The sequence below is a fragment of the Archocentrus centrarchus genome, chromosome 4 (genome assembly GCF_007364275.1).
Source record: "Archocentrus centrarchus isolate MPI-CPG fArcCen1 chromosome 4, fArcCen1, whole genome shotgun sequence".
NCBI lineage: Eukaryota > Metazoa > Chordata > Actinopteri > Cichliformes > Cichlidae > Archocentrus > Archocentrus centrarchus.
The window spans coordinates 35,954,700-36,011,087 of record NC_044349.1 but is presented as its reverse complement, the minus strand read 5'-3'; the positions used below and the strand labels follow the sequence as shown (position 1 = coordinate 36,011,087).

The 56,388-nt window shown below is 44.1% G+C and overlaps 2 protein-coding genes and 1 long non-coding RNA gene across 4 annotated transcripts; 1 reads left to right on the top strand and 2 right to left on the bottom strand.

Moving 5' to 3' along the window:
• Window positions 1–1,220: 1,220 nt before the first annotated feature.
• On the bottom strand, window positions 1,221–19,025 carry LOC115778514 (sterile alpha motif domain-containing protein 9-like). The gene is made up of 5 exons (XM_030726564.1): window positions 18,869–19,025; window positions 17,709–17,812; window positions 11,748–12,464; window positions 11,319–11,598; window positions 1,221–5,832 (listed from the first exon to the last, which is right to left on the bottom strand). Exons 3-5 carry the CDS (start codon window positions 12,447–12,449, stop codon window positions 2,210–2,212), a joined length of 4,605 nt encoding a protein of 1,534 aa, XP_030582424.1. The 5' UTR covers window positions 12,450–12,464; window positions 17,709–17,812; window positions 18,869–19,025; the 3' UTR covers window positions 1,221–2,209.
• A 6,416-nt stretch (window positions 19,026–25,441) lies between these two features.
• Window positions 25,442–29,579, top strand: LOC115779583 (uncharacterized). The gene is made up of 3 exons (XR_004019905.1): window positions 25,442–26,085; window positions 28,207–28,358; window positions 28,957–29,579. It is a non-coding gene; the product is annotated as an uncharacterized LOC115779583 (long non-coding RNA).
• Window positions 29,580–32,799: 3,220 nt separating this feature from the next.
• Window positions 32,800–55,318, bottom strand: nrd1b (nardilysin b (N-arginine dibasic convertase)). Of its 2 annotated transcripts, none has more exons than XM_030727102.1 (31): window positions 55,231–55,318; window positions 54,236–54,442; window positions 52,818–53,079; window positions 52,373–52,454; window positions 51,216–51,369; window positions 50,304–50,377; window positions 50,077–50,172; window positions 49,747–49,869; window positions 49,351–49,408; window positions 48,989–49,062; window positions 48,646–48,715; window positions 48,036–48,113; window positions 47,808–47,928; window positions 47,658–47,716; window positions 45,897–45,951; window positions 45,508–45,612; window positions 45,282–45,405; window positions 43,726–43,812; window positions 43,210–43,329; window positions 40,049–40,100; window positions 39,399–39,549; window positions 38,673–38,800; window positions 38,050–38,212; window positions 36,457–36,488; window positions 36,143–36,281; window positions 35,347–35,394; window positions 34,725–34,777; window positions 34,532–34,615; window positions 34,255–34,462; window positions 33,498–33,587; window positions 32,800–33,383 (listed from the first exon to the last, which is right to left on the bottom strand). In XM_030727102.1, the coding sequence occupies exons 2-31, from the start codon at window positions 54,427–54,429 to the stop codon at window positions 33,177–33,179; spliced, it is 3,291 nt and encodes a 1,096-aa protein (XP_030582962.1). In that variant the 5' UTR covers window positions 54,430–54,442; window positions 55,231–55,318; the 3' UTR covers window positions 32,800–33,176. The 2 variants fall into 2 exon arrangements, with proteins under 2 accessions (XP_030582962.1, XP_030582963.1); XM_030727103.1 differs by lacking the exon at window positions 55,231–55,318 and adding an exon at window positions 54,997–55,203.
• Window positions 55,319–56,388: the final 1,070 nt, after the last annotated feature.

Sequence of the window (56,388 nt, the reverse complement as noted above, 5' to 3'; positions counted from 1 at the left end):
AAAATCCTTGACACTAATTTGTTGCTTTGATGTTTCCTTTTAATTCTACAACTCAGGTGTCTCCGTGTAAGCGGAGCATTTCATCCACGGTAGTTCTCCGTCACTTCAACTGATTTCCATCATTTGTCAAAAAAACGACCCTTTAACACGAGTGGATCATTGCTTAGAAGTTTTTCCATGCCTCCACTGCTCTGTGCTGTGAGTGTGCGTGTTTGAATGTGTTGTGCAGAGAATGTCAGCTGTTATTTTTCTTTATGTCAGCCGTAGCCACCAGAACGGATCTATAACCACAGTTTGGTAGCAGGGGCTGCCATTAGCACTAGCAATCTTTCATCTGCATCTGCATCTGCAGTACGGAAGTTAAAATATGCTGATGAACTGTTAAAATGAAAAATTATTTCTTATCCAATTACTTGATTAATAGCTAACTAATGATCCAAAGGAAAAAAATCTCAAACCAGTTAAACTTCATGAAAATTCTTCATAATTATTAAAAAGTATCGGTATCAGTATTGGCCTGTATTTACTTGGCATTGAATCGATACCAAGCGGTTCAGGGAGGAGGTGGAGGAGCTTGATTTTTTTTCACAGATTATCGGTCTCATACTGTCCTGACAAAGTGACAGTTTTAACAAATATGTAAAAAACAGATTTTTTTAAAATAAAAGTTACATATGGCAGCTTTAATCTGTGTAAGAGAGAAACCTGTAGCTTTAGTTTTTACTGTCGATGATTGTTTTGCCATTTTTACACATTTAGCTATGTGGTTTTGAAATAGCGCACACTTTTACAAAGATTGTTGCTGGTTTAAAAACAACATAACTTTATGTATTGTTTATAAAAGGCAGAGAACAGTTAAGACTATTGTGATGAACTATGAATAATTGTTTTACATTCTGTGATAAATGATGGAAGTCACCCAGGAGTATTAAATAAAGATGGTTATATTTATTTGAGCTGTGAGTGTTTAATATCAGGATGATTTTATGGGAATGTGGATCTTTCAGATCAATTTGAGAAGTGATTTTGATCATGTTTCACATTTTATTGTGTCATATAGCGTCAGGTGCTGGTCTTGGTCTTGTCTCGGTCTCGGGTTAGGCGGTCTTGACTACAACAGTGTATATGTTGCAACCAGAGATCAGGCGGACACTGACTATTTCTGTACGTGGCACTCCCTTTATTTTTTCTGCTTGCACCAGTACAAGATCCTTCATTGATTACATAGTCCGCAAACACATTCTCCGGTGCCCCGACGAGAGCTTCTCCCGTCACCACTTCTTTTTTATGAATGAACCAAAAAAAAAGCAACAACAGAACAAGAGTTTTTTCTTCTACCACTTTTTCTACGAACAATGTGTCTTATTTACTAATTAGCACCACCTTGTGGCAGAAACTGTGCAGTACACATACAGTATACAGTAGATTAGGGGCCATTCCTGAATTACTTGTGAATACTGGGAACTGGAAAAACATAGGCAACTGATACATACTCAATCACTGAAAAACAGTATACCCTTCACATATGACCAAATGAAAAAAATGCAAAAGATTGGTGGACTTTCATACTCAATATTTTAACAGAACACAGAACAATATCAAAATATTCCACATGTATGAACATTTACATCACCATATTAGTTGTCCCCTTACATATACATCCATCATATAAGATGATCAAGTTTCAACAAAGACCTCCTAAATTATGATCAGATGTACAAAAACACACATTTGTATATTTTATCATTCAGTTTGCAGAACACATGTATTAATATAAATTTCTACAATGGCATTTATTCCACAAATAGCTGTCTCAAAAACCAAGATATGACTTCATCACTTGTTAGTATTACAACGTTCTTCAAATGAAAAATAATAATTTTATATTTCTTACATATTTTCAATATGCTGTTTCAAGTGACCAGTATTAATGTTTTACAGTCCCTGCTGTTAGTACAACATCCACAGCGGAACAGTCTGAAAAACATAAACATATCTGAGTATACATGTTGCCTACAAAGTCTCAAATTCTTCCAATAAACTAAATTATTAAACAAGTATATGCATTTTGTCCAGTTTTAGTGTACAGTTTTTATTACTGTATCTCTTTTTATATGCATTATTTTACGAGGTGTTTCTTTTTTTAACAGTAATTAGACTCATTCACTTCAGTTTCTTGGCTCACTTGTTGGACTGTATAGTATGTGTCTTAGTTTTCATACTTAATGTCATATGCGAGTGGTCCATTAATGGCAAATCCAAGGTAGAAAGACACCTTTTCTGTGCTGAAGCCACTTCTGATTCCACTAATGAGAGCTGGCCGCACCAGGATCTTCTGCGTACCGTAGTTTGCATACACCTTTCCTTCCTCAATGGTTCCACTGACCCTGTGGAGGCGGCTGATGATTGCTTCTTCCTTAAATATGTCTCCATTCCTCCAAAGTTGTGCCAAGGTATCACGAGGCATCTTAGGCAGAAAACTCTCATCCAGTTTGGGTTTGGAGACAAGCTTCTTTAGTCCGTCCTCTTTTGTTAAGTAAAAGTGAGCAATAGTGCTTCTCTTATGAAATAAACTGGCAAGGTGTTTGTAGGAGGACTTTCGAATGGCTGTGACATATTTTCCAATTTCTGTGTTTTTATCAGTAGGACTGGGCCAGAATAAAAGCAAAGCGAGGTAATACGGGTCTGGGAGGGAATGCCAAAGTCCTACACTCTGCAGAGTTCCCAAAAGGAGATTAGAAAGGAATCTGTAACTTTTGACATGTTTAGATTTTGGTTTCAGATGGTAAAGAACAATGTTTGATAAGATGTAATTAATTTTCATTTTAACATTTTGCTGCTGGTTGTCAGTGTTTTCCTGCAGAAATGCATAGCATTCTGTGATCCTCTCCATCTCTTTGGCAGGTTTGTCCAAATGCTGAAGTATTCCTGAGAACGTGTCTGCTTGGTTCTTCTCAAGAAACAATTTCCGTTCCTCAATATCTAATTTCAAAGTAAGGTTGGATTGGTTTTCTTTTTCTTTTTTCATTTCTTCTGGTGTCGTACAGAAAAGCTGCACATACTTCTTAAAATGTTCAGAGACTGTTCTATGATTCATTGCATCAAATTCAGAATTTGCTTTTGTGTAGGCAAAGTAACAATCAAGGAAATCAAGTATTTTTTTTACTTCAGATTTCAGATCAACGAGAAACTGCTCGTGTTCACTGATTATCTCAACATATCTGTTATTGATCTCATTGTCCTCTTTGTAAACAGTACTGATTCTAATTGTTCCTCTAAGAAAACTTTGCAAGTACTTTTTCTTCATGGGGTTGCGTTGCTCAAAGAAAGGCAACCTGCTCAGAATCTCAAAGACCAGGAAAGCAATTTCTAACATGGTCACATAGCCATAAACATTGTATGACTTTCTCGGGTAGTCTTCTGAGTCATCGTCAGGTGTTTCCTCTTGTGGTTTATCTGCAAGATCTGACAGGTCTTGAGCTCTTTGGAAAGCTTTCATACCACTGATGGCTATTGTAATGTTTGTGTGCAGGTCTTCTGGGTTGTGTGATTTTTCATGCTTTTCTCTGTCCATGTTAGACTTCAGATTGCTTTTGTAAACTTGTCCAATTGTATCAAAATTGTAAGGATTTTCTTTAATGTCCTTGGCTTTTTCTGCCCACTTCAGAGCCTCTGGGAAGTCACGCTCATGGATGTACAAGTATCTCGCCAGTGCCTGAGGAATAGATGCACTTTTTTCAAACCTGGATGAGGCTTTCACAAAGATTTCTTGGACAATTTGTCTCCCCTGCTCATTGTGGATTTTGTGAATGAGAGGAGAAAATTGTTCTCTCTCATCTCCATCTTTCTTGCGTTGCCTTTCAATCAACATTTGCTTTATTGACCCCATCAGTCTGTTTTTAACGACTCCAGCACTGAAGAACAGATCATAATGGAGCATCTGCATAGTGATATCGCTGACTGTCTTGCAGCAGCTTCTCTCCAACTCAGTCAGACAGGCAGATGCTATGGTGTGATGAAGTATCCGGAGTCCTTTGTATCCGCCCCACTCTTCAACTCTGTCTATGATGAGGAGGTTTGCAAACTGCTTCATTCTGCCCAAAACACTGTCCTCTGGCCAGCGAATCATTTTCATCCCAAAAAAGTCCTCACAGAGAGACAGAGCAATTTCTGATTCTGCCACGTAGGCATTCAGTAGGGCTAGAAAGCCAAACAGCTGGGCCTCCTTTGTGCTGGAATCAAAGTTCTCCAGTGTGTTATGAGCAAGCTTATCAATGTATTTCTGATCAAAATTGTTCTTCATGATCATGAAGCTGTAAAAGTTTTCAGGTTTTTCGTGAGTTTCTTTGAGTTCTATGAGTTTCTTTTCAAAATCTTTCTGCTCTTGTGAGGTCAGAGAAGCAGTTATGTACTGGTTTTGTGTTTGATTGTGCTGTTTGTATTGTTCCTTTGGACTGTGGGAACGAACACAGTTAAGAATGATGACTTTGCAGTTTGGTGCATCACCCACACTTAGATTTAAGTTTTCCTCCACTGCAGCTTTACGTATGTAGGTCACAAGATCATAAGGAATCTCGGTTTCTTTTGAATCATTGATTAACAGCAGAACTGGAGACGGTTTCTCACTTTCAAGTTTCATCAGTTTAATAACTTGGAGGGCAACTTCTGTTTTGGGCATGGAGTTGTCTTTCAGCACAGCACATCTGAATTCTTGACGGAGGTCCCACATCACGTGCATTGCTAAGGTGGTGCCGCCACAGCCTGGATGGTGATACAGGTTGAGCAGAACACACGTGTTTGAATCTCTACACTGAGATCTGATCATCTTCTTCAAATTTTCATACTTGTCTCTCTTGATAAATGGCTTCTGTTCATCTTTGTCACAGAAGTAGAAGTTCCACCATTTCACTTTGCCCCCTCTGTAGAATTCCTGCTCAACTCTGATTCTGAATTCACGAAACTCCAAACTGTTTTCATCATATATGTTTTCACATTGATTCATACACAAAACATCTAGAGCTGTCAAAAAGTCTTCATCCCTCTGCTTCAGGACAACAGCGCTGAAACCAGGAGAGGGAAGCAGCCGTACAGACGACTGACTGACTGGTCCCATCGCCATTATGGTGCCATTGATCTCACTGAGGGTTAGTTCATTTATGGACAGAGGCTCAATGTCAAAGTCACACTTCTCATTTATCAGCTCCCTCCATTTCAGATATGTGCTCTGAGACTCACATATGCTGATGATGTTTTCCTCTTTAGTGTTCTTTATGAATGATTTGTAGATATCAAAGACTGGATTTTTCTCTGTGTCCACAGGTGAAAGTAAGAGGAAGATGATCAGATATCTTCCATGGAGAAGAACATCAGGGTTGCAGATGAATGAAACTAACTGCTCTACATCTCTGCAGGTTTTCCTGAGCCAGTTCTTATAATCCAGCTCCAAGTCTGAGTCATTGTCCAGATCATGTCGGCCGTTACAGAACACCCAGCTGGTCTGTTTGTAGAGGTTGAGGTTCTTCATCACTGTCTCAGTCTGTCCTTGAAATTGTGATGGTGTATGCAGATTAGCCACTCTTGACTCTCTGTATGAGTGACACAGTCCACCTGAAGCAGCAGAATTGGGGTCAAAGTCTAACACACAGAACAGTTTCATCTTAGTCAGAAACTGAAGATACTGAACTTGTTCTGGACAGCTCTTGTTTACAATGACAACAAATTTGTCATAGTCATCAAGTGAGTTTCCACCACAACATAACAAATCCTTCAGCTTGTCTCCCTGGTTTGCTTCGTTTTTCATTGATTCTTTTGATGGAGTCATTATCAGCTGACCTGTTTGAAACAGAAGATACAAGTAAAATGAAAGCACACACAACATCTCTCTGTTGAATGCCAGAGGTTCAGGCTGTTCTGTTCTAGATTCTAATTGTCCAAATTGCATGCTGTCAAATTAAATTGTTAGTCTCCCAATATTATTTGGGAGACAGACAAGATCAAGCTTATAGTTAGGGCTGGAACAGGTGACCCTGAACCCTCTGTTATTATGTTTCCACCGCCGAGGTGTTGGTGCTCATGCCAGTGCTGGTGTCAGTTTCAATGAACCTACAAAATGATTATGAACGAGCCTGCGTTTCCATCGCGCTTTGTGAACTGATTCTTTATGTATGAGTGTGGGCAGGTCCTCGTCTGGACATGGAAGCCAAAGGGCACAAATGTGGGAGAACACATTGTTGTGCTGGTTCTGCCAGAGGTTTCTTCCTGTTAAAAAGGAATCTTTCTTTTCCACTGTTTCCAAGTACTTGCTCATAGGGGGGTCATCTGATTGTTGAGGTTTTCTTTGTATTATTGTAGAGTATATATCTTACAATATAGTTCCCTGAGGCAACTATTCTTGTGACTTGGCACTGTCCATCCATCCATCCATCTGCAACTCCGAGGCTGGGTCATGGGGGCAGCAGCCTAAGCAGAGAAGCTCAGAACTCCCCAGCCATGTCCTCCAGCTCATCCAGGGGAACACAGAGGCATTCCCAAGCCAGCCGAGAGATATGATCTCTCCAGCATATCCTGGGTCTACCCCAGGGGCTCCTCCCAGCAGCACGTACCAGGAGCATCGCACCCAGGAGGCAACCAGGGAGCATCCTATTCAAATGTTTGAACCACCTCAACCAAGATACTTAAACCACTCCAACTTGTCCCTGAGCCAGAATAGGCACTCTACCCTTTTCTAGCTGAGGGCTTGGATTTGGAAGTGCTGATTCTCATTGCTGCCACTTCACACTCAGCTCAAGGGCAGTCCACAGGAAATGAGTCTGATTTATTGCTGGCAATGTGGAATAAGCTCTCACATTGGTTGTACAAAGACCAAATGACTTGTGTCAACAGTCCTGACAATTCAATTAAATTTTATTTAAATAGAACCAAATCACAACAAACAGTCACCTTAAGGCATTTTAAATTGTAAGATAAAGACCCTAAAGTAATTACAGAGAAAACCCAACAGTCAAAATGACCCCCTATGAGCAAACACTTGGTGACAGTGGGAAGGAAAAAATTTTAACAAGAAGAAACCTCCAGCAGAACCAGGCTCAGGGAGGAGCAGTCATCTGCTGTGACCGGTTGGGGCAGAGGGGAGACAGACAGGACAAAAGACACACTGTGGAAGAGAGCCAGAGATTAATAATAACTAATGATTAAATACAGAGTGAAGTATAAACAGTAAAAGAGGTGAATTAAAAAAAACACTCAGTGCATCATAGGAACCCCCCCCCCCCCCCCCCCCCCCCCCCCCCCCCTCCCAGCAGCCTATGCCTATTGCAGCATAAGGGAGGGTTCAGGGTCACCTGATCCAGCCCTAACTATAAGCTTGATCATAAAGGAAAGTTTTAAGCCTAATCTTAAAAATAGAGAGGGTGTCTGTCTCCTGAATCCAAGCTGGGAGCTGGTTCCACAGAAGAGGGGCCTGAAAGCTGAAGGCTCTGCCTCCCCATATTCCTGAAGCATCCCCCACAGATTACCCCGAGACGTGTTTGAATGCCTTCTCTAACTCCACACAACACATATAGACTGGATGGGCAAAATGCCACACAGCCTCAAATGTGCTCCAGAGGATAAAAAGTTGATCCAGCATTCTGCAACCAGGTTAAAATCTGCATTCTTCTTCCTGAATCTGAAGTTCAACTAACAATGAACTCTCCTTTCCACCACCCTGGCATTGACCTTCCCGGGGAAGCCGAGGTGTGTGGTCCCCCTACCTGAAGATGGGAACCCCCACCCCAGTCTGCCAATCCAGAGGCAATGCAGTGTTACAGAGGCAACTCAACCAGAACAGCCCTACAACATTCAGAGCCTTCAGGAACTCAGGACAAATTTCATCCACCCCTGCCACCAAGGAGTTGTTTAACCACCTCAGTGAGCTCACCCCCAGTGATGGGTGAACCATCCCCCTCTCCCACAAGTTTAGGTGCACCAAGTCTGTCCACCACCAGGTAGTGATCACCCTCTTCACCCAAGTGTCCAAAACATACAGCCGCATATCTGATGATGAAATTGCAAATTTGATCATCAGCCTGTGACCTAGGGTATGCTGGTGCCAAGTGCACCTATGGGGACACCTGGGTATTCTTGCAACAACTGTCCATAAGCTACCCTTATGGACAGTTGTTGCAAGAATACCCACCCCTGCCCACCTCCTCCCACTGAGTCCAGTTCCAGTCTGGAACAGCCTCTCTCCAAGTGACTTGTTCGAGAGCCTGACTATATCTAGCTGATATCTTTCAGCCTCATGCACTAACTCAGGCTCCGTCCCCACCAGACAGGTAATGTTCTATGTCCCAGTAGCCAGCCTAGATAGCCAGAGACCTGACCACCACCCAACACATGCTCTCCACCGAGCTCCCTCCCCAGGAATGGCTCCAGGGTGCAGCCACTGTAACCCTATCCCAGGCAGAATAAACTGGTCCCTTGATTAATTTTCTTTCATAGGGGCTGTGATTTGGCACTGTATAAATAGAATTAAATTAAACTGAATTTGTTTTTCAGTTGTTTTGGGTTGTTAATACTAAAAAAATAAACAAACAAAAAACAATAAATAAAAATAAATAAGCTAGTCAGCTATACTATTGGTGTACCAAAGCAAATGCAAATATTTGTAGTTCTCATTTAACAGACTGCTGGCTGAGAAAGTTACATTTTTTTTCTTGGACAGTTAATGAAGCTCAGCTAACTTGAGCATATTATACAAGCAAATTATATTTCCTCTTACTTAACATTTACAGCTTCCTGCACTTTGCAGCAGCAGTAATAGAACACTGCTTGGATATGTGTTTGCGATAAAAGAAAAAAGTTTGAATGGGTTTTTTTTGTTTGTTTGTTTTTGTTTTTTGGCATAGTCTGAAAGCTCTCTTCTGTAAATCCTCAAGGGAATAGTTTACCCTGCCTGGGATAGGGTTACCAGGGCCCCACTCTGGAGCCATCAGAGAGCATCTGGTGGCCAGCCTGGTGCAGCCTGAAGAGGAGACTTGGGCCTGCCCTCCTGTAGTCCACCAGTCACAGGAGGCATCATAGGGTTCAAGTGCAATGGGTGTCAGGTGGCAGCCAAGACCGATCCCTGGCTATTGATGCTGGTTTTTGGTACATGGAATCTCACCTTTCTGGTGGGGAAGAAGCTAATGCGTGAAGTCGAGAGATACCCCCTGGATATATTTGGGCTCACCTCAACACGTGGCCTGGGCTCTGGAACCAGTCTCCTGGAGAGGGGCTGGACTCTGTTCCTTTCTGGAGTTGCCCTTGGTGTGAGGCGGTGAGCTGGGTTGGGTATTCTTGTATCCCCTCGGCTTGCTGCCTGTATGTTGGTGTTTTTACAGGTGGACAAAAGGGTTGGGAATGGGTCCTGACTGTTTTCTGCACTTATGGGCCAAATGACAGAGTAGATAGTCTTCTTGGAGTCACTGAGCAGGGTGCTTGATGGGACTCCACCCGGTGACTCCAGCATGGTCCACGTAGCACAGGGACACCCTAGGTTGCAGGTCGATCAATTTTGTGGAAGAAGAAGACTTTCGGATGGCCTTAAAGTGATTCTGGCAAACCATCTGTCGTCACAGGAGGAAAGCAGTGCTCTACTCACGCGGTATGTAGTCAGGTTGGGGTGCTGACTTCAACTGAGGCTATACTTGGGTGATGAAAGGAAGGACCTCCTTAATCCCAATGAAAAGCCTTCTGTAGTAGAAGGAGAGTCTAGGGACAATGGGGATGACTCACTCATCACTGGGGGTGAGGTCACTGAGGTGGTTAAACAACTCCTTGGTGGCAGGGCCCTTAAATTCCTGAAGCCTGTAGATGTGGTAGGGCTGTCCTGGTTGACATGTCTCTGCAATGTCTGGACTCCACCAGGGCTGCCCTTTGTCACCAATTCTGTTCATAATTTTTATGGACAGAATTTCTAGGTGTATTTGAGTGGTGAAAGGCTTCCACCTTAGCAGCCTCAGAATCTCATCTGTGCTTATTTGCAAATTTGCGGTCCTGTTGGATTCATCAGGTGGTAGCCTCTAGTTCACACTGGAACAGTCTTCAGCAGAGTGTGAAGCAGCTGGTATGAGAATTGGCACCTGTAAGTCTGAGCCCATGGTCTTCAGCTGGAAAAGGGTGGACTGCCCACATCAGGTCAGGGACAGGTTGCTGCCCCAAGTGGAGGAGATTAAGGATCTTGGGGTCTTGTTCATGAGTGATGGGAGAAGGGAGCGGGAGATTGACAGACGAATTGGGACTGTGTCTGCAGTGATAAGAACACTGCTCTTGTCTATCGTAGTAAAGAGAGCTGAGTGTGAAAGTGAAGTCAACCAGTCAATCTATGTCCCCACACTTACCTATGGTCACAAGCTTTGGGTAGTGACCAAAAGAACAAGATCATGGATACAGGCAGCAGAAATGAGCTTCCACTCAAGGGTGGCTCGTCTTTCCCTTAGACATAGGGTGAAGAGTGCAGTCATTCGGAAGGGGCTCAGAGCAGAACTGCTACTCCTCCACATTAAAATAAGCCAGTTGAGGTGGTTTGGGCATTTGACTGAGATGCCTCCTGGCTGCCTCTTGGGTCAGGTGTTCCAGGCATGGGCTGCTGGGAGGAGGCCCCGAGCCAGACCCAGGACAAGCTGGAGAAATTATATCTCTTGACTGGACCAGGAATGCCAGTGCAAAATGGATGGATGAAGGTCTGAATGCTAAAAATGCTATGATTTGGAGTCCAGGTTCTCCTTGCCTGCAAATTAAATCCTACCCCACTCTGTGAGGCTCGAAATTGGCTCCCCTCTCACCTGTCAGCTACTAAGAAAACATTTGGGGTGGCTGTAGCTCAGTAGGTAGAGCAGGTCACCTACTGATCGGAAGGTCAGCGGTTCAATTCCTGGCTACTGCAGGCTACATGCCAATGTATCCTTGGGCAAGATACTTAACCCCAAGTTGCTCTCCGACGCAACCGTCGGAATATGAATGTGAGTGAATGTTAGATAATTAAAGCACTTAGCTTAATTAATCATGGAAGTGCATGGGTAAATGTGTTGTGTAAGTGCTTTGAGTGCTCATACTGAGTAGAAAAGCACTATATAAGAACTAGTCCATTTATTTTATCAGATATTTTAGATGAAGACAGAGATATCTGGGTACCTACTTGTGGTTTCAGTATGTAATTAAAAAGTTCACATTTTTTACTGATAGAACCCACAGTGTTTCAAATAGAAGCCACAAATCCTGAGAGCTGAATAGAAAGACAATCTGCACATGCAATTTCACTATCTGAATACCTTTTAAGATATTTTTGCTTTTCTTACTTGTATTCTTTTCTAGCTGACAGGCAAGATTCAGCTGGTTTATATCCTTTAGAATTTGTACTGCAACCTGTAGAGCTTCCTGGTTTCTGTAGTGGTCTGTCAGTAACTTAGCAGTGTCCATGCTGTTTTTACCCTCTAGTTTACCCCAAGAAATAGGTTCATGTTTGGAATTATTGTGTAAATAGAAATGAAATCTTTTCAGATCATCATTTGAAAGGTTGTCGAGTGTTCTCTCGATCTCCACAGTAGTCCTGGATGTGTTTGGTGGGACTGTGGTCTGCTGGAAAAAAAACATTTTTTTAAAAATTTGTTTGTTCTAAAAACAGCTTTGGTTTAGTTTTATTTCTAGTTTTCCTTTGTCTAAAGCTATATTAATATGTTGACATAATGTTTGATGTAGTGTGTTGTAGAAATGATAACAAGTTTTACCACAACAGTTTGTTTCTTCCTGGCGCCTGTGTTCTGTAGTTTTGGTTGTTGAACTTCTTCCTCTGACGTTTTACCAAATGGCAGCCGAGTCTGTTTGGAGTTATCTTCCACCATCTCATCTCTTTTGGATTCTGTATTTTCATATGGTTCTGGCTGGTTGATTTCTTTGGCCTGAGCCTGTCCTGGATCAGTGGGTTTGGTAGCTTCTCTTTGGTCTGTGTGAAGGATGGGTTGCAGTGTCGGCTCTGGTTTCTGGTTCAGCTGTTTGAGCTCTGAAAGAATCTTTACAGCAGGACCACTTTGCACATCCAGATCCACTAAATCCTGCTTCCTGAAGCAAACAAGGCAATCTCCAGAGACATCTTCCTCTTGGAGTCGTTCTCCATATTTGCTGTTTACTTTCACGTGCTGCACTAACCACTGGCTCACCTTCTCCTTGGTCCATTTTTCCACATATTCTGGGAACTCTGGTTGATGCTTAGATCCTTTTTTCAGACTTTCCAGATAAGCTGTGATTTTCACAGCAGGACCGTGTTTTATTCCTAAGTCCAAAATGTCTGTTTTATTGAATAAAACTAAGCAATCCCCCGACACTTTCTCTTCAATGAATCTGCCTGCACAGCTCTCATGAACTTTGACCTCTGTCATCAGCCACTGGTGGACATCTTCTATGGTCCATTTTTCAGCTACTGGTTGACTCATTTTGATACACCAGTTCTGAAACATAGCAAACAGCAGAAATGATGATACAAGTGTTTGTAACTGATGAAAGCTCTTTAGGAAAATCTACTAGCCTAAAACATTCAGAAGATTAAAGGAGAATTACATACTGACATTTAAGTGAAGTCCATCCATCCATCCATCCATCCATTTTCTTCTGCTTATCCAGGTCATGGGGGCAGCAGACTAAGCTGAAAAGCCCAAACCTCCCTCTCCCCAGTCACCTCATCCAGCTCCTCTGGGGGGACCCCAAGGCGTTCCCAGGCCAACTGATAGATATAAACTCTCCAGCGTGTAATGGGTCTACCCCAGGGCCTCTTTCTGGTAGGACATGCCCGGAACCCTCACCCAAGAGGTGCGCTGGAGGCATCCTAGTCTGATGTCCGAATCACCTCCTTTTTATGTAGAGGAGTAGCGGCTTACTTTGGGCCCACCTGAAAGGCTGCATGCACTCCTCACCCTATCTCTAAGGGACAGCCCAGCCACCCTTTGGAGGATGCTAATTTTTGCCACTTGTATTTGTGATCTCATTCTGTTGGTCACTACCCAAAGCTCTTGACCATAGGTGAGGGTGGGGACATAGATTGACCGGTAAATTGACAGCTTTGCTTTCCTCTGTGGTCCTTCCTCTTTACCACAACAGACCAGTGCAACATTGCATCACTGCAGATGCAGCCTCCCTTCTCCCGTTACTCGTGAACAAGACTCCGGGATCCTTAAACCTAGGGGAGCAACTTGTCCCTGACCCGGTGTGGGCACTCCACCCTTTTCTGGGTGAGGACCAAGGCCTCAGACTTAGAGGGTTGGGTAGGGCTGTCAACCAAAACAGACCTACAACATCCAGAGCCTTCAGGAACTCAGGGCGAATCTCATCCACCCCAGGGGCCCTGTCACCAAGGACTTGCTTAACCACCTCAGTGACCTCAGCCCCAGTGATGTCACATCCCCCTTCTCCGGACTCTGCTTCCACTACAGAAGGTGTAAAGTGGGATTAAGGAGTTCCTCAAACTATTCCTTCCACCGCCCGACTATAGCCTGAGTTGAAGTCAGCAGTGCCCCACCCACACTATATATACTGTGCAAGTAGAGCACTGCTTTCCCCTCCCAAGTCACATGACTGCTTGCCATCCAAAAGTCTTTTTTCATAGCTTCACCAAATTCCTCCCACAACTGAGTTTTTGCTTCAGCCACTGCCCAAGCTGCATTTCACTTGGCCTGCCGGTACCTGTCAGTTAACTCTGGAGTCCAACAGGCCAACATAACCAGATAGGATTCCTTTAGCTTGATGGCTCCCTTCACCTCTAGTGACCACCATCTGGTTCAGGGATTACCACCATGACAGGCACCAACCGCCTCGCAGCCACAGTTCTGAACAGCAACTTCAGCAATGGAGGTGTGGAACATGGTCCATTTGGACGTAATGTCCTCAGCCTCCCTCGGAATGCTGTTGAAGTTCTGCCAGAGATGGGAGTTGAAGATCACGCAGACTGGGGCCTCTGCCAGGCGTTTTGTCCAGCATCCTCTCCTGCCACCTGATCCAACCCACCACCAGGTCGTGATCAGTTGACAGTTCACCTCCTTTCTTCACCCAAGTAAACATACGGCCGCAGATCTGATGATACGATTACAAAATTGATCATTTTGCATTGCTATGGAGAAGAAAGGGAGTTCTCCACAAGGAGCATGGGGAGATTATGCATGGAAAATGGCTTAAATGAACTCTCTGATGCACACCTGCAGGTGGAGGTGTCAAAAGTCTAAGAGACAAGCGTTTGCTGTTCAGAAAAACAGCGCACTGCTCCATCTTGCAGTAACTTCACAGTGATCAATGGAAAAGTTCCTTTGATGCCAGAAAACACGTATTTCCAAGAAAAATAAAAAGAGGGGAAGTTTATCCGTTTCCTATTCTCTGTGAATCTATGTTTTGATTTCAAATGGAATAAAAGAAATATAATTTGTTTTACATTGTATGGATTTGGAATATAAAATGAAAATTTTTTTAAATGATCCCTTTTTCATTTTTTAATATCGGTTTTGCCTATCCCAGCTGTCATGACAGCTGGGATAGGCTCCAGCCCCCCCGCGACCCTGACCAGGATAAGCGGAAGTGAATGGATGGATGGATAGAATATCGGTTTTCAAAATGAAAAATGAATGACCAAAAAGTACACAGGCCCAAAATGCACCAAAACTTTACCATTGTCAACTGAGAATATTCTCATACAAATGGGGCATTAGCTGGAAAAGGGTGAAGTGCCCACTCTGGGGCAGGGACGAGTTGCTGCCCCAAGTGGAGGAGTATCTTGGGGTCTTCTTTGTGAATGAGGGGAGTGGGAGATTGACAGATGGATTGGGGCTGCATCTGCAGTGACATGGATGCTGCACCGGTCCATCATAGTGAAGTGAGAACTTAGCATAAAAGCAAAGCTGTCCATTTACTGGTCGATCTATGTCCCCTGGATAAGCTGGTGTTGATGGCTGGGGAGCAAAGGCTGGGTTTCTGTACTTAGTCTGCTGCCCTCCAACCTGGCTCTGGATAAGTGGAAGAAGATTGATGGATGGATGAATGGATTTTGAAATGTCAAAACAGCCCCATAGAAATAAATCCAATTACGTGTAGAGCAAATTGAACTAACTAGTGTTAAGTCAAACTATTGTTCTGTTAAAGGTGAGATCCAGAAAACCTTGTCTGATTTAAATGTATCAAGTATTCTATTAAAAATCTCAATCTCTTTCAGTTTGGCTCAAGTGATTCAAGTATTTACAACCACTGCAAGCATCTGGTGAAGCTTAGTAGACATCTGGGGTCATTTTAAATCTTTAATTAAATTTTTTGAGTGTGTCCTAAAATAATGGATCAAATAAATTAGAAAAACAAACAAACAAAAAACAAACAAAAAACAACACTATGAATCTCACACTAATCTCACAATGTGGTAACACTCACCAGAAGGCATGAAATAACCACAACTCAACAGTCCTCTCTGAATTAGATCACCTTAAAATTATACAACTACACCCCTCTGTTTTACCAAACACAGAAAGAGCAGTGTCTAGGAAATAAAATAAATAAATATCTTTCAAGATCTGTATACAGCATTTGCAATGCTCATGGTGGTCAGCTTACCACTGCGTTTAAGAGAAATAATACTGAAAACTGCTGAAAAATAGTAGCCACAGACACAGGTCTCGTCAGCAGCAAAGATTTTCAACATGAAATTCAGGTGAGTTTGAAACAAGCTGATGTTTGCTCTCTGCACATGTTTGAGGTCTGTGATGAATTCACAGAGCACTCAGTGTATGTGGTCAGAATGGGACTTCCAGGGGGAGAACGAAAAGCAACAGAATAGAATCCAAATTTATGTCAGGTAAAGTTTTTCATTTTTTAACTTTCTGATCATACCTCATTCATTTAACCCCGAGAAGTATTAATGTAGATTCATTTTTGTCTGTTAGTATACAGGTTTTTGTGACCATAGCAAAACCAAAATTATAACAAACTGCTCTTAACACACAATTTAACATCATCATTATCATCATCCAAGGGCGTAACTTTGGGTCCAACATTGGGGGGGTTAAGCTCTCTGCCTATTTATTTATTTATTAAATCATTTACTTTTCTAAAAGGATTCAGGAGATTTTGGGTTAATTAGAAATGTATTAGAAATACATTGTAATGCTTTTACTATGTATTTATTTAACTTTATTTGTATTTACTCTGCACCTTCAACAATTAAGAAAAGGCTTACATTTTTCACATTTCTACCAACAGTAACAAATATCTTTCATGAACCTGTTTTGTTTTACTACCAATTTTGCAGCCCCTCATTCCACTTTTAAAGAAACTGTTTTAATTTGGCCAAATATAATAAACAAAATATTTTACAGCAGTCTGTTCTCCACTGAGCATGTGAGAGTTTAATGCAATCTTTACTATTAAACACGTTCTGTAGAGAAAAAGGTTTGAACTTGATGTGTTTAAAATATAACGAGTCTCATCCTGGACCTTTCTGGGACTCATCTTCAGTCCTGTTATCAGTACTAATATTAGTTATTAATAACTAAATACATAAAATGTTATGTGTGTGTTCACTTGAGTAAAACTATATACTTGTTTAATGAGTTTAGTTTATTACATATTACAGGTATTGTACTGAGCCGCATGTGTGCAAATAACCACTTTTATCTTCTTTTTCTTTGACTCATTGTCAGATTAGGAGGAGCAGGTCTAACGGAGCTAAAATACCTCAACTGGTATTCATAGTGTGTCTGATACACAGCGGCATAGTTATTAAATCATCAGCTAACAATACATTTACCTCATTTTTATTTTTCCGCTTTTTTACAAGGGGTGTTGTGCTCTTCATTTTTTCAAACTACACCCGCTGCCCAGCAGCTGCTTCCACAAGCGAAAGCTGCCGCTTGGTAGAGAAAGCGGGTTGGGTGATACCAAGTTTTTGTGGGGAGAGGGGGGGTTACATTACCAAATGATTAAACATGCTAGTAGTTTACCCAAAATTGATAATGAATAAAGAAAAATAACATGTTATTCATGTAAGATGTTTTTGTAAATCGAAATGATGTGACTTTATTGGGGGGGGGGTTATAGTGATTGGATCAGATTATTGGGGGAGTCATAACCCCCCTATCCCCCCCGCAAATTATGCGCATGTCGTCATCTCACAGAACTGGCACAACCTGAAGTGGTCTGCCACTTCCAGTTCTTCCAGATCTCTGACAAAAAAAGCACTGTTCATTTCCATACCTGTACTCAACAAACCGCACCCAAAGCTCACAGGATTTAACCCCTTCTTGACTTGATGTGTGCTTTCTGACAGAATCAAAGACAAATAGTTCATAAAATAGTTCAAACTTTTGTGGTTTGTTCTCAAAATAACAATGTTTAGGCTAAACTGTTTATGTACATAGACCTGTTACAATCTTATGCTAACAATGAGTAGCATCAGATAATTTCAATCCTGCCTGAAACTCGATTAGTTTCTGTATAACTAAATTAACTGATTCATGACAAAATTGCATTTTTTTTTAACATAGTATGACTTTTTCATGACTGTCCATCTATATATAAATAAAAGATTTGTCTTTCTTTTCATTACTAAAGATATATATAGTTCAACATTTGACTTCCTCTTGAATATTTCCCCTTACAAAGCTTTTACCAAAATATAACACAGCCAGTCTGGCAGGTTTACTCCAGATATTATAGAATTTTACACCTACCTATATTATTTGGTTTTCCATCTGGCCTGATTTCACCTCCTCAATGTCTCTTCAAGATCATGACGGATCAGATTCTCCCTTCCTGGAGTTAAAGCTGCCTAACCCTAAAAAAGCCACACCCACAGCATGAAACATGATTTCCTTCAATCTACTCTGAAGTTTTCAGTTCAATTGAATTCAATTTTATTTATATAGTGCCAAATCACAACAAACAGACGCCTCAAGGCGGTTTGTATTGTGACCCTACAATACATCGTGCTAAATCAGAGAAAACTTAGATATTCCTGAATTATACTCAAGCCAAACACAATAAGCTATCTACAGCTTATGTCTGTTTGACTTTCTGTCTTAATTGGATATTATCTGTAAATCTAAAACTGCAAAAGTCTTTAAACATATATTCATGCTTAAGGTAACTACTGTATTAAATATTTATATTTAATATCGTGTTGGAACTGTTTTTGTGTTGTTGCCTCTCCGAGCCTGTGGGGGGCGCAGGTTTTCACAATGCGCTATGTTAGGCTGATTTGTAAATAGAAGAAGTGAACGGAAGTAGTTTTCTCAGGAGGTAGAGAAAGCATGGTGCATCTCTGACAATCCAAAGCCATCCGCTCCTTCATATCCCTTTGAGTGGCAATATGAGTAAGTTTCAAGGTTGTATGTGTTTGTAAGATATTATGCGTGTGATTATTCAAATAAGTTTGAGATGTTTGATATGCTATATGTGTCAATCTAGTGAATCCAATCTGAGTTCATGCAGTGCGACCGCTAAATTGGAATGAACCCTTTAATGTGCCTTATATATCAAAGGAGATGTTAATTTGATTTATGTGATCATATTATAATTGTATACTGAGTACTTTTTCTGTATTTTGTATTGTTTCAGTTTCACACTTTTTTACATTAAATCCTGTCCAACTACAACACGCGCCTGTTCCTTGGAGGAAGTGATGTAAGAGAGAGTTTAGCTGGCTGTGAATCTTAATATAGGACACGGGGTCACATTGAGTGCAACAGTACAGTGAAATCATAGCACTCGACAAGGGTCCACGAGCGGCAGTCGACTTGACCATGGAGAAGTCAGATGCTGAACAGCAGGGCAACGAGGAAACAAGGTCCACTCACTCAGTAGCATGTGCAAAGTCTTCGGGGAAACTTACCGTTAGGTCATTGTTGCCTCCCTAGGTTTGTCGTCTGAGGGGCAACTGGCTTCCTGTGCCAACGTGTGGTGCTGTGGTAGAGAATAGCAAAAGGCACACACGTTGAGCTATCGTAGCTTCATAACAGGAAGTTTTATTCTTCACCAGAAAATCTATAAACATACCTGAAGTGTTACTAAACTGAATATAAACCAATGGCCTTTCACTTTAGTCTCTTTTACAAAACATGGCCATCGTGCTCCTGAGTCAAGACAATATGAATCACAAAACATTTCCACAACTTCATAAAACTATTCAGTAGAGTCTCTTTGAGTCCATCAACAAATTATAATCACAATGTACAACAAGAACTCATTCATTTTAAAGATAAACACATAACACACTCATACTGCTGTTCTTAACTCGATCCTTTTAACTACATGTGTAACAGACAGTAACACATTTGCTTTTAACCATTGAAACACCTATTACAGCATTAAGTGCCTGAATGAACTGTATTTTTACATACCTTTAGCTGTTGTTCCATTTTGTTTACACAATTAATTAGCTTTGTTCATAAAACAAACACATCTAATGCTATAATGCAAACTATCAGCTATATAAAATGCAATGCTCCTTTAATGGCGCTTCTCTCTCATCAAGAGTCATTCATCGACAGTCGCCATTACTCACTAAGTCACCTTACCAAATTACATTACTGGTTTCGGTATTAAACCACCAAAACTGTACTTTAACTAAACATCATAACCAGAAGAATAACATATGACTGTTCATAGAGTGCACATGAGTAAAAGTTCACATGTGAGTCCAGCAGTTTCTCATTTAGTTTTGGTTAGCTTCCCCACTCTACTCCACATTAGCCAAGTCCGCTAGCATTAGCATCGCTTAGCATACATCAATAAGCCACGATTTACACACCAATCGCTTCACAAACGGCTTCTTTTGCCGGCCTGTACAAGTCTCTCATAACAACCTTCTCTACACATATGGTCTGTATTGCACAGTCATTGTAAGGTGTTTTTACTGACCTGTGGTAGAGAATAGCAAAAGGCACACACGTTGAGCTATCGTAGCTTCATAACAGGAAGTTTTATTCTTCCTCTGTGCCCCAAAGCTACTCCATACCCCGAGCGCGATACGCCCTCTAGCGTCTTGCTGTGGGATGGCACCATAATACGTGAAACTGCACAGGACTCACAACAGTGCTTAAATGACAGTCAAATTTACAAATGTAACAAAACAAAAAAACTTTAGGGGTGACTGTTTTTATCTTTATCACCGTTTGATACTTAATCTCAGAAGTGAGATCATTTCAACCCTCTACATCATCAGCAGGATGTTCAAGTAAGTCATCAGCCTCAACCCGAGCTAGTATGGAGGCAGCTCGGGCACAAGCAGAAGCGCAAGCAGCAAAAGCCAGATTAGCCTACGCGCAAAAGGAAATGAGCATCAAGATAGAAAAGGCCCATTTAGAAGCGTCTCTTGACGTACTCAATCTCCAAAAGGAAGCTGATGCAGCCGTGGCTAAAGCAGAGGTGATGGAGGCAGCAGCAGCTCAATTGACATTTTTGAGCTCAACAAACAACCCCAGAGGAAAAAGTGAGTGAGTACGTGAATATGCACAATTATACTGACCTGGCTCAAGACAATAGAGATACATTTCAGCATGATGACAGCAATTATCGAAATGAACAATGTGAACAACCAGTAGTGTACACACCTCGCAGTCCCAAACAGGAACTGATGCAATATCCGTTTATGCCACAACGGGGACTAAGCCCACACAATAATGCTGACAGCACAACGAGTGACCTAGCCAGATTTCTAGCTAAGAGCCAGCTAGTAACTGGAGGACTGTCAGAATTTGATGATAAGTCAGAGAGTTACCTTAGCTGGAAAGCCACATTTCAGAGCACCATCAAGGACCTTGGTCTTACAGCCAGTGAAGAAATGAATCTACTCATAAAGTGGTTGGGACCTGAGTCTTCTGAACATGCCAAGAGACTGAAAGCAGTTAACATAAAGCATCCACCTGCCGGTTTGAACATGATATGGTCAAGACTAGAAGAATGTTATGGCTCACCAGAGGCAATAGAAAACTCCCTGTTTGCTAGGATACAAAGTTTTCCAAAGCTCTCCAGTAAAGAACCACACAAGCTTCGTGATCTGTCAGATCTGCTGTGTGAACTCCAAGCGGCGAAACTAGATGGATATTTACCAGGGTTAAGTTACCTTGACACAGCCAGGGGAGTAGGACCAATAGTGGAGAAGCTGCCCTTCCATCTCCAAGAAAAATGGACAATGGTGGGTTCAAAGTTTAAAGAAGATCACCATGTTAGCTTCCCACCCTTCTCAGTCTTTGTGGAATTTGTGAAAGGTCAAGCCAAAGCAAGGAATGACCCAAGTTTCGCCACAACTTTCAACACAATGACTCTCTCGCATGCCAATCACACATCCAGCTACAAAAAAGGGAAATCAACAGGTAACTACAACCAAAAGCTATCAGTCACAGTGCACAAGACAGACGTAGCATCAGAGGGATGCAGGACCAAAGAAGCAGGTGAAGACATTAAAAGACAGTGTCCTATACATCACAAACCCCACCCACTTAAAAGATGCAGGGGTTTCAGAACTATGCTGCTTGACGACAGGAAAAGGCTGCTCAAAGACAATAACATCTGCTATCGCTGCCTTGCTTCCACCGGCCACCGAGCCAAAGACTGTACAGTCACGATTAAGTGTGAAGAGTGTGACAGTGAGAAACACCTGGCAGCTCTTCACCCTGGCCCTGCTCCACAGATGTCCAAGCCTCCCTCATTCCATAGAGAGCACGGCGGGGAGCAAACAACTGCACAGGACTCAGATGTTACTGCCACATGTACAGAGGTATGTGGAAATGAGATTGCAGGGAAATCCTGTTCTAAGATCTGCTTGGTGCAAGTCTATCCCAAAGGTCAGCGAGACAACATCAAACGAATGTATGCGATAATCGACGATCAAAGCAACCAGTCTCTTGCAAAGACAGAGTTTTTTGACATATTCGATATACAAAGCCCAACTGAACCATACACACTGAGAACCTGTAGTGGTATAAGCACAAGTGACTGGTAGAAGAGCATGTGACTACATAGTTGAGTCATTAGATGGAAAAATGAGTTTTTCTCTCCCCACTCTCATAGAGTGCAATGCCATCCCCAACAAAAGAGAAGAGATACCCACTGTAGAAGCTGCTTTACACCACCGCCATTTGAAAGCAATAGCTGCTGAAATCCCGCCTCTCGACCCAAGTGCAGATATACTGTTGCTAATAGGACGAAACCTTCTGAGAGTTCACAAGGTGAGGGAGCAAATTAACGGCAAACACAATGACCCATTTGCACAGAAGCTTGACCTGGGCTGGGTCATCATCGGGGAGATGTGTCTTGGCAACGCTCACAAGCCAAGTGACGTGAACGCTCTGAAAACACATGTATTGGACAATGGCCGCCCAAGCTATCTCACTCCATGCAACAGTCGCTTCAGTGTGAAGGAGGACTTTAGTCTGAGCCAAGCCAAAACCATTTCCAATAAGTTGCTACCTGTTCACCCACACGAACAGCTCACAGTTGAGAATTTAGGAGAGGCTGTGTTTTGTCGCACCAATAAAGATAACCAGCTCGCTCATTCCGTTGAAGACATGATCTTCCTGAAGAAGATGGAGGGATTCTTCAAAGACGACACTAACAGCTGGGTTGCACCACTCCCATTTCAAACCCCCAGACGCGAACTTCCTGACAACTGGTCCTATGCCTACCAGCGGCTCATGTCCCTGCGACGCATGCTCGACAAGAAACCAGAAATGAAGGCACACTTCGTTGAATTCATGCAGAAAATGCTCGACAACCAACATGCAGAACTTGCACCACCTCACAACAAAGACAAAGAGAACTGGTATCTCCCGATATTTGGTGTATACCATCCGCAAAAGCCAGGAAAGATACGTGTGGTGTTTGATTCGAGTGCGCGGTTTGATGGAGTGTCCCTCAACGACATACTGCTTTCTGGCCCTGAACAACACACTTTTGGGTGTGCTGCTTCGCTTCAGGAAAGAACCTGTTGCCATCACTGCTGACATCGAACAAATGTTCTACTGCTTTGTAGTCCAGGAAGGTCACAGAGATTACCTTCGCTTCCTGTGGTACGAAGACAACGACCTCACCAAAGATGTAGTAGACTATCGAATGAGGGTGGACGTCTTTGGTAACAGTCCCTCCCCAGCAGTGGCGATCTATGGGCTGAGAATGGCAGCAAAGGAGGCAGAAAGTGAATACGGAACTGACGCCCGAAACTTCATAGAGAAAGACTTCTATGTGGACGATGCATTAAAGTCCTTCTCAACCGAAGCTGAGGCTATTGACATTTTACAGAGAGTTCAAAAAATGCTTGCCCTCTCAAATCTACGTCTCCACAAAATTGTTTCCAACAAAGTGGAAGTTGTGAACGCTTTCCCCCCTGAGGATAGGGCCAAAGATATCAAAGATCTCGATTTAACAACTGAGGAGCTTCCAATCCAACGCAGCTTAGGAGTAAGTTGGAACCCTGTATCGGACACATTTACATTCCATGTTCCACAGGAGCAGAAACCCTTCACTCGCCGTGGTGTACTCTCGACAGTAAACAGCTTGTTCGATCCTCTTGGCTTGCTTGCACCTGTAACCATCAAAGGCAGACTTCTTCTCAGACAGCTCTCCAGCAGCAACCTTGAGTGGGACAGCCCGTTGCCACAAGACATGTGTGATGATTGGAGAAGATGGCACGATTCACTACAGAGTCTCACAACCCTACACATTCCTCGTACCTATGTCACGTTCTCCATCTCACAAGCCACCTTCATCGAGCTTTGTCTGTTCTCAGATGCCTCGGTGAAAGCCATCGCAGCAGTGGCCTACCTGAAGGTCACACATGAAGATGGGCACAACGAAGTTGGGTTTGTCATAGGTAAGGCCAAACTGGCTCCTGTGCCAGAGCTCACCATTCCCCGATTGGAGCTTTGCGCAGCAGTGCTTGCTGTGGAGATGTCGGAGGTTCTCAAGGAAGAACTGAAAATAAAGATTGACAGGACAACGTTTTACAGTGACAGTAAAGTGGTGTTGGGATACATTAACAATCAAAACAGAAGATTTCATGTATATGTAAACAATCGTGTACAGAGGATCAAGCTGTTTTCCCTACCAGACCAGTGGAGATATGTACCAACAGAGCACAATCCCGCTGATCATGGCTCTCGGTCTGTAGCAGCAGAGAAACTTGTTAGTACCTCATGGTTGTACGGCCCAGCATTTCTTCTCAACCATGAGAGCATTTCCCTAGAAAAAGGTCCATTTGAACTTGTCGATCCAGAGTTAGATGTTGAAATTCGACAGAATGTGACTGTGCTTGTGACCACAACTGCTCCAGATGCCTTAGGTTCATCCCGCTTTGAAAGGTTTTCAAAATGGACTCCCCTCGTCAAAGCAGTGGCCTACCTCCATCACATCTCTCACAGTTTCAAGTCCAAAGATGGTGGTGGTTGTAGCAGCTGGCACCTTTGTAAGGCTAGTCTCACAGGTGAAGCTTTAACTCACGCAGAGCACACAATCATCAGGTGTGTCCAGCATGAAGTTTACGCAGAGGAAATAAAGTGTATCATGGCAAAACGAGACATACCATGTAACAGTTCCCTTCATAAACTTAATCCAATGATTGATCATGAAAACTTACTGCGTGTGGGAGGACGACTTGCAGAGTCCAACTTGCCAAGTCATGAAGCCAACCCTCTTCTGATACCAGGAAAGCATCACATTGCTACACTGTTCATTCGACATCACCATGAAGCCGTCCAGCACCAAGGGAGACACTTCACTGAGGGAGCGGTGAGAGCAAGTGGCTTATGGATAGTTGGTGCTAAGAGATCCATCAGCAGTGTAATACACAAATGTGTCACCTGCAGAAAGCTTCGAGGCAGAACAGAGCAACAAATTATGGCAGACTTGCCTGCTGAACGCTTACAGAGTAGTCCGCCATTTTCTTTTGTTGGCCTTGATGTATTTGGACCGTGGGATGTTACAACACGCCGCACTAAAGGTGGTCAAGCTAACAGCAAGAGATGGGCAGTCTTGTTCACTTGTATGTCTACAAGGGCCATTCATATTGAAGTGATTGAAACTTTGTGCTCATCCAGTTTTATCAATGCTCTTCGTAGATTTTTTGCAATCAGAGGCCCCGCTAAACAGTTAAGATCAGACTGTGGCACCAATTTCATCGGTGCCTCCAAGGAACTGAAGCTGGATCCTCCCAAGTCTGGTGAGACAAGTGTGGAGGACTACTTACACAAACAAAGGTGTTCCTGGGTGTTCAATGCTCTCCACTCATCTCACATGGGTGGCACCTGGGAGCGTATGATAGGCATCTCACGACGCATCCTAGAGTCAATGCTCCTACAAGCAGGGAACCCTACTCTAACTCACGAGGTCCTGACAACATTAATGGCCGAGGTCACGGCTATTAATGCGAGGCCCTTGGTACCTGTTTCTTCAGATCCAGAGGCCCCTTTGATCCTGACCCCCTTGACTCTACTCACCCAGAAGTTTGGTCCAATCCCAACTCCACCTGGGGACTTCACCATGGCCGACATGCATAAACATCAGTGGAAGAGAGTTCAAGCCCTTGCTGACACATTCTGGGCCAGATGGCAGAAAGAATACCTCAACATGCTCCAGAGTCGTCAGAAATGGCAGCGCAACAGACCAAACTTGAAGGAAGGGGATGTGATCCTTCTAAAAGACAAGCAACTAAAAAGAAATGAATGGCCTATGGGAGTCATTGTGAAGACCCTTCCAAGCAGAGATGGAGTTGTGAGGAAAGTGGAAGTGAAGGTTACGCATGACAAGACTACCAAGATCTTCTATAGACCTATTTCGGATTGTATCCTTCTTTTGTCTCTAAGAGATTAGTTCAATGTTTAAATAGATTATAGTGGCATTCTTACAATAATGCCAGGTGGGGAGTGTGTTGGAACTGTTGTTGTTGCCTCTCCGAGCCTGTGGGGGGCACAGGTTTTCACAATGCGCTATGTTGGGCTGATTTGTAAATAGAAGAAGTGAACGGAAGTAGTTTTCTCAGGAGGTAGAGAAAGCATGGTGCATCTCTGACAATCCAAAGCCATCCGCTCCTTCATATCCCTTTGAGTGGCAATATGAGTAAGTTTCAAGGTTGTATGTGTTTGTAAGATAGTATGCGTGTGATTATTCAAATAAGTTTGAGATGTTTGATATGCTATATGTGTCAATCTAGTGAATCCAATCTGAGTTCATGCAGTGCGACCGCTAAATTGGAATGAACCCTTTAATGTGCCTTATATATCAAAGGAGATGTTAATTTGATTTATGTGATCATATTATAATTCTGGTCTGGAATCAAGGCGTGCATGAGTTTGGTGGCGCTGTCACTTGGTGTTGGCTCTCACTGCGGTATTGTATCACTTCCTGTTCCTGTTTCGGAGCACAGTGTTTTGCTGTCTGTTAGCTGTTATATCTGTATAACTCGATTTATCTGGATAATAACATATTTTAGTGTAATCTTCACCTACTTTAAATAGCATACTCTGCTGAATCACCTGTATTCACATTACTCACTTTATTTGTTTTTAGAAATTCGCTAGCTTAGCTCAGCTAGTAGCTTAGCCCTTAGCCGACTCACTACCAGCATGGCTTCTTCTCCTGTCTCTCCTGCACTTTCCTGCTCTGGGTGTCACATGTTTAGTTACTCCTCGGCCTCCTTTAGCAGTAACGGTACTTGTAATAAATGTAGTCTGTTTGTATCTCTGGAGGCCAGGCTTTCTGAACTGGAGACTCGGCTCCGCACCCTGGAAAATCCTGCATCTAGCCAGGCCCCTGTAGCGGGTGCGGACCATGGTAGCTTAGCCGCCGTTAGCTCCCCCCCAGCAGATCCCGAGCAGCAGGGAAAACAGGCCGGCTGGGTGACGGTGAGGAGGAAGCGTAGTCCTAAGCAGAAGCCCCGGGTACACCACCAACCTGTTCACGTCTCTAACCGTTTTTCTCCACTCGGCGACACACCCGCCGAGGAACAAACTCTGGTTATTGGCGACTCTGTTTTGAGAAACGTGAAGCTAGAGACACCGGCGACCATAGTCAAATGTCTTCCAGGGGCCAGAGCAGGCGACATTCATGGAAATTTGAAACTGCTGGCTAAGGCTAATCGTAGATTTGGTAAGATCGTTATTCACGTCGGCAGTAATGACACCCGGTTACGCCAATCGGAGGTCACTAAAATTAATATTGACTCGGTGTGTAACTTTGCAAAAACGATGTCGGACTCTGTAGTTTTCTCTGGGCCCCTCCCCAATCAGACCAGGAGCGACATGTTTAGCCGCATGTTCTCCTTGAATCGCTGGCTGTCTGAGTGGTGTCCAAAAAATGACGTGGGCTTCATAGATAATTGGCAAAGTTTCTGGGGAAAACCTGGTCTTGTTAGGAGAGACGGCATCCATCCCACTTTGGATGGAGCAGCTCTCATTTCTAGAAATCTGGCCAAATTTATTAACCCTCCTAAAAACTGACTACCCAGGGTTGAGACCAGGAAGCAGAGTTGCAGTCTTACACGCCTCTCTGCCGCTTCTCTCCTCCTGCCATCCCCCCAAAACCCCATCCCCATAGAGTCGGTGCCTGCTCCCAGACCACCAAAAACCAAAGCTAAAATCAGCAAAAAGCTATTTAAGCATAAAAATTCAAAAACAATAAATAATACAGCTTCATCAACTGCACCAAAAAATAAAACAATTAAATGTGGATTGTTAAACATTAGGTCTCTCTCTTTCAAGTCCCTATTAGTAAATGATTTAATAATTGATCAACGTATTGATTTATTCTGCCTTACAGAAACCTGGTTACAGCAGGATGAATATTATACTCCACTCTGCATTTAATCATTAATTGATATTAATCTCTGGCTCTCTTCCACAGCATGTCTTTCTCTCCCCTCAGCCCAACCGGTCGCGGCAGATGACTGCCCCTCCCTGAGCCTGGTTCTGCTGGAGGTTTCTTCCTGTTTAAAGGGAGTTTTTCCTTCCCACTGTCACCAAGTGCTGCTCATAGGGGGTCGTTTTGACTGTTGGGTTTTCTCTGTATTATTGTAGGGTCTTTACCCACAATACAAAGCGCCTTGAGGCGACTCTTTGTTGTGATTTGGCACTATATAAATAAAATTGAGTTGAATTGAATTGAATTGAATTGAATTGAATTGAATTGAATTGAATTATAATTGTATACTGAGTACTTTTTCTGTATTTTGTATTGTTTCAGTTTCACACTTTTTTACATTAAATCCTGTCCAACTACAACACGCGCCTGTTCCTTGGAGGAAGTGATGTAAGAGAGAGTTTAGCTGGCTGTGAATCTCAATATAGGACACGGGGTCACATTGAGTGCAACATACAAATATAGTACAATAACAGGTAGGTGTACCCTACCTTTTGCCGTATGTCAGCTGGGATAGGCTCCAGACTCTCAGGACCCTGAACTGGATAAGCAGAAGAAAGTTTATGGATGGATGGATAATACAGTAATATACAGTAATATAGTTCATGATACATTTTTACAAAGCAAAATGAGTTTAGTATTCAGCAGAAACAGTCTGCACATCCATCAGTGTTTCTAACAGATATGGACTTAAACTCTTTGTCATATTACACTTTTATTGCTTTGAATATACCAGCAGTGCAATAAAAATTTCTTCTTATCAGCTGATCCCTGTGAACAATAAAGGTTCTTGAATAAAATGTAAATGATACACAGTAAGGCCACTGAAAGGTTTTCTAATGAAGCTTAGGCATAGCTTCCATAAGGAGATCTGTTTTCACTCCTCTGTCTGCTTTCTTGGGTTTTGGCTGTTAGTTTATTCTTCACATCTATTCTGCTTTTCCATGCTGTCAAACTCAAAGCTGACATCATTGCTCTACTCCAATCATCTTTCTGTCTGTGTACTTTAAACCAATCAGTCTCCACTTTGCATACTTTAAAATCTCACTGCTTACCTGTCATTCTTTCTTACAGACTCGTTTGTGCAACCAACCTCCTCCCCATCTCCACCTCATCCAAATAACTCAGTGTGCCATCCAAACTTCCATCTTTATCTTCACCACCACCAAAGTCTTGACTCCAGGGGTTCTGCCCTAATATTTATCATTGCTGGGATTCCCTCCTATTTTGGGCCATCCATCCATTCATCCATCCATCCATCCATCCATCCATCCATCCATCCATTCATTCGTTCATTTTCTTCCACTTATCTGGGGCCGGGTCGTGGGGGCAGCAGCCTAAGCCGAGAAGCCCAGACTTCCCTCTCACCAGCCAGCTCCAGCAGTTCATCCAGAGGGACCCCAAGGTGTTTCCAGGCCAACCAACAGATATAATCTCTCCAGCGTGTCCTGGATCTGCCCCGGGGCTTCCTCCCGGTAGGACATGCTCAAACACCTCACCCAAGAGGTGCCCAGGAGGCATCCTAGTCAGATGCTCAAGCCACCTCAACTGCCTCCTTTTGATGTGGAGCCAAGTAGAGTCTAACTGCCAAAGAGATTAACTGAATTCTGTATATCAATAAATAATCAACTTTTCTAAATGATCTCTCTTTATTTAAATGCAATAAGAGCTGATCAATGAAGTTGGTAACTGTTTCATTTCACTGTTAAAAAGCTGTTTTTGACTTAATTTTATGCTAAATGGTTCCAGCTGGTCTTTTATTCCCATCTGAGATGTAAAGCTGCAGCTTAGGTCCTCTACCCTCTCAGCAGTCTCTTTGCTGCTGCTTTCACCTGTTCCCATGACAGAATCATCTCTTGCAGCTCAGCCAGCTTCTCCATGTTGTCCTTAGTCTGTGTTACAGGCAGAGCCTTCCGCTTTAGGATTGCAGCCTTGTGGGGGATGTATTCCAGGTGGGAGGGGCCATGTATTAGGCTTGGAGGGACCGCGATGTGTTAGTTGTCCTCTGCGCCGCCTTGTGTGTGTGTTGCGGGCTAGCGCAGGAGAGGGAAAGAAAAAGTGTGTTCGGGGGCGGATGAAAAATAAAGTTTTGTTGCTGAAATCGTGGGAGTTGCTGTCTTTCTACGCATGGCGGAAGCTGACTCACTGTGAAGAAGCAGGCTTGTTACCCACTACGAGCGAAGTACGAGTGAAGAATACGCCAGGGGTCTCCTTACCACGGTTGGGAGCCGCAATCTGGTCGGTAACACTGGGGGCTCTTGTCCGGGATCAGGGCGAGTTTTTTCTCGATACGGATGCCAGTGACTGTGGGATCGGCGCAGTCCTCTCCCAAGTACAGGGAGGCGAGGAGAGGGTCCTGGCTTATGGGAGCAGGCGGCTGTCAGCCACCGAACAAAACTACTGCACGACCAGACGAGAGCTCCTGGCGGTTGTAGAGTTCACGTCCCATTTCAGACAGTATTTGTTGGGCAGGCCCTTCACGGTTCGCACTGATCATAGCAGCCTCCGCTGGTTAACTAGGCTGAGGGAGCCAGAGGGCCAGCTCGCCCGCTGGTTAGAGAAGCTGGCAGAGTACAACTTCAAAGTGTTGCATCGGCCTGGAAAAAGCCACCAAAATGCCGATGCACTTTCCAGGAGGCCATGCCGTACGTCGTGCCCCTGCATGGCTCCAGATCCCAAATTCTACAGTAGCCAGTTCCAGCATAAAGGTGTGCAGTGCAACCTAATGGACCCCCCCTACCATCATTAACCCCCCAGGGCACCCTCGAGTGGGGGTAGTGGACCCTCAGGTCGGCAGTAGCGATGGTTCTGTAGGTCACCCAAGCATCCACCGGTTGAGTGAGTTGCCCCACTCAAAACCATTCAGTGGGTGGACCCCAGAACAGCTTGCGGCTGCCCAAAGGGCTGACGCAGACATAGCCCCTGTGGTGGAATGGATGGAAAAGGGGTGAGGTTGGCCACCCTGGGCTGACGTAGCCACTTGTGGACCCGCCACTAAAGCCTACTGGGCACAGTGGAAAAGACTGTATCTAAAAGATGGTGTGCTGGCGAGGAAGTTCCATTGCACTGAAGGCAAAGTATTCTACCCCCAGATCTTACTGCCTCACCCTTTTCGCCGCTCAGTGATGCAGCAGATGCACGATGGCCCAGTGGGTGGTCATTTTGGGGCGGAGAGGACTCTGGCAACAGTCTGCCTTTCTTCCTCTCTCAGGCAGTGTCCATCCAAGCAGTCTTTCCTGTCTTGTGGCATTTGCAGCATCATCTTGGGAGCTTCATCATTATTTCACAAGAGGTATTTATATAACCAGTTCTTCTGGACAGCTCCATGTTTGAACATTTATTTGGTCAGAAGATAATGCATATATGATGAAGACACCTGTAGTAGGTGACCTTGGTTGCTCTGATGTTGTTCTTGGCAATCCATCAGCATTCAGATCCATACAGGACAGACTTCCCATTGCTGTTGGGTTTTATTTTTTTACTCAATGAATAAAATGACAAATGCTTAAAAGTAAACTGCAGGAAATTAATTAATAAATATTGGCTGAAGCAAATAATAGATAATTAAATAAATACATTAGATAGAGAGCAGACAGATAGTGGATCAGTGGACGCCAGACTAACTTCATGGCCTTTGAGAGATATGTTTATCTTATTTATGGCCTTCCTGGTCTCAGAGAAAAATATGTTTATCTTATCCTTGAAGGTTTTCTGAAAACATCTGTCTAAGGAGGGTGTGTATAGGTCACCGCACCCTGTTGCTAGGTAGAATAAAACTGCCACGTCATGATTAGAAACATGTGAGGACAGGAAGGCATGTGTTTCTTTTACAGCACTTTTATTGCTGAATGGAGAAGCTTGCGCCATGAGGCCAGAACCAACCACTGGACGAACCAATCTGATAAGGCCAAGTCTGAACCACAGCTCTCTCTGTCTGTTTTGAACTGATAGTGTTTGTAGATAGTGGTAGTATAAAGTGTTCTGTTTAGCCTAGAATCTGTGCCCTTTTGGGGGGGCGGGGGGGGGGGGGGGTCACAGCCAGCTGCTTGGATGGCCTATGATTTCCTGTCCATGTACATGTGATATCTGATTCTTTAATATATTAAATTTTTTAATTTTAAACTAAAGTTATTTAAGTGTCTTCCTTCACAAATTAAAAAAAAGACTTAACACTGTTGTAGAGTCTTGTTTTGAAATGTCTTCATGGTGACCTGCCTAGATTCCCAGATGGAGAGCAGCCTACTAAAACCACCAGATCCTCTACCCAGCCTGTGTTCAGTACCTTTCCAGGCTCTGTTATCTGTGTTAATTAGTTGGCAGCAATAAATTAGATCTTTGGTAGTTTTACAATCACACTTGTGCACTGGTCTTCTGGGATGTTTTATTTTTGTTAAATGATATTGAACAAGTCTGTCAATACCCTGGTGGTTGTGTGAATGTCAACTCTGAGGACCTTGGCATTGATAGAAATGATGCCTGGTGTCTTTCCCACACTTTAGATGTTTGATGGTGTTTTTTCTGTGGGTCCACCTGAGCAGGCGGTTCAGGAGCATACACTACCTCCTCAAAATTATGCCCATCTTTTGGCCTCCTCTGCTTTATTTTTGTTCTCCTCTTTCCATTATAATGATCCCTCACCTATTGCGGGGGTCTGTAACCCCAGCGATGCCCCACCACCAAGTCACGCAGCTGTTCATAGAAGTCATCTTTGTCCTCGTGCTCGCCAGCATTGGCAGGTGGTTGCACTGTATAATGGTTAGCCTGTAGTTTTTGGAGTCAGAATGTGCAGACTCACAAGAGTCCAAAATCGAATCTTTTTTACCATCGTGGTGATGTTTTCAGCTCAAACTTTATTTCTGAGTGACTGGTGTGCTTCTGAAAACAGGAAGTAGGACACAGTGAAACTCGAAGCATCTTAAAGAGTTTTAAATGTTTTATTACTGAGGAACAAACTGAAACATGAAGAAAGCATGACAGGATGAACACGTGTTTACAGATAAAACTTATTTTATTGATACCACAGCCCTGAGTCATCATGTTGCATTCATGTCCCCTGGGAAAAATCATTTCACAGTTAAAAGCTACAGAGAAGAGAAATTCTTTTGACCCATGAAGGGGCCATGATTGTAGTTTTTCTGGACTCTTCATTCCAAACTGACCTGAAATCTGATTCTCAGAGCATCTTAGTTCCCACAGGAAGTGAACGCAACACTGTTACAACCAATCACCAAGAAGAAGAGGACACAGCAGAAAGGTAGCCAATCAGGAGGCATTTTATTTGCAGGAGGCGGCGCCTAGCTGAGGATTTTGTGGTAGGGGTGAAGGGGGAGGGAGGAGGTGAACGCTCTGATGTCGGTGATGAGCGTGGTGTCCTGAAGTGACGCCGATGAGGCCGGCAGGAAGGTCAGCTCGCTCACTTCACCGTAGGCCGAGGATGAGGGGGCGGTGGCATCCAGGCTGCAGGTGCTCTGATCACCTTCCTCCACCCCAAAACCAACCACCTGAGCACAGACAGGAGCAGGAAGGTAAATGAAGACTCAACTTTATTTAAACAGCTGGTTCCTTACAAACACAGCTCAGAGAGAAACACTGCGTCTTGCTTCTTGTTTACTCACGTGCACGCTGAGCTTCCTGTTGCTGCTGTTTCTGTGCTCCAGGAACCAGGAGACCAGCTCCTCCTGGGTGAACATTTTCAGAGCCTCGATCTGCAACATAAACCACAGCAGGTCATCGACCGGGACCAGAACCAGGGACCTAAAGCTGCCAACGCCACCTACAGGTGCTCAGTGCTTGGTGCTTGTGCTCAGCACAAGAGATCATCCTCCATTTTCTTGACCATTTTTCCAATTCAGGATTTCAGAGGAGGCGGAGCCTAGGGAAAGAGGCAGGGTACACCTGGACAGGCAGCCAGTCCATCACAAAGACACAACCATTCACGCTCACATTAAGTTAACCTAACAAGCATGTCTTTGGTCATGTGATTATCTGTAGCTCATTCACTGGCAGGACGTTGCTGTAAACATGACAAGGAAACATTGATGGTGTTCTGGTCTGGCTGAGGTTCAGGGTCCAGAATAAATGCAGGTTGTTGAGTTTACAGGTAGAACGTTTCTCTTTTGTGTTTTGCCGCCTTCAGTATTTTGGTCACTGGCTGGTTGGTTAAACCTGGGCCTGCCTTCAGCCAGCAGAACGCTCTGAGGAAAACCTGCCCTGGGCCACGTGTGGAACTTCTGGTAAGATGGACGTCCATCCATCTCACCCTGTGACAGCCGCGATAGGCTCCACCCCCTCTGCAACCCTGACTTAGCAGTAAAGAATGGATGGATGCTCGTGAAGTAATGTGCAGACAGCGCGCAGATTCGTGTGCATCACCTCCTTGTTGAGCCGGTCAAAGATGTACTGCTGCGTGACCACCTCGAACCAGTTGCGGTCCACCTCCTCTCCCAGGTGAGCGTCCTCACACTCTTTCAGCTTGATGAGCGCCGTCACCTGAGTCCTGAAGGCCTCGTCGCTCAGACCCAAAAGACGCTCGCCGAAACTCACCAGGAACTCCTCGATCTTCGCTTCAACGAACTCAGAGCTGTGAGGAGAAGCAGTTTTAAACCAGCTCTCCTGAAAACCTGCTCTGATGTCACACAGGTACCCTTACCTGAACTTGGTGGCCTGAGTTTCCACGGTGACGGAGAATCCCAGCACGCCTGACGTGTTCCTGCAGGTGGGGTACACGTGGTACCTGGAGGTCAGGAGGTCAGAGGTCAGGAGATTTAAAACTCAGTGATGATCTGAAGAATTCTGATGATGAAGCTGTGGTTTTAAATCAGTGCGATCAGAGGAACGCTCACCCCAGGGTTTCCTTCGTCCTCAGGAAGTCAAAGCAGGGCTCCTCCATGTGCATCTGTGAACACAGACACGTGAACTTCACACAGGACTCACTGCTTCACACACAGGAAGCTGTAAATGAGGTCATTTCCTGTAGTTTCAGTCAGATATCTAGCTGAGATGGCTAACACTGCAGCAGATGCAGCTGCCTGATTAAGAAGCTTCACGAGGCGCTAACAGTGCAGATGAGCATGCTCCTGACCTGAAGCTGCTCCTCAGCTTTGGACACAGAACGGAAAACTGCTGTTTGGTCTCAGCTCACATCAGAACAGAAGCTGTTTGCGCTCTACGTGTGTTTGAGTTCTGTGGTTTACAGCACAGGGTGAACGGTCAGAGCAGAGACGTAAAGAGGTGCACAGGGAGACGACCTTAAAGGGGAGATGTTTAAGTCAGGCACACCTTTATTGGGCGGAGTCAGAACTTCATGAACCTGCTGAATTCTGAGATCCTCTCAGTGCTCTGCTGAGAGTCTGTCTCACACTTATATTAGTCTGAAACATCTCTGAACCTTCTGAATGTAACAGAGAGCAGTTCTGTTCTTCCCTCAATGTGTTCAGTGCTGGAGGTGAACGCTGCGATACTCACCACCATCAGCTCCATCAGAGCGTGCTCTCTGAGCTTCTTCAGCCCCGACTGCAACACACACAAACACACACACACACAGAATTAAACTGTCAAACTCTCACGTGATCAGTATGCCACAATCCCTGGTTGCTTTAACCAATCAGACTAAAAAAAAAAAACAAAAAACAAAAAAAAAAAAAAAAACGCTCAGCTGTGATTTTATTGATGAGAAAGAGAAGAGAAAATGGCTGCAGTTGTTAAGGTATGATACAATCTTCTTTAATAGTGAACAGTGACTGGTTCTGTCATTGCTGTAGCTCAGGAGGTAGGGCAGGACACCTACTAATCAAAAGGTTAGCAGTTTGATTCCGGGCTGCATGCCAAAGTGTCCTTGGGCAAGATACTGAACCCCAAGTTGCTCTCCGATGCAAGCGTTGGAGTGAGTGTGTGTGAATGCTAGAAAGTAAAATCACTTACCTTAGTCATGGAAGTCCTTGTATGAGTGGGTGTGAATGGGGTAAATGTAAACATGTTGTATAAGTGCTTTGAGTGTATATAAGAACTAGTCCATTTACCATGACATCGGACTTAAAGACCGGATCAGGGATATCCCTGATACTCACAGGTATACTCACTGAAACAGAAACCTGTGAAGCATCTGAAAATGGAACTACATCTGCTGACCATCAAAAACAGGATGAACGTTTCCAGAAAGTTTTGTTCTACAGCGCCGTTCATTCTGGAAGAGCTCAAGAGCACCCCCTATGGGACAAGGTGGGAGTCTGACTGCATCAGTGGTGATCTATGGTGGTTCTACCTGGTAGTAGACGGTGACCTCAGAGTTGGCGTCTCCTTTGTTGAGAGATTTCACTTTGCAGAGAAGTTGTTTCTGCGGTAGCTCCACCACCCGGAACAGCACGGGGACCTCTGCAGACAGCGGCTGGAACTGCAGCTTCCTGCACACAGTTCGGTATGACATCAGAGGTTCAGGCGCTGCAGCAAAAACTTTTCTCTGAACTTGTGACTGACGTCCTTCAGAGGACTGAAGACGTCTCTGTGGTGACGAGCTACAGGTTTGCACTCTCAATCAAAATTCAGTGTTTGAGGAGCCGACGAAGAGCAGATACTCACTCAGTGAAGTAGTGCAGAAACTCTTTGGACTCCTGTGGGAGGAAATGACATCATCAGTGAGATCAGAGCTTCTACCTGAATCTCCTCTAAAGACGCACAGATTTCACTCAGGGTTTATCTCCATGCACATGCTAGAGCAGTAACATGTGACAGGAAGTCCATCCTGTCTTTATGGTCTATCTGACTGTGTGTTTGTTTTTTTGTCTTTTCCTTTTTCCTCAGTCAGTTTCCTGAATGTGAACAAACTTAGAACAAACAGTTAAATTTACTGATCCTAAGTTTTGTTTTTATTTTTAATGGAAACATTTCTCATGGTTTCCTAAAAATCTGATAACGTCTCTGATTGGAGCAGGCGATGCTCACATTTTGTGCAGAAGAGTCACATGACACATGAATCGCCCCTTTTTATGTGAGGCCGCTGAGAGCCTGAAGCAGAGAAAGCTGATAACCACCGTGGTGATGCCCGTTATCTCTGACTGAGGGTTCAGGTTTGGTTGATCCGGCTAACGCAGAGAAAGCCTGGCTCTGTTGATCTTCCTCTGCAGCCCTCTGGGGTCCTGATATCATGAACTTGTTTTTCACTGCTGCTCTTTAATCTCTTTGCATTTGTTTACTGATAATAAAATATTTTCCTTTCATGTATGATTTATTACTTAATAATTTTCCACTTAGATAATTTTACAGTAATTTCCACCGTGTGCGATTTATATGCTCAGGTAAAAATATTTAACTTCATCTCATACACAGCCACACGTCCTGATCATTCCTTTAACCCCTAAAATTTACTGATTTCCTTCTTTAAGAGGTTCCAGTTTAACCTCGGCCGCCATCATAATCTCCCAATCTGAGATATTTTTCTTTAATTCCTTTCAAACCAGTGATGCCCAATCATGGACTCACCTGCCCTCTAAGGTGTGCCTGTTTATTCTCATCCATTTAAGCCTCTATAAGAACATTATCTGTTGTACTGCATTTGATTTATTTCCATGTAGCCGAGTTAGAGGGATTACAAAGAGTTTTTGTGTGTGCTCTGGACGCTCTGCTTCAAAGACATCCAGATGTTTTCTTGTTGAAAGTGGATCTGCTCTTTGTTCACAGCTTCAGGTATTTAAACCCCGGAAGTCCAGTCGCCCTCTGGGGTTTAAATACCCACGTCTCTCTGAAGAAGCCTTCTGGATGAGAGGTGAAACATCTTCAAGAAACAAAAAGAAGTCCAGTCGCCCTTTTTTCAAGCTCCACAGACCACTGTGACCTGGATGACTGAGAACCTACACAGACTTTCCAGCACATCTCAATGTGCTGAAAAGCCGGGATGAAGACATGAGCGTATGATTGTGTCGATCTTTACCACCGTTTCAGTGATGCATCATCACAGGAGCTCAGAGACTCTCAGATTATAGAGCTTAAAAAAATGAGACAGCGTTTCATGTGCTTCATGTTTCCTCCTCTTGGATACCAGCGCTGATGCGGGCTGACGCCTATCGTTCAGGAGGAGACTGCAGCATCTTCGCCTCCAGGTGACAGGACTCTAGTGATGTCACAGGCTTTACTGTTAACCTCAGGTGTTGGTGTGTGTGTGTGTGTGTCTCTCACCGTGCTGGTGAAATTTCCCTGCACCAGCCCCTCAGCGTACAGCTCCGCCTTCAGCCCCCTGACAAAGGTCATGAGGTCGTCAACGGTGAGACCTTTGGAGATGGCGTGATACTTCTGGATGACGGACCAGCGGCAGTGCTCGAGGATCAGCAGACGGATGTCTCTGCAGAGGAAACACCACACTAGTGACATCCAGCTGCTCAGGTACAGCGTGACACGTGCAAAAGTGATGAAGACATCCTTCAACTTCATCAGCGTCACATCTGATCAGCTCGCTGTAGATGGATATCTGTCTGTTCAGACCAGATCTGGTCCAGCAGAAACATACGAGCCCACCTATTTACATCAGTGAGCATGCTCAGAACGAGAACGGTGCTGAGACGTCGTGGCCCGAGAGGAATCAGAGGGAATCGTTTGTATGGTGGAAATGCTTCTTCTGATTGGTTTGTCAAAAGGTTAATCCAAAGGTCACGTGGAGCATTAAAACAATTTGAATGAAACAGGTTAGGAGCAGCTGTGGGTCAGAAAGGAGAGCAGGTCATCTGCTAATCAGTGGTTTGATCCTTTCCTGGATACTGAACCCCAGAGCCCTGAGTGTGTGTGTCGAGTGTGTGTGGACGTACTTGCCCAGCCTGTCAGGCTTAATGAGGATGTTAAAGTAGGTCTTCTTCAGCTGCTCTGAGAACATGGTGAAGACGCTGGACTCTGTGCTGAAATCTGCCAGCTGATCCACAATCAGCTGCAGGAGCAGCTGGAAGAAAAAAAAAAAAAAGTAGCTCAAACCGACTCACAGCCATCAAACCAACTGTATTATCCTCCATTTTCAGCCTTTAATTAGCAGATGTCTTCACGGTCAAGTAAGAGTGACATCAAACTACTCTCAGTGAAATTCAAACCTTCACAGGGAAAAAGAAAGTCCTGCATGGAGCTCCTGCTGATGTGTCGCAGGTCCCTGACCTGAAGTTAGAAATCAGCAACAAAGATGGTGGCATAGTCTAACTTCCAGGAGAAGAGCAAAGCTTTTATTTTATCAGATCTGCCTGCTGAAATGAAATTTAGGAAATGCTTCAGTAAAACTGCTTAAATAAGTACCTGCTCATCAGCAGGACTTCCTTCAGGTTTGGTTTTCACAACCAAACAAGCTTTAAAGAAAAAAAGATGATGGAAGAGACGGAGGCTGTAAGTGCAGAGCAGGGATAACCCTAAATACCATCTTTATTATTATTATTTCTTCAGATTAATTCCTCATACTGAACATTACCAGCAGAGAAAAAATAAGCTCCCTGTGACAGTTTCTCTGTAGTCTTACACCTTTTAACCCGTGTGTGTGTGTGTGTGTGTGTCCTCACAGGCAGTTTGTGGTTGAAGCCTTTCAGCCGGATCATCAGTCCGTGCTCTCCGGCCACCAGTTTGTACTCCAGCTGAGCCACGTCGGCCTCGTAGGCCGGCTCTGCCAGGTTATGAGCCAGGATGTTCACGAAGAGGTCGAACAGAACCAGACTGAGGAGGAGGAGGAGAGAGAGAGAGACAGTCTTATCATCTCCACCGTCATTACACTGCAGTCTTCATCATCATTAGGTTGCAGGTTTTTCTCTCTGAGTTTGACTTTACAAAAGGAGAACAAAGGTCAGAAACTCCACAAACATCTGGATTACGTTTCATTTTTCTGACTGACGGCTCTCAGAGTTGGTTGTTTAGTCTGTGCACCTTCAGGTTTTCTGTTTTTCAGCATTTGGATATTTATATTTTTAAAAGTGGAACCATCTCAGACTGAGCGCCCTCTCACTCTAAGCTGTGATCGTCACGCTCCATTCACCTCCCTGTTCACCACTCTGCTCGTGAAAATAGATTTGGTGACTTTTTTCTCAACAGCACAGAGAGAAAAACCTGTGGATGAACCCCGAGAGTGAGGCTCAGTCCCCGCTCCACTCAGAATTTAACAAATATTCTGCAGCCTCGGTTTCTGTGGTGGATATAATGTGTTCAGGCGGTCTCTTACTTCTCTGGACTCTTCTGGATCATCGGGGAGATCAGGTTGAAGCGAATGTAGGCTGAAACACAGGAAGAAGTCAGTGTGAAACAAGCAGAAGTTTCAGCTGCAGCCGTCTGAGTGAAACCTGAAGATATCTGATCGTTCTGCCCTGAGGACATTTGATCAGCCTAAAGGTCTACATGAAGCATCAGGTTGGCTGAATCAGAAGTGTCTGAAGAAGCAGCAGAAGAAGAATTTCTCTTTATGATTCAGGACAAAGAGGCTCAAATACACAAACAGACTGCAGACTGAGGAAATCTGAGCAGGGCCAACCAACAGTCCAAAACACAAATATTCAGGTTACACAGACAGCAGACAGAAAACAGAACACCTCATATTAAATAAAAAAACACATTATTGAGTAATTATCCAAACAGATTCTGATTCAGCTGTCTTCAGATGTATCATTTCTCTGCCTTTCAGGTTCTGTTACGGTGGGTTACAAATACAGTTTTTAACTGACGTCATACTGCGTCATTTTTAATTTAGATGGTGTAATGACTCCAAATATCCACAAGATGGAGCTGTTCCACCTGCTGAGGCTGCAGCAGGCTCACCCTCAGGTGCATCCTGATGAAACTGACCTTTAATGACCAACATGCTGACCACCTGCCCAAGCTGGTTTCAGGCACATTAAACTGGTCTGTACAATTTAAAGTTGCACAGAAACACAGACAGACTGTTTTCACTGTGCTGTCTTTGTGTTTCCTCTGCAGACTCTGGGTCCCAGCAGATGTCAGACTAACTGCCCTCTAACTCTGCTGCACACACTCACACTCAGACACTTTCTGAGGAAGGTTCCTCCCTGAGAGCTGACCTGGAAGCATCTGCATGGCTTCATAATCAGAGCTGTTCCAAATCTCACATACTAAGGAAAGGAGCTTCCTTTATTGCCTCCTTTAGCAGAGGATATATTGGGATCATCTTGATGAAAATAGAGGAGAAATGTCTTTGCTGTAGTGCAGCCTTTAAGATTATCATGAATTGCTGTTTACTTCAGGCCTGCTCGGATCAGTGATGGATGGAGGGAATTTTACTGCAGTCGCAGAAATCCTAAACAGGGAGGAGGAGGAAAGGAGTTCCTCTGGATCAGAGCAGTAAAATACAACAAAAGAAGATGGATTTCATTTTATAGGTTACGGGACAGAATTATTGTAATCACAGGATGATCTAACAGTGTGATTTAATTGTTTTCAAAGATGCAGCCGGTTCACTTCAGTAATCAGCAGCATTCTGCTCAGAAACCAGCAGACCTGAGGAGGGAGCTGAGGGAGAGAGTGATGTTAACCACAATAATTCAGTGTAAACTCAGGTTCATACACGTTTCTGTCTGAAACCAGCGAGGCAGCTCAGATCAATGAGAGGAGGCTGCAGGAGGATCGATACGCTTTTGATTTCAGGGAAAACTGCTGACAGAAATCACTGCGCACTGCAAAGAGTCCTGAGGACAGAGACTCGGGCTGAGCGCAGGATTTAAATATGTGCATAGCTTTAAAATAAAAAAAATAAAAAAAACAGCACATTGCAACATTCAGACATTAATTTAACACAGATTCATTAATAGCTGCACTCCTGGTAGCAACTATCACAACCACAACAGGCATCACACAATTGTTTTTGTTCGGCGTAGATTTTGTACAGTTTGCAGTAAATTGTGTATCACTGTGTAATTCACATTTGCATTTAAATATTCTCCCCCTGAACAGAAAAATCTTATAAACACATACACCAAAACTACTTCTCAAAAACACTTTCAATCACAAACTGATGCTGAGCCTCTTTAGTAAACGTTAATAAATACAACCTGAAATTTTCCTTTTCTATAAAATTCCAACCTTAGTTGGCTGATCCTGTTTAAATGACTTGCAGGGAGAAAACAGCAACATTTACAACATGCTGTGGGGAAGTAGTGCATGCAGGAGTTGGGAAGCAACTTGGGGTTCAGTATCTTGCCCAAGGATACATTGGCATGCAGCCTGGAATAGCCAGGAATCGAACCGCTGACCTTCCGATCAGTAGGTGACCTGCTCTACCTCTTGAGCTACAGCCACCCCATGTTGTCATTTCAATGGCGGACGTCCAGTGTCACACTGTTCATGAGAGTAGTGTAAGGTTGTTCGGATTCTCAGCACACCACTCCCCTCTTTTCCTAACTCCTTATCAATCCTCCTCCCCACCTTTCCTTGACCTCAGTGGACATTTTCATCAAGGTTAAGGAAAAGGAGACAGGAGGGACTTTTGGAACACAGCCACAGACTGTAAATAAAGGTGGAAGCAGTTCGTTACCCCTGTATGATTTCTAATGTTCAGCAGGGGATGGCTTATAAAAAGGAGTCTGTTTGGACAGAGGTCTGTGAGCCTCCTGATCTCTTCCCTGATGAGCTGATGGTCTCAGTCTCTGGTTTCAGGCCTTACTGAATAACACGGGCGGGGCTAAACAGTGATGGACAAGTTGCTAACATGAGCATAAGCATTGAGGCTTCAAAAGCAGGACCTTACAAACCAGTGAGTTATGGCACTGTGGTTGTGTCCATCTTTCAGATACAGTCTGTGGTTGTTACTAGATCATCAGTATTACTCACATCATCCGTGAGGTCTTCTGGATTTCTTCCATCAGATGATTACTGTGTGGTGGATTTATTTCTCATGTTTACACTTGAGACAATTAATCAACTGATGGAAAATTAAATTTTAATCATCAGTTTAAGCTGCCATTATACTTCTCATGTCTGCAAGTCTGAAAGGGGCCGCTTGGGTCCCAGTGATGTAAATTTGATCATCAGGCGGTGAGCTCGAGGCTGTTTGAAGATGTCCGCGTACTCGCCTGATTTTTTGTGACCGTGTGGACTTGTCCCCGGAGAACGTAGATTACACCAAGTACACATGCGCTCCAGGCGGCGGGCTTCAAAGACAGGAACGGCTGCTCAGCCGTTGGCTCTCCAATGTCAGAGTATAATCAAGGCTTTCGGTCTGAAAGTGTTTCCAGCTCCTCACATGTGGACGTGTGTTCCTGTGTCTCACTTGTGATTATTTCACTCTGAACTGTTGTGGAGCAAACTCTGGTTGTCTGGTCTTGGGTCTCTTTTTCTGTTGGAGCTTCATAAACACACCTGCCTGGCCCGACTCACCTTTGGGAATCTTGAACTTGTTGTCCTTCTTGTACCACAGACAGCCACGCTCGCTGTTCACGATCTTCACAGGATACTCCGTGTCCGGACAGTCTGACGGTTTCAGAGTGAAATCCGTCGCTGCGGAAACAAGAAGAGAAACAAACAGAAGATTGAATCCATTGGTTTTTGTTTTTAACGGTTTTTTGATTTTGCACTGACAGCTCGCAGTGAAGCTCCATCCTCTGACTGTAATGCTCCAGACAGATCGGGTCAGCATCAGGTCAAGTCCATGACAGGGAAACACTGAAACACTGATCGTGGAGCTAAAATGTACTGAAGTGCAGCTGAAAGCATCAAACCTGGGGTCACGGCGTGACAGTAAGGGTTTTAGAAGATATTTTTTTGTTTCCTAAGCTATTTAAAAGAATCCTGAGCTCTTAAATCCTGACTGATTTTTGATCTAAACATCAGATTCCTTCAGCTGAAGGTTTGAAAGCTGGTCATCTGAAGCTGCCAGCCTGTGTTCACACTGACCGATGAATTTGTTCTCGGCAGGCAGGTGGAGTTCAGGGTTGAGTTCGAAGTCTCCTGCCCAGCGCTGCGCCCACTCCTCTGGGATATCTGACAAGACAAAAAAAACGCACCCACATTTAGAGACACAGGAAACAATTACAGAATCAGACCATCCTCGGACCCTGAACACACTCTCAAACGCTACACTAACTTCACACCGCTCACTGCTGATTGGCTCATTTGATCCTTTTCCACTTTGCCGGTGACAGCAGAGACAGCAGTAACAGTGATGACGGTGTGTTGTGAACAAAGAAGCATGTTGCACAGTGACTCTAAACTGACTGGAGCTGTGAATGTGATCGTTGTCTGTCTCTCTGTGCTGTAACACCTTGTGACCTGACCCTGCATCCCACCCTGTGACAGCTGGGATCGGCGGGACAAACGGATGGATAGCGATAACACTGTCACAGGATTAACTAATGTGTGTTAGGATGTTATGGACACATTAAGACTTTGAGCAGCAGTTTGTCACTGAATGATTTCCAGTCTCTTCCTCACAGCGAGGATTACAGATTATCAATATTCGCTAACAGCAGATACCTGAAGGAAAAGTATCTGCACCATCTTAGAGGAGGGAAAAGCTGAATCAGTGCATCTCTCATTTTCAGCTGGACTTTTAACCTCCAAAAGGTCCAATATCATGAAAGGTGTTATAAGATTTTTAAAAACTTCGTGCTGTGACAGTCTCCTGCTGCACTCATTCCTTGGCTTTAAAACCACTCGAGCTTTTCTCCTTGTTCTGTGTAGTAAGTGCTGGAGGTAACCAGCAGGTGTCGAGCTAAAGTTCGCCCTTGAATGTGGAGGAGACTCCCAGCATGCTCCTAACACAGATGCTGTGGACGGTCTCACTGTGGGCTGCGTTCAGACTGTTTTCTGGCTTTCAGCTGCGGTCTGACTCTGATGAAGAACTGAAGCTGGCTCACAGCTGTGCCTGAGCTGATTAAACTGGATTTTTTTTAAGACTTTCATTATTTTTATAGCTATCAGGCTGCTGTACATTTCATTTATCACGAAAGCAGATATTTGATGCACAAACACAGGCAGGACTGAAAGTGTCCTGCACAGCTTTGCTCTGTTTTAAAGTAGACCTTGTTTGTTGTTTTAATGGTAAAGGCTGCTGACTCCTGGTTTAAAGCCACCAGACAGTAGTTTTACCTCAGAGCACGAGACCGGCTGGTTTACTGCTCTGCTGTCAGTGTTTTAATTCTGACACAGCAGCCCGCGATGTTCTCAGAGACACGTTTCTGAGTCTGGTGACTTTGACTACAGAAACATGACAGCTCCAGTACCATAGCAACATGTTTGATGTTGCTATAGTAACATGTCAAAAAGATCTGTGTGAGAGCAAGAGACGTGATGAAAATATCCTGAATGCAGCCTACAGATAACCAAACACTTCCATGCTCTGCCATCATGAGGACAGCCCAGGCCACCCTGGGTGGGTCATTAGTGACCTGGTGGATGTTGGAGGTTAGCGCAGACTAACAGAGTAACTTTGCTGCGGTTACGGGTCGTACCCTCGATGCTGTAGCAGGTACCGAACCATTTCTCTCTGAGAGGACAGCAGCCTTCGTTCTCCGGCGACAGCAGCAGCAGGTTCGCTCTGTCGGGCGTCAGCAAGGACAGAGCGGCAGAGATCACCTGACAACACAAATGCTTTACTGAGAGACCGTAAACTCTACACAGGACAGCCTGATTCTGGATCAGGATCTGGATCTGGATCTGGATCGTGGTGGTGCTCACCTGCGGGTCATACTCAAACATGAGCTGGTCTCCGGTCAGGAAGTCCTGTTTGGGAAACAGCTGCATGTTCTCGCAGATGTTCTCCACAAACTCGATGGGATCCGTCTGTCCGACACAATCAGAAGTGAGCGTTTCACAAAGAAACCCTGCTCTGTAGTATGACAGTCCTGCTTTAACCGAGTTCATTATCAAACTCAGCGTTCACACAGGAAACATCTGAGTTACATGATGCTTGGATCTATAATTTCTGTACTACTCTTTGTCACTGCTGTCCCTGATAAAGGTCTGCCTCCTCCTCCTCCTACGAGTGTCTACCTTCAACCTCTGCTCTCCTTCCTGAGCTCACATCAATTCACCCTGACTGTGTGTCTGTGCTGCAACACTTCTACCTGTTCCTGGTAGTGGAACTCGTTGGCTTCTATCTTCTGAATTTCCTCATAGATCCTGAAAAACAAAGAAAACAGAAGATTTTCAACAACAACGAATAAAAACAGAAAAAAGTTTTTTGTTTTTTTTTAAATTAGAGAAAGAAGTCTCGCAGCTCAGCAGCCACAAACGAGGAGGAGCCTCAACACGAAGGTCAGTGATCACGGAAAACAACATCTGGCTCCTCCCACAGAATTCCAAATAAAGGCTGTGCTGATTCCCACTATGGATACTGTAAGAAAATCAAAGTACACTTACCTCCATCTATTCTACCATAACAAGCAGATATGATCATTGACATGATTGGTTTGTATGTTTCCTGGTCCAGCTGTTGATTGAGTGCTTGGGGGCGGGACAACCTACATTTTTCCTCTAACAGGAGATGTCTCCTCATTATATAACGTCTGACTATGACATGTTTTGATAAGAACTCTGCCCAATCACGGAGCTCTTCATTACTGATGGGTTGTTACTGCTGCACAGTTCTGACTGATGTGGAGCTACAGTCACAGTGTCTGCTGACAGCTAGCATTAGTGTTAGCTAGCTAACTTACAGTGGATTAAAGCTTTTCTGCTCATTTCCAGCTCCAGATTTTTATTCTCAGGCTCTACCAGAGCAGCTCTGCATGTTAAACTTGGTACAGCCTCTCAGTCCATCCTGTCTAAAACAAGCTATTTTAGCTCCTCCCCCTTTAAGACAACTTTCTTCTGACTGGCCAGCTGAACTTGCCTGATTCTGAATCTGCAGGAGGAACACCAACTGCAGCAAAGATCACAGCAGGACTCCTCTGCTTGGCAAATATGACACTCATGTTCCACAGTAAGTGGTTAATAACAGAGAGTTGAGTCTGTAAGTCACACCTGGATATAAACACTGCCTGTATGTGCTCCTGAAATGTGCTGGAGTGCAGACTGAACATCTGTAACCATTATTAGAAATTTGTTTACCATGAACTGTCACCGCAACAGGAGATATTTGTCAGGAAGTGAAGAGGAGCAGAACAGGCCCACTTTAATGTTTGAGGATCAGCTTTTACTAACAGATGTCTGTGAGGTGGATCAGTAGAAGTGCCTGAATGTGAGCGCGTGCAGCCGACTGAGAAAAAACTCTGCTCATCTAAACAACTTTGATATTTGGTGAAAAAGATCTGAAAGCGGTTAAAAGCAGGAGGATGTCTCTTCCTCCTCAGATGAGCAGCAGGTTCAAACCCAAAGACTTCTTACTATCTGCTGCAGCACCACGCCGCCCGGACGTGAGAGGACAATAAGTTCGGACTGTCAGAGGCTCGTATGATAATCTCAGTATGCAGCGAAACAACAGAAACATGTTCTTAGATTTGAAAAATGACCGTCGGGTAAAACTAGCCTGTGTAGGTGGAGTGAACGTTGATCACAACCATTTCACAACCAAATCCAGTGTCCACAGTGACATGTTTGCATTTCTCCGACAGCAGCTCGGTGTGATCAGACGTCTGCTGAACTCTCATTTTTCAGCCAGATGTGAGTGATTTTAGCCTCTACGTCTGTGACCATTCAGACACCACTTTGAGCTCTAACCAACAGGAAGCTGCTCAGAGAAGAAACAGGCTTGTCACAAGATGACCTTTGTCCTTTCAACCAGACGTAAACTGATGTCTTTCTGCAGGCAGACGACCAGATTTAACCCAGAAAACATCATCTATAGAAGTCTGCCGCTCAGAGGGCAGTTAGTGTGTTAGTCTGACCTCTGCTGGGGGCCCAGAGTCTGCAGCATCTTCAGGTACTGGAACACAAAATGGACGACCTGCAGACAGAACAACAGCATGGTGAGGCATGGAGGACATCCTGAAGAGGCTTAATTCACTGTCTGTGTGTGTCTGTGTGTGTGTGTGTACCTGGTAGAAGTTCTGGTAGCCCTGGTCGGTGAGAGTGATGGAGATGGAGAAGATGGAATAGGTGGTGTTCTGGTCGAAGCCAGTCTCACTATTTCCTCCAAACAGAGCCAGAGCCCAGCACCTGAGCACGAATACACACAAACACACACACACACATATATATATAAACACAGAACACACACACACACACCGATTTCCTGCCTTCACTCATCTGTTTTTGTGACTCACTTCTTCCTGAGCAGTGACAGGATGCTGCCGGTCCCCTCGTGTCCGATCAGCCAGGAGATGTAATGAAGAGGCTTCACTCTGACAGGAAAACACAAACAAACATCTTCACACATTCAGCTGTGAACATTTATAGACGTCACCTGAGAGAGCCGCACACCACACCACAAACATCAGACCGGATGTTCAGCGCTCCTCAACCTGCAGCTCCATCGTACAAACTGTGTGATGGTCTGAGGTGATGTAATGACTGCTTGTTCTTCACCTGAACCACGCTAAATATTTCCTGCTACACGTGAGAGGTCAATGGAAAACATTGTGATCTGATTCTCCCGACTGTGTTCGAGCTGTTAGAGTTCAGGAGTGTAAATAGCTCCAGACTGAGGCTACGCCTGACTGGTGATGATGCAGATGATGTTTAAGTGGAACTGTGTGTAATAACCTGGCTGCAATGATAACAATCAATGCAATCAGTGATCGCCGTGATATGAAATCTGAGTGTGAGCTCTGTGAGACTCTTGTAGGCAGAGCAAACTCTCCTCTTCATCCTGTGATAAGAGCCCAGTTGACTGCACTGAATCCCCGAGGGGTTAAAGGTCAGAAATGGACTCACCTGTAGTGTTTCCCCTGTGGTGGGACGGCCCAGCTGATGGTCAGAGCGTGAACCTTCCTCACAGGTACCACTGCAACACACAAGCAGTCTTCATCACTCCTGATTTCACAGTGAAACATCATCAGTCAGTGTCAGGATCTAAAGCTGCAGAGTTTCAGCAGGAAACCAAACCGCTTCACTTCCTGTAACTCTGCTGTCAGGTATGATGGCAGACTTTGGCCAATCACAGAGACAGAGAGTACTCTTACTGGCTGTTTTGCTGATGAGTAATATAGCACCATATTCATTACCACTGCTCATAATAACAGCTACATGAAATAATCAATAATCAAAAATGAATGACCTCTGTAGAGTTTGTTGAAGGCCGGCGTGTCAAACGGCTGCTGCAGGTGAGAGAAGTCGGGTCGAGGTTCACCGCTGGAAACAAACACGTTGACATAATTTCTATAACTGATTGATCTGATCGTCATTCTATCCTTTAATCAATACCAATAAATGTCTATTCATCAAACGGTTCTGATCAGGTAAGAGGCTGAAGGTCAGAACTGAATTCTCTGATCAAATCTATTAATTAAATGACTGATTACTGCAACTTTTATTCATTTAAACATTTTGATCACTGTTTATTAGTTTTACACAGAACAGTGTTTGTATGTCAACACTTTAGTGTGTGTGTGTGTGTGTGTGTGTGTGTGTGTCCCTTACTTGTTGGGCACCTTGATGAAGATCTCCCTCACCCACTCTTCCAGAGTGTCCAGAGTCTCTGAAGAACACAAAGACTGCGTGACCGTGTGGTCCTGCTGCAGCTGTGTTACAGAGCTCGTTTCTGTCCACAGTTTCTCTTTATTCTGAACTTAGTCTCTAAATAAACATTGTTAGGGGTCTAACATTCAGTCCAGTCCGTCATCACTTTGTTTTTGCTGCTTTTTTGTGGCACATTAAGAACATACAGAGATGTGAGGCTGAAATGAGCTCAGTGTAACGTGTTTGACTCTGCACGCTGAGTCCTTCCTCACTGACTGCAGGTTAGACTACAGGCAAACTTACAGATTAAGAGTGAAACAGTGTTAAAGACCCGTATGGCAGCAGCTCTGCTGTTACCTTTGGACTGAACGGTGAGCGTCATGTACTGAGCAGAGTAATATCTCTTCCAGAAGTCTCTGAGCCGCTCGTAGGTGTTGATCTGCTTTTCTCTGGGCTCGATCTTTAATGTCTGAGCATTACCTGATGGGAACAAAACAACACCTGTTAAACAAGTCTGAGGTGTTGTATTATTGTAGGGTCTTTACCTTATAATATAAAGCACCTTGAGGTGTTGTTGTGATTTGGTGCTGTAAAAATGAAATTGAAATACACACAAATCTGTCCACAAACAACAAAAATGCTTCAAAACAAGAGCGAGTGTGTGTGTGTGTCTCTTCTTGTTCTCACCCCAGCAGAACTTGCTCATCGGGTGTCCCGGTTTGGCCAGACTCCCAAACAGCATCTCCTTCCGATGGGAGTCAGATGGTCTCGCCAGCTGAAACTCTGAGTATTGTGGAACAGGAAGTGATGTCACAGGACAGTAGAGAGAGAGGAAGCAGAATGTGAGACTGTGAGACCCTGCAAGAGCGCCTTAATGTACTGCAGGGTTTGTATATCAGTTTGTTTGGACTCACCGCTGTCGACAGCCTCCACCTCTCTGTCGACGGCGTCCTCGATCATCAGGGGACAGATGAAGAACTGAGCCCACCTGGAACACAGACGGCACGCCGTACTCAAGTCAGAAGTCATACTGAAGGACAGCTCAGCTTCTTTGACTGTAAACTCTGTCAGTGCTGATTAAAAGTGTCCAAAGATCCATTAATGAGGTTTTAAAATGGTCTTTTTGATGGATTAATAAATGAATTTGAGGACATAACTAAGGCAACAATTTAATTTAATTACTGTGTCCAACAGTTTGTCCTGGCAGGAGAGCTCACTACGTTTTTAGGACATTTTAAGCTCATCACACTAACTGTGCGTGATGTTACCATGACCAGGCAGCTGAAGCAGCAACAGCTGAGCTGTTTTTATTCTTATTTGAGAACAGCGACTCTCTTGCTCAATCTTTAAATTTGTCCTGAATATTGAGTAAATGTTTTCTGAGCACAGATCGTAGAAGACCACCGAGTCGAGACAGAGACAGGACTGTGGGAAATTTTAACAGTTTCTGATATTTCACAGGCTAAACCACAAATTCAAAAATCTACAGAAAGGCAATCAATGGGTGCGACAGCACCTCCATCCTGCAGAGGGAGCACTTTTTCTCAGCTGCTTTCTTTCAACACAGTCGGACCAGTTCACCTGGGCTCAAGTCCTCAGTCAGCCGTCTGTCCACTGCTCTAAAAACAGCCTCAGGACAACATGGCCTCACAGCGTCTGCAGTGAACCAGCTGACCTCCCATCAGAGGTCCAGATGGCCCAAAGAGCTGCTGTCCACTTGCAGCGAAGACACCGCCTTAACGTGCCCGAACGCTCACGGTGGATCTTACAGAGTGAGTCTAGGCATAAAATCCCAGAGCAGGTAACAAGAAACCCGAGGAGCCCACCTGTCGAGCGCCTCTCTGAAGTACTTCCTCTGCACATCGAACTGGAAGATGGTCCTCTCGCAGTCCGTGGAGGCATTGTCACTGCCGCCATGCTTCTTCAGGAAGGCGTCGAAGCCGTTCTCCGCCGGGTATTTCTCACTGCCCATAAACACCACTGAGGGTGAGGAGGAAGCACAGAGAGAAGATTTCATACAGTGGAGTGTACTGCTGTCTTTAGAGAACATCTCAAACTGGCTCTGACCAAAAGAGAAAGAAGTGGGAGACCACCGAGTAACCGAGTAACGGGAGAACTACATCAGAATTACCCGCGTTGGTTTGTGAAAGCAGATGTTCGCGCTGCTGCAGCAAAGCTTTAGTTTTTTGTAAATTTCCTGGAGGGAAATTTATTATTTTCTTATAGTGAGAACTTCCTGATGAGTTTTAGAAGAAAGTTTTTTGATTCTTTGGCCCTAAGATCGAACCCACAGAGGCTCACGCTCCTCCACACACTGAGCTGGCCACGCTGGCAGCTTCTTCTTTATTCATTACAGCAGTTTCCAGCTTTAATAGACAGCTGGAAAAGGGTTTTTAATGCATTTTTACAGCATTAACAGTACTTTCAATGATTTCAGTTATATTTGTGGAAAATGATTATACCTTACCTTTTAATTCACGTCATTTACTTTGAATTTACAGCAGGCACTGCTAACAGTGGGGGAGTCTGCATTTGCACAAGTTCAAATATTTCAACTTCTGCAAAAAAAAAAAAGTCTCTTCATGCTGCCTCAAGAAAACCATCAGCTGACATCTCCTGACACCACTCACAGTCAGAAAAGGAGTGGGAGTTTCTGACGCTGTCCGAGAGCAGCTGCGTGGTACAACTTCACTTTTAAAAAAGGAGAGAGCTCAGAGAACGTGACGATTTCATGATCAGTTCTAAAAAGATGGTTCTGTAGTTTGATTCCAGCTGTTGGCTGGACTCCTCCTCATCTCTTTGGCTGTTACAGCAAATGTGACTTTATTCACGAGTGAGGGGAGGCAAAACTTTGCGTTGTATCTGCTGTGAGCACACGTAGATTGATCAGTGGAGCAGGGGATCTAATTAAAACCATGTTTTTTTGTTTTTTTAAAGTGACCTGACAGTTTAGAGTGATATTTGTGAAGATGTTCACACTCACTGTGCTCCAGGAAGTGTGCGAGGCCGGGCAGCTCGTCAGGGTCGCTGAAGTTCCCGACACTGATGCACAGAGCAGCTGCTGCCTGAAAACACACACACACACACACACACACACGAGAACCAGAATCCATCGTCAGAAGGTTCAAGACAATCATCATCTCTGAGGCTGAAAACTGAGGATGTACTGAAAATTGCTGAGCTTCAGTTTTGCTGAGTGAAATTTGAAGATTTTATTTGGATGTTACTGAGTGCTGATCAGCAGGTATCTGTGTGTGTGTGTGTGTGTGTTGCTCCTGTACAGTCTGATAACCAGGGTAGCTAGCATTAGCTGATAACTTAGCGCCACCCTCTGATCCAAATATGGTCACTTCCTGAAACAATAAAACAACATGGCGATTGCACAAGGAAGATGATGAACCTTCATCACCTATTCTCCACACACCCACCTGTTTCTCAGAGCTCTTCTTCTTCTTCGCTGGGTTCTCCTCATCCAGCTCTTCAAAGTCGCTGTCCTGCTCTTCTTCTTCTCTGTCCCCCTCTTCCTCTTCTGAGCCCTCACCAGAATCCCCCTCATCATCTTCCCCACCCTCCTCCTCCTCCTCTTCTTCCTCCTTCTGCTCCTCCTCCTCTTCGCCGCCTCCCTTCCCGTCGGACCCGCTGAAGTCGGAGATGAGGAGTGCTCGGAGGCCATTGCTCAGCTCGATATATCTGCAGGAGAGCAGAGGAGTTCACACAGTAAAAGCTCAGGTAGCATCACACCTGGACCAAAGTAACACCTTTAAGCACGGCCTGAACTTCCTGTCAGAGTCCTCAGACTCCAGAGGTGTCTGAATGATGCTGCATATGTGCGGTTGTTCTGATTTACTCCAAGATCAGAGACTGCAGCTCTTTAAACATCTGTGACTCAGAACAGAGGAGAGACAGAGCAGTCATGTAGCCCACTCTCACTCGCTGCACTGTGATTGGTGGAAGGCTACATACCTGCTGCCAAAGGGCTGCAGCATAGAAACATTTGCCAAATCTTCTCTGCCAGCGCCAAACAGCTTCTTCTACTATTGACTCTTTTTTGGCATTTCTGGTACCCCAGGTGCAACCCACATTTTCCTTACAAATGTGGCTCCATTTAAGGGGAAACAAACAGGATTTATTTAAGATTTATTACCAAGAACAACAAAGAAATAATCGACCAAAAACACATTTCTTTAGTTTTTGTGCCAAGTATATTTCCACCCATTTTCAAAAATTTCTCAAAAATTTTCATTTTTGTATCTCTGAAACACTTTGTCAGTGTTCACATAGTGTAACATGCTGCATTTGTGTAACTTTTTTTAGTCGTACTCACCACTCACAGTGTTTTAGACTACAAGTGGTATTTTAACTACACAGTCAAACATTCAGTGCTGTGTTCTATATGCCTCTAACACGTTATCACATCCATGGCCAGTTTAGAATCACCAGAGAACCTAACATGAATGTCTTTGGACTGTGGCAGGAAGCCAGAGAACCCAGAAAGAACCCACGCAGGGTTCGAACCAAGAACCTTCGTTTTGTGAGGCAACAGTGCTGCTAACCATTGTGCGCAGCCTCAGACGTGACAGAGTGCGTCAGTAAAAACGAGGCTCATCTTAAACTGAGAGGAACAAAGTGCTCCAAGAGCCTTCAGGAGGAGATTACACGATGACCTGATGCAGGACAGCAAAAAAGTATTTCAGACAACCTGACTGGCTGTAACGTTTACTTTCCACCAATCACAGGAAGGAGTTTACCTGCAAAGCAAACACCTGAAGCAGCTCTCACTAATAAATATGTTGTTCTTGCTGTCAGCAGGCCGGAGTGGAGCTGAGTAAACACTTATCTATCCCACCTGTATCTCTTCGGGTCGCTGGGTGATTTGATGATCTCCGGATCTCCCTGGTCGTCCACAGCAGCTCCTGCCTCTCCATCTCCAGCAGCCACCTGAGCCCTGGCGTCCTGCGGAGGCGGAGGCTCACCCTGGTCTGGAGCAGATGCCGGACTTGCTGCACAGGTGCTGCTCACTGACTTGTTGCTCTGAGGCATTTTGGAAAGTGCTCTGCAATGAGGCGCAAATACGCGTTATACAACAATAATTCAATCAGCACTGACTTCGATAATGAAGCTAAACTGGACTCTTTTCTTTAGGACTGTGTGGGAAACATGAATTCAGACTGCGCAGATTTCGTTTAATTAAAAACTTCATTTATTAATTTAATAATGGATCTTATCGGAATCAAATCCAACTCACAATTCACAGGGAAAAAATAGCCTCATCTGACCAATGTTAACATTCTATATATATATTAAATGAATGCCGAATTAAAAAGTAACATCTCCTGCTTTAAACGCTACCTCAGGTTTTATTTCGGTCGGTAAAGTTTACAGGTAACATGGAAAAGTTTCATTTTATGAAGGGAATCTGGAGGCTCAACATCGTCTCTCGCGAGAACAATGTTGAGCGCTAACGAGGGTTTAAACAGAGCGGAAGCTCATGTGAAATTCAGACTATTTAACGGTTAGCTTAGCCGCTCGGAAAATAGCGGAGGAACCAACGGGCTGACCGGTGGCACAAACTTCAAATAAGTACCGACAGCGTCTCCAGATACAAACCGAGCACCGGAATCTTCAGGCGGAGGCGAAGCTGCTGGCACTAATCCAACATATTTTAATCACACCGGTTAATGGAACGTTAGCTACTCCAGCTACTCGGAAGCACAGCTCGCTACCCGCCCCGGCCGGGCAGGCGGAGGCTGTGGGCCGGTCAGCGCGCACCAGCTCCACGTAGACTACAACACACGGACGGTGTGGACCGTTTTTACCTGCCGGGAGGAATAAAATACTCACCTTCGTCGCTATTGACCGCTGGAGTTTCAGTGAAGCAGCACAGTATTATCCAGCTGGTCAAAACAGAGCCTCTGATTGGCTGAGATCACGTCAATCGCTGACCGACTGGCCATTTGATTGGTCGACACTGACCGAGCTGAATGGTTGTGAGAAAAATGTTTAAAAACGGTCATTTCTGCAAGAAAATACATAAATAAATAAGCGGACATAGCCTCGGTTTGTTACAGTCTTGATTATTGTTTTAATTTAAATACAGAAAAGTCGTTTTCATGACGTAAAAAGGTGTATAATTGTAAAAATTAGACTGGATTTGAAATCCACAGTAATAATGATTATGATGAGCTACAGCAGCCAAAACATAAAAACAGTCCAATAAAGGTTCTGTGGATGCACTTTTTATTTTAAACACAGGTAAATAGAACTTCAGGTTTCCTGAGTCAGTTTTCTAGTTGAACCCTCGACTTCTGAGTTAATTTGCAGACTGAAACAGCTGGGCTACCAGCAGCTTGGATTCAAACTAATTGTTTTTTTCCTGATTTTTGAGCCTTTTGCAGCTAAAATTGAGTTCTGAACATGTTCAGATAGAATTTACTGACAAATATTTAGATTTTCAGATCAGCAGGGGCTTCGGGAGCTTCAGATGGACCGTGGACACAACCACAAAACAACTCAAAACACACACATCAGGTTCAGAGACAGAAAAATAAACCTCACACACCGAATGACTGAAAGCACGGGTGCACTCAAAAATAACTCACAACATCCAAAAGTGCTGTTGGCCATTAGTGTGCCCATCAGGCTACTGGCAGCAGCATCTTTAGGTGGCACAAATCCCCTGGAAGCACAAGTTCTATAATATATAATTACAGGTCTCAGTAACTCTTAATGGGGTGTGTATGAGCCTCAGTGACTTTATTCACCATATCAATTAAAAGCAAATGGCTGAGTAAGAACCAGGAATAAAAATGGTGAAATCATAAACCACTGAGAACACTGTCACTGTTTCCATTGAAAAACCTACAAAATGAAAAATGCATGAATTGTAGAGTGGCTGACAAATTCCAGAGTGTCAGAGATTGTCAGTAGATGCAGCTCAGCTATCAGTATGAGTGTATAATATCCTTCTCGAGTAAACACAACGATGGCATCCTACGTGAC

Bases quoted from the DNA above. Each gene is read 5' to 3' on its own strand.
- LOC115778514 (XM_030726564.1), bottom strand. From the start codon at position 12,449: ATGAGTCAACCAGTAGCTGAAAAATGGACCATAGAAGATGTCCACCAG. The intron at 11,599-11,747 runs GTAAAACTTGTT...TTTTTTTTCCAG, and splicing joins GGAAGAAACAAACTGTTGTG to CAGACCACAGTCCCACCAAA. The intron at 5,833-11,318 runs GTAAGAAAAGCA...TGTTTCAAACAG, and splicing joins TCAGCTAGAAAAGAATACAA to GTCAGCTGATAATGACTCCA.
- nrd1b (XM_030727102.1), bottom strand. From the start codon at position 54,429: ATGCCTCAGAGCAACAAGTCAGTGAGCAGCACCTGTGCAGCAAGTCCG. The intron at 53,080-54,235 runs GTGGGATAGATA...GCTCTCCTGCAG, and splicing joins AGCGACCCGAAGAGATACAG to ATATATCGAGCTGAGCAATG. The intron at 51,370-52,372 runs GTGAGTGTGAAC...CCTCACCCTCAG, and splicing joins CGCACACTTCCTGGAGCACA to TGGTGTTTATGGGCAGTGAG.